Raw genomic sequence first — 69,149 nt, 5'->3', positions numbered from 1 at the left:
TCCAGGCTGTGGAAGGGCTATTTGACCAAGAAGGAGAGTGATGGAGTGTTGCATCAGTTGACCTGGCCTCAAAAATGACCCGACCTCAACCTAATTAAGATGGTTTGGGATGAGTTGGACCACAGAGTGAAGGAAAAGCAGCCAACAAATGCTCAGCATATGTGGGAACTCCTTCAAGAAAAGCATTCTCATGATGCTGGTTGAGAGAATGCCAAGAGTGTGCAAAGCTGTCATCAAGACAAAGAAGGGCTACTTTGAGGAATATAAAATATATTTAGATTTGTTTAACACTTTTTTGGTTACTTCATTATTCCATATGTGTTATTTCATAGTTTTGATGTCTTCACTATTATTCTACATAGTAGAAAATAGTAAAAAATTAAGAAAAACCCTTGAATTAGTAGGTGTGCCCAAACTTTTGACTGGTACTGTATATATAACTTAGATTTGACTCAAAATTCCATGACTTATAGTCTGGTATTGGTGGTAGAATAGATGGATGCAGTCAATGCATTATTAATATATTTTACCAATACGTTCTTGGCAGTGTAAAAAATATTGCTATGAGGTTGTATGAGCTGTGATTTACATTGTTTGCTGCTTGCAGCCATTCGAGTGATGAACTGTCGTAAGTTTCACTCGCTCAAAATTTTCGACAAAGCTACCAAGGGCAATGATCACAAGTCAACGTGGCTAATAGGCTATCTGATCTTTTTATGTATTTTTTGCAAGCTAAAAACACATTACCTTGTTGTACCTAGCTAGCTGCTGGGAGGATTTAATGTCAACGCTTGGATGAGTGGGTAAGTGACAGACTTTATATTATTTTAGATATTTTTTCTCCCCAATTGGTAGTTAGTCTTGTTCCATTGCTGCAACTCCCTACGGACTCAGGAGAGGTAAAGGTTGAGAGCCATGCATCCTCCGAAACACAACCCTGCCAAGCCACATTGCTTCTTGACACACTGCTCGCTCAACCTGGAAGCCAGCCGCACCAATGTGTCGGAAACACCGTACAACTGCCGACCGTGTCAGCATGCATGCGCCCGGCTCGCAACAGGAGTCGCTAGAGCGCGATGGGACAAGGACACCCGACCGGCCAAACCCTTCTCTAACCTGGACAACGCTGGGCCAATTGTGCGACGCCTCATGGGTCTCCCTGTTGCGGCCAGCTGCAACACAACCCGGATCTGTAGTGATGGTCAAGCACTGCAGTGCCTTAGACCGCTGCGCCACGGGAGGCCCTGACAGACTGACTGTTATCCACAGTTACCATATATCTTAGTTGTCAATCAAATGTGCAGGCTAGCAAGCTGGTAAATCCCGTTAAATTGACAAAAACGTGGGTTATGGGACAGACGGCAGGCTACAACAGGGCGAGCAAGCAAGCTATTCCCCATCGTATCAGTGTAACTACAGGCTGAAAAGGTTTGACTGAGTTTATCCCTCACTAGATTTAACTCTTCTGGTATTTACATATTTAAAGCCCCGATGCATTATTTTTCATTTTAAATCAATGATATATGTTTAATAAATCACTGTTTTATTTAATGAAAATATATATTTTATTTACCTGAGCTTCTTCGTTTTGCCATTGAAATGCTCAGTCTGATTGTGTGGGTGTGTTGATACAAATGTAAATATATTTACATACACAGCCCTAATTGATGGATAGGATTGTCTAGACTCTAGTCTAGAGCAGGGATAGGCAAACTATGGCCCGCTGGCAAGCCCATTCAATCCGGCCGGTGGGAGTTTTTTGTTGTTGGGGGGGTGGGCGGAATTATTATGGGTTTAAAAAAACACTCCAGCCTCCCAGGTGGCGCAGTGGTTAAGGGTGCTGTACTGCAGCACCAGCTGTGCCACCAGAGACTCTGGGTTCGCGCCCAGGCTCTGTTGTAACCGGTCGCAACCGGGAGGTCCGTGGGGCGACGCACAATTGGCCTAGCGTCGTCTGGGTTAGGGAGGGTTTGGCCGGTAGGGAAATCCTTGTCTCATCGCGCACCAGTGACCCCTGTGGCGGGCCGGGTGCAGTGCGCGCTAACCAAGGTTGCCAGGTGAACGGTGTTTCCTCTGACACATTGGTGCGGGTGGCTTCCGGGTTGGATGGCCATGTGTTGGTTGAGTTGTGTATCGGAGGACGCATGACTTTCAACCTTTGTCTTTCCCGAGCCCGTACGGGAGTTGTAGCGATGAGACAAGATAGTAGCTCCTAAAACAATCGGATACTAAAAAATAAAATAAAAAACACTCCAGGCCACTGTGTTGAATGTCTAAAACTAGATAGAAGATATGTAGAAATTATAATGGACCTATATTTTCAAATAACTGCGCTTTTTCTGGCCCGCAAAAAGATTTTGACAAACAAAAAATGTGCGGCCCTACGTTGAATTTCGAAATCTTGATGTGGCCCTCGAGCCAAATAGTTTGCCCACTCCTGGTCTAGAGCCTACCCCGCTTACCCCTTCAAAGTAGGAGGAAACATATGCAAATAAAAGTTGAATGGTCATTGGTCAGAATAATTCGATCAGAATGTGATGTCATGCTGTTGGCCAAAAACTCCAAGAATATGTTTTTTGTCTTCCACAAAGCTCTTACTAAAAGGTTATTATCATAATTTTCACAATTTCAGCCTTTATAGTGTTGGAATATAAAAAAAAAATTAAAACTGAAAATCACATTTTTGACTGAACTGCCCCTTTTAAAGAAAACCATTCAGGTGTATTTTGTGGGTTTTGCTGAGTGCTTTCTATGACCTAATGTTGTGCTGTTGTAACTGCCTGTAAACACAGTTCAAAGTGAATGGCATTATCCCCATATGGCACTGGCTTATTTGCATATAGGCCGACTGTAGCTCTGATTAGGTACGCCGTACTGCTCTGTGAAGATTCTGATCCGGGACAATACTGACAAGTTTTTATTAGTTTTTATTTAATGCTCAGACACACAGCCACTTTCCCACTCATATTACTATAGAATTTTCACAAATACCCGACTCAACGTCATTCCCAAACATTCTATGAATGTATAAAAACGTGAAATGACCATATCTATGTGCTCACTTGTCACAAAATGTAAAGAAATGCGCCATATTTGAATGAGATTTAATGGTGCCAAAACGCTGTCAGTTCCTCTTTAACGTCAAATGGTTCCCACCGGGGACTGCTCACAAGGCGCCAGCACTGGTTCCCGACTCAGGTCCTCGAGTACCACCAACAGTTCACATTGTTATTGTAGTCCCAGAGAAGCACACCTGATTCAACTTGTCAACTAATCATCAGGCCCTCAATGAGTTGAATCAGATATGTTTGTCCAGGGCTACAACAAAAGTGTGTGCTGTTGGGGACTGTTGAGGACTGGAGTTGGGAACCACTGAGTTAGAGCAATAAAACGAGGTTGAAAACGGCGAGGACAATGTAAAACCCCACGTAGAATAGATTAACCTGATGTTTAGATAGAAAAACAGTAAGGTTCCTAGCATGATGCTTGAGCAGGATGACTACACAGCTGCATGCGACCCTGCTCCAAAATGATTTATTTTCACAAAGATTGTCGAATAGAAGAAGAAGAAAGTCTTGGTGGTGGCGACACTCATTTCATACATTCTACTTTCCCTTATGATTTCCTGTTGTGGGAATGAATTTAGAGTTTGTCCCTTACTTGGTTGGGTCCTTAGGTCAGCTAGGTGGGAAATGACCCCATACTTATACAGTATATACAGAAATGACCCCATACTTATTTAATGCACAATTTTTAAATGTGATCCACCTCATATTGGTCACAAAACCCATACAGCCTTGAGTTTTATGTTATTCTCTTAAAAATATTCCTCCTTAGCCTTCCAATCTGAAGGCAATAATTCTGTATAAATGAATTAAATAATGTTAACGTGTAGATAATTATTACAAATTTACAGCTAAATTTAAGTGCTAATGATTTTAACCAGAGTTCCCATCCATGGCATGTGTTTATAATGGCAACGGGGAAGTGACGTTTGTGTTGGCATCAGCGCTGCTAGCATGGAGCACCAATCATAGGGCTGTAAATACAGGATAATAACAAAATGTGTTTTTAGAGAAACCATTACCAAATGAACACAATTTTTTTTATGATGACAACCTTAATTAGCAGCTTCTGTAGATTCTGTTTGCACTTAAAGTCTGAAGCCATCAAACTGCACTTGAGCGGTACATTTATATCATGTGTACACACACACTATTTCTGCTCAAATTCAAAACATGATTCTAGTTTTAACGCTGAGCAGACATAAAAAGGCTGACCTAGGCAATTGAATACATTTGAGAAAGGAGGGGAGTTTGTGTGGTAACAAAAACAACTTTGCTTCAAACCTACATGCACCGACTACATTTTAGCTTGAGTTAATCATAATGATTTTAATTAACATTATCAGGTCTTGGAGGCTATTTTAATAAGTAGTGGTCCCTTGTAAGGATGCATTATTTGTGGCACATCCAACAAAGGTGATTTATGTACAGACCCTCGTTCTGCTCCTTTGCGTCAATTATGTCAACGTGTCCCTGTCCCCTGAAATTCTGTTTGCAAGTTCAAGCTTGCATTGTGGGGACTTTGCTCTCTGTAGGAGACCACTGCATTGTGGGGACTCAGCTGTTTTCTGCAGAAAATACTCCAGTCCAGAGCCAAACCGGGCCACTGTGCTTCCGGCAGGGTCCTACATTAACGATGGCCCGCTGGCCCAGGGCCAGTGAAAAAAAACTAAAACTTGTTAAAAAAAACAAAAATTTACAGCAGGTAAATGTTCAATTGGAACTCCAAAATGCACTGAGAAGTTACTGACCCGGTCGGGCCAGTGACTGACAAGATCCACTGGCCCGACCGGGTCAGATACTTCTCAGTGCATTTTGGAGTTCCAATTGAACATTTACCTGCTGTATCGCAGTCTGCCATTGAAGACTGCACACAAGTCATGCTATTTGTATCTGAGCAATATGATTGGCTATTCATTCAACCACGATCCTCGCGAGTTACAACTTCTCGAGCACTCAATAAATGAGTTGATGCCTTCACACTGCACACACAAGCACTCATCAATCCACTCACTGAGCTTTTTTATTTTAGGGAAAGTGAATCACAAAAGTAAACCTTTTAATAGTGAAAAAATGCTAGCAATAGACTGGCTAGTAGCTACTGTTAGTCTGCAAAAAGAATGCTAAAAGACACCTAGCGTTCATCTTGGCTAGCCTACTGTAGCCAGATATCTTATGAAAAGCAGTTGTCTTAACGTGGCAGCGTCCTATTTTGATAAAACAAATCTCCGACTTTAGAAACAAAAAACAATTAATACAATGCCATTTTAAAGAATAGAATGTCTTACATTGCTAAATGATATTACACAGCTTTTTAATATATACCCTAATAACCAAATGTTGTCTCTTACTTGCTGATTAGAGTGAAAGCAGGTTAACCTAGGCCCGCCTTGACCCTAATACATTTATAAACTACCCCATGTTTGGGCCAGTAGAAAAAAAAGTTCATGTTGGACCCTGCTTCCCGGGGCGGTCGTGTGTGAAAGTGATGAGTGCACTGCGGGCCTGCTGGCAGACAGTTAGCAGACGGCTTGTTCTGTAACCACTGGAGCGAGAGCAGGCAGGAGGCTGGGGAAGGAGGGAAGCTGAATGCTGCTACTGCTAAATGATGGGCTTGTTTGGCCTGGACTCCGAGGCAGAGAGTGGTGAGGCTCAGTCTAGCAATGTGCCTCGACTCAAGTCTTTTGTCTGTCTGCCTGAGACGACCACGGCACTCCTAGAAACATCCCAGGCCTTTTTTATTTTACAAGGGAAGTCAGTTCAGAACAAATTCTTATTTTCAATGACGGCCTAGGAACAGTGGGTTAACTGCCTGTTCAGGGGCAGAACAACAGATTTGTACCTTGTCAGATCGGGGATTCAAACTTGCAACCTTTCGGTTACTAGTCCAATGCTCTAACCACTAGGCTACCCTGCCATGCACTCTCTTGCCCTCCCTCTTTCTTTGTCTGTTACACTTTCTCTCTCCCTTCATGTCTCTTCATCTGTAGCTCACTCCTCGTACCCTGTCTAGATGCACTGCCACTGGCTTCAGGTGTCCAGTCTCTACTCAGCAGCTCAGAGTCCAGGGAACACAGGGTTAATTGGGATACGGGACCCTTTCTTAACGAGGCCATTATGGCTTTAAAAAGGCTCTCTGGATGTGCTGCTCACTGCAGTCTGCAGCTCTCCTGAGTCAGTCCATAGCACACAGTGAGATTCCTGAAGGACAGACATCATCTGTACACATGGGTTCTGTTCCAACTGGCACCCTATTCCCTATATAGTGCACTACTTTTAACCAGAACCCTATTGGACCAGAACAGAATACACATGCCTTCACAATTCGACGCCACTTATGTCCTCTCAATGCAGCACAGCCACTGTGGGGAGCCTTTTATGGTTTAAATCGACATTTCAGAGATATTTGCCCCCATCTTGAAGTGTTCAGTTGTTCTCATATAGGTTGTTATTGATTGATTTGATGTTTAAGCCGATGACATATGTGGTGTGGCCTGATATAGTAAGGGTAACATTGATGGCTTTAGGGATTTTTATGGTATACGTTTAAAATGTCCCTTTGTCTCTTGCTAGCTCGATGTCGTTGTTGTGAGGTTTGAGGCAGAGTATAGAGAGCCAGTAGTCTCCTACACTTTGAAACTTAGGGCACCACGATGTGTCGCTAAAGTGCAATCCCCCTTCCCTGACATGCAATCCAGAGCCTTTGAATCCCGCGGTTCAAGGGTCAGCATTCAAAACACATATCCTGATAATCCTCTTTATATTCATTCTTATTCCAGACAGATTTCTTTTATTTTTTATTTTTACAATAATGTATGAAGTCTTATGTTTGGCCTCCTTGGAGGTTCCTCTCTTTGCTCAGGGTTTGATGAAGAAAATGTTAACATATATCTGTATAGCTTAGATTTATTTTAACATTTGTGAAACTGTGAGTGAAACAAGAGTTTCGATGAAAATGATGGATTCTGAAATATGAAAATACCTGGAATGTCGTGCTGTCTTCTCCTGCTTGTTCTGTTGTTTTTTTGCTTTCTTCCAAATGCGTTCTGGCATGGCTTGTGGTATCGCAACCTGTAGGGTTGGTAGACCAAAGATTGTCAGGCACTTTAGTCAACCATGTTATCATATAATCATTAACATTAATCTCCAAACCACTGTAGCACAGATCTAGATCCCACCCCCCACCACCCTCAGTGTGTCATCTCATCTCACACTGTCATCCTCCTCCTTCCTCCAGCCTGGTTCTCCAGGGGGGACTCTCCACTATTCATACTCAAGAGAGGGCTTACCATCTTGGGCTTACTGTAGACTGAACCACCCGCCTACCCCCACCCGGCCAGGGAGGAATGAGGACTGGGAGTGCATGCCTTACCAACCAGACTGCATGGCAGTGTCTCCACTCCCCCACTAACACAACCCTTATCCCAGGTCACCATCCATCCACATCCAGTCTATGCAGGAACATCGGTGGGGTGGACCGTGAGGTGTGCATGGCCAGTGTGATCAGGATTAATGGCTGTGTTGAGGTGGCAGACTTACATTTCCAGTATTTTTGCTGCTTTGATTTCATACATCCATACAGGGCCAGTCGCTCCTATCAAGGGACATATGGGCCTGGAGGGTTATCGAGGGTATGGCCCACTGACTGGCTGGCCAGTGGATTTCAATTCCAATTTAAGACTGAATCGGGTTGTAAAAAAACAAGAGGGAAGGAGTTCTATTAGTAGAACTGGGCTGATGATGAAATTCATTTAAAATTAAAAAACTATTAAGGGAAAAAAATGGATTAGAACTTTTGGGCAAATGTATGGTCCAGATTGATTTTATAATTTGTTTGTAGTAAATATATTCTTAACTCAATTTCTTGAACTGCATTGTTGGTTAAAGGCTTGTAAGTAAGCATTTGATGGTAAGTTCTACACCTGTTGTGTTATTTGTCGCATGTGACAAATAAAATTTGATTTGATTTGGAACTCTGGATATAGTGAACCAAATTGGTATCCCTTGCCTTTGTGATACCCACAAAACTCGGCGCGATAATAGAGTTGGCAGGCATCATTTACAGGTTGTGGCTGTCTTTCTTTCTGGGTCAACTCCAACTTTCGGTAAAAAACGAAAATGAAAGCAAACCCTTGGGGCATTATCAAACGAGGAGGCGGCAGTTTTATCCGTTGCATGCACTCCCATCATCCTCTTAGTACAATACCACTGTACACGTATTCAAAAATCCCCCAAACTTTTATCTTAATTTTCTTAAGACAAAAGGGTGTTTGTTGACTCCTACGGGGAGTCTTCCAATGTGTTTCTCTCTTCCTTCGTCACGATTCTGTACTTTTTTAAATATATATATATATATATATATATACTCCAGTTCAGAATTAGTTTGCTGTGCTTCGTTGTTTTTGAATTCAAATGATATTCTCTCTGTCTCTCTCTCTCTCTCTCTCTGTCTCTGTCTCTCTCTCTCTCTCTCTCTCTCTGTCTTCTCTGTCTGTCTTTATTTATTTATTTATTTATATATATATATATATATATATATCCAGTGCCTTGCGAAAGTATTCGGCCCCCTTGAACTTTGCGACCTTTTGCCACATTTCAGGCTTCAAACATAAAGATATAAAACTGTATTTTTTTTGAAGAATCAACAACAAGTGGGACACAATCATGAAGTGGAACGACATTTATTGGATATTTCAAACTTTTTTAACAAATCAAAAACTGAAAAATTGGGCGTGCAAAATTATTCAGCCCCTTTACTTTCAGTGCAGCGAACTCTCTCCAGAAGTTCAGTGAGGATCTCTGAATGATCCAATGTTGACCTAAATGATAAATACAATCCACCTGTGTGTAATCAAGTCTCCGTATAAATGCACCTGCACTGTGATAGTCTCAGAGGTCCGTTAAACGCGCAGAGAGCATCATGAAGAACAAGGAACACACCAGGCAGGTCCGAGATACTGTTGTGAAGAAGTTTAAAGCCGGATTTGGATACAAAAAGATTTCCCAAGCTTTAAACATCCCAAGGAGCACTGTGCAAGCGATAATATTGAAATGGAAGGAGTATCGGACCACTGCAAATCTACCAAGACCTGGCCATCCCTCTAAACTTTCAGCTCATACAAGGAGAAGACTGATCAGAGATGCAGCCAAGAGGCCCATGATCACTGTGGATGAACTGCAGAGATCTACAGCTGAGGTGGGAGACTGTCCATAGGACAACAATCAGTCGTATATTGCACAAATCTGGCCTTTATGGAAGAGTGGCAAGAAGAAAGCCATTTCTTAAAGATATCCATAAAAAGTGTTGTTTAAAGTTTGCCACAAGCCACCTGGGAGACACACCAAACATGTGGAAGAAGGTGCTCTGGTCAGATGAAACCAAAATTGAACTTTTTGGCAACAATGCAAAACGTTATGTTTGGCGTAAAAGCAACACAGCTCATCACCCTGAACACACCATCCCCACTGTCAAACATGGTGGTGGCAGCATCATGGTTTGGGCCTGCTTTTCTTCAGCAGGGACAGGGAAGATGGTTAAAATTGATGGGAAGATGGATGGAGCCAAATACAGGACCATTCTGGAAGAAAACCTGATGGAGTCTGCAAAAGGGACGGAGATTTGTCTTCCAACAAGACAATGATCCAAAACTTAAAGCAAAATCTACAATGGAATGGTTCAAAAATAAACATATCCAGGTGTTAGAATGGCCAAGTCAAAGTCCAGACCTGAATCCAATCGAGAATCTGTGGAAAGAACTGAAAACTGCTGTTCACAAATGCTCTCCATCCAACCTCACTGAGCTCGAGCTGTTTTGCAAGGAGGAATGGGAAAAAAATTCAGTCTCTCGATGTGCAAAACTGATAGAGACATACCCCAAGCGACTTACAGCTGTAATCGCAGCAAAAGGTGGCGCTACAAAGTATTAACTTAAGGGGGCTGAATAATTTTGCACGCCCAATTTTTCAGTTTTTGATTTGTTAAAAAAGTTTGAAATATCCAATAAATGTCGTTCCACTTCATGATTGTGTCCCACTTGTTGTTGATTCTTCACAAAAAAATAGTTTTATATCTTTGTTTGAAGCCTGAAATGTGGCAAAAGGTTGCAAAGTTCAAGGGGGCCGAATACTTTCGCAAGGCACTGTATAATAGTGTCTGTCATCTCATATCCCATCTTGGCTGTGTAAGTTACCATATGCAGCTTATTCACAACCTTCAACACTCCCTGCCTCCTGTTATTTTTGATAACATTATCTGATTTTTTTCATATATTTATGTATCTACTTTGATATATACATATATGTTTTTGTTTGTTTGTAGTGTGCCCTTTTTGAGGAATTTCTTATCTGAGAAGAGAATGGGCTCTTTAATTAAATAAACTAAGCATTGATTGAGAGGAAATATTTTGTTGCAACTTGTGAAATCAGACACCCCTTAAAGACAAATAAAACTGATTTGATGAATTATTTTGAACCAGAGTCTGTTATTTGCTGTACATGCCTCTTCCTCAATTTGCACAGAGAACTCTAGGGTTTCTTTACTAGCTACAAAATTTGAGAAAATGTTCCAAAACAGTGAAACAGGGAGGTACTATCTGAAGTTTTCCAAGAAGAAACACTCATTAACATTTATCGTTTTTCTATGGTGGGACTCAATGAACACCAACCAGGGTTGTGTTCGAAATGACAGAACATTGTTTGATTTAATGGAAAGGGTATTGTACTGAACAACCAGTAGAAGAACGGTGTGATTATGGTGGCCCAGAGGGCGATCGTGTATGGTTGGCCGCATGAGTTTTGTGAATTCTAATGGTCACTCTCATATTGATCAGGCTACAACACGTCAAACCCACCAAACGGGAGCAAGCGTAGCACTACTTCAAAGGCTGTTGAAGAACGGTGTGCACATTTTTGTGGAAACATGTTGTTTAGTACAAACCGCCACACAACGTAGAAAACGTTGAACCGAACTAAACGCGTCTCTGTTCCACTCTGGGTGCATCTCTGAAGTCTGCAGTGTCTTCCACTCTAGTCCTTTGACGTAACAGATGAGAAAGATCTGGACAGGTGAAAGCTGGTTTCCGGTAGGCATCATTTTCCATATGTCTTCAGTACAGATGAAGGAGAGTAGAAGAGGATGCAACTTCAGCTTATTGAGATGCACCTTCTGTTTCTTTCCTCCCACGTTCCTAGCCTTGTCCCAGATCTGTGAGTGCTGTATAGCCAACTCCTATAGTCATATAACCACTAGAGCAGGGTTCCCCAACAGGTCATTTACATTTTTTATTGGACCTAAAAAAAAAATTGGGCAAAAACTCCAGAAAATCAGCTCCAACTGATTTTTAATTTTGAAAATCTGTGCCAAAGTATCCCCACACATAATAGAGAGATATATGTGATCGTATACAAATGTAAGCAAGGTTTGAAATTATTATATTTTAGGCAAATATTTTATCTGTTTGTGCTTCTTGCAGTTAATTTGCAGTTTACAAATGATTTGTAATTATGTTCCAGCCCCCTGACCGTCAGATCAAGAAAAAATTGTCCTGCAGCTACATCTAGTTGATGATCCCTGCGCTAGAAAAACAACAAAGACCACGCAAACTGATCTGGGACCAGGCTGCCACATTCCTTTAGAAAATGAAATGTTCTCTCTAAAACCAGCAGATGGCAATCACACGCAACACAATAAGGCACCTTCAGATCTCGAAACCTAACTCAAATTTTCTCGCAGGTCTCCAGTTGCCATCAATGGAGGATTTTACATGATTTGTGCATGGCTCGTCAGTCAAACTAGGTTGCATGGGGCGAGTGTTGGAGTTTGTTAGAGCAGATGCAATGGGAAAGGCCATTTCCCTGTCCTGGACAGTTGGTGCAGCAGATGGCGATTTATAAGGCAGCTCTATTTGGTCCCGAAGCTCTTGTTATCCTGTACCACTGTAGATAGTTCTCATGTCACTTGTCTCTCTCAATTTGATCTGAAATGTCTAAGGCTTTTATTTTGATGGCTACTGGGTTTATACTTATCTAGTTGAGCCATTAAAATGCCACTTAGCAGCTTTCCATTACGCAGAGGAAACATAGTCCTATAAAAAAATATTCATTTGAATTCATGACCTGTCTGTCTCTCGGATCAGCCAGTCTGAAATTGCTCCCTATCCCTCCCCCTTGGCCCTAACCGCTTGATCTTAGCATGTGGGATGGGCCTGGATAAATTCGGCTTGTCACCAAAAGCACTCACAAACTTCTACAGATGCACAATCGAGAGCATCCTGGCGGGCTGTATCACCGCCTGGTATGGCAACTGCACCGCCCTCAACCGTAAGGCTCTCCAGAGGGTAGTGAGGTCTGCACAACGCATCACCGGGGGCAAACTACCTGCCCTCCAGGACACCTACACCACCCGATGCTACAGGAAGGCCATAAAGATCATCAAGGACATCAACCACCCGAGCCACTGCCTGTTCACCCCGCTGTCATCCAGAAGGCGAGGTCAGTACAGGTGCATCAAAGCTGGGACCGAGAGACTGAAAAACAGCTTCTATCTCAAGGCCATCAGACTGTTAAACAGCCACCACTAACATTGAGTGGCTACTGCCAACACACTGTCAATGACACTGACTCTACTCCAGCCACTTTAATCATGGGAATTGATGGGAAATGATATAAATATATCACTAGCCACTTTAACTATGCCACTTGGTTTACATACTCATCTCATATGTATATACTGTACTCTATATCATCTACTGTATCTTGCCTATGCTGCTCTGTACCATCACTCATTCATATATCCTTATGTACATATTCTTTATCCCCTTACACTGTGTATAAGACAGTCGTTTTTTGGAATTGTTAGTTAGATTACTTGTTCGTTATTACTGCATTGTCGGAACTAGAAGCACAAGCATTTCGCTACACTCGCATTAACATCTGCTAACCATGTGTATGTGACAAATAAAATTTGATTTGATTTGATATATATCAGCAGTGTAGTGTTGAAGCTTCCACCATATTGCTTCCACCTGACAGATCAGCAAACATTAAAGGGTCAGGGCCGGGGAGGAGAAGGTGGGAGGGCGATTTGGAACTGGCTCTGTTCCTTCTAACAGAGTCAGGCAGGTTAAACTATATAATGTTTATGTCTCGGTCCGTGTCAGTCTGTGTGTTAAAGTTAAAAGAGTAGGGTCAAGCTGTGGTGGCACTTGCAGGGACACATGTACAGGACAGGTCACAGGGTCAATTTGATTTGCTCAACTCCTGCATCCTCTCTGGCCTCCTTTTGAAAAAGCTCAAAAGTCATTGAGGATAAGTGGGGGGAAAAGCACTTGTATGAATTGGGACTCTCCTTCTACAATCGTGCTTCATTTGGCAAATTATATTTACAGGGTAGATTTCCAAAATAAATGTATAAAGTGATACAAACTAATATAGCTAGTTATGCAAGACATTTTATTGATAAAAGGATACGTAGCATATCGTTTTTAAATGTTTCCATTCTTTTCGCATTGAGAAAAATATAGCTGATTCAAAGGGGATCTGGCAGGTTTTAAAGATGCACTATGCAGAAATCGCTCTGCAATTTCCTGGTTGCTAAAATTCTAATGGTTCACCTAACTTCTGTTTGTGACAAAAAAAAGTAACTGTAGTGTAGAGAATCATTGTACCATCTAAACCACTGTGAAATATATTTCCCATAACCAAAAATATTGTGTTTTCAGCTGTTTGAAGCTGGTGTACAAAACCAGAAGCAAAAATGAAACATAAGAACGGGAAGCATGGAAATAGCGCATATAGAACAGATATACCGCTTCTTAGACTTGCTTTCAATGAGAATAACATATCTATAACTCACATGTATATATTAATATTGTCAGGTCGCTCAAAAAGTGACATATTGCACCTTTAAAAACTATTCGGACAAAGGCCTCTGGTACGGTACACTTGCCAAAATGAGGCTATTGAAGAGGGGATGACCATCTTTAGTTTGCCTACTAACGAATTCACACACTCCTTGACCTCTTATCGGTTACTGGGTCACGGAGGAGAGAGGACGGAGGACAGACTTTTGCCCAAATGAGAGAACCCCATAGTGTCCCAATTCCAAAATGGTCGCTACTGCCTACCCACTAGGAACCTTTCTAGATCTAGAGAGATTAAATGGTGCCAGCAAAACAGCAATAATGACACCGAATATGGTAAGGTAGCAGTAATACAGCTAATAACCGTCTAATCATTTGAGATCTACATTACTCCTGTTTTTGTAAGCAGTAGGGCTCCTTTTAGATTCCTGCTAGATTCAGAGAGGGCTGAAGCTCTTTGAAAGACTCTAAAGTCCAATCTTTCTTCATACTACTAGTACTGCCATGGAAGGCCATGGCCCTAAGGCAAACAGATGAGTGTCCTTGCATACTTTTCAATGTAGCCTGTAATGTTTTTGTTGGACCAAGGGCCAAATCACTCCACACTTGAAGAAACACCACCAGCAACATGAACAATACCTTGTATTACCTCCAATAATAAATCACTTTTACCAACCTCTCTACCCACCCTTCCTGACTGATTAGGTGTTTCCTTTCAAAGAACCATGATATCATAATGTTGGCACAATGTTTTGTTTGGTTCTAAAATCCGGCTCTCATAGCAACCGTGATGTCACGGCAGAGACAGAACAGACACCGACATCAATCCATCATCGATAGACACTTTTTATAGTTATTTGTCGACGCATTGAAGGAAGCTGTTTTTTGGTGTCTCCAGTGTGTCTAGCTGACTGTTTGGGCATATTTTTTCTCTATAGCACCCATGGGATATGTCTATACAGGTGTCTGTTTGTATCTTACGTGAACTTACATGGTGTGGTGGGTCGACATCAGGGCTATATGAAACATTAGACCCCAGTAACCAAAATTATGTTGAAAATATGGATTTTAGACGTATTTTCCAGGTGCAGAATGAAAAGTTAGATGTATTTTCCAGACGTCAGAAATGCATTTTGTATGGACGTTGAATATAAGTATTTACCAGACGTTGAAGATACGTATTTTTTGGACATAGAAATCAAGTGCATTTAAGATGCTAAATGAAAGGTACAAATATGTATTTTCTGGAAGTTTAAAATATGTATTATTTAAAATATTTAAAATATTTTTCAGTCATTGGTTCTATGACCAAATTTCAACTCTTTTTATTATTATTTTTTATTTATTTCACTTTTATTTAACCAGGTAGGCTAGTTGAGAACAAGTTCTCATTTACAACTGCGACCTGGCCAAGAATAAAGCAAAGCAGTTCGACACATATAACAACACAGATTTACACATGGAATAATTAAACATAGTCAATAATACAGTAGAAAAATCTATATACTGTGTGTGCAAATGAGGTAGGATAAGGGAGGTAAGGCAATAAATAGACCATGGTGGTGAAGTAATTACAATATAGCAATTAAACACTGGAGTGATTGATGAGAGAACAGTGTAGTAGTAGTAGTATAGTTTTAATTCAGTACAGTACAGTAGAGTAGGGTACAATACAGTACACTATACGTTTCTATACTGTATTCTAGTGTGCTCTACTGTATTGTACTGTACTCTATTGTACTATACTGTACTGTGTACGGTACTGTGCTGTCCTATGCTGTCCAAACTTGTGAAACATACAGTAGATGTCTATGTCAAGGCCGATCCTGATGGGACCAAATCAGAACGTCTTTGTTTGGGTAAAATATAGGCCGGTCCGGACCAAAAATCAATGTCCGTGGAAGGTGAAGTCAAGGCTGGTCCGGATCACAACAAAAAATATTTAAAAAAGACATTCAAAAGACGTCGCCTGACATCAAATGCTTAGTGGGATATATCTCTAAAAATGTTCGCCTCCATAACATCCCATTGTGCTTCAACAGTACAGCTGAACCTACAAAGATTAGTGAAGTCTGGGGCCTGTTCATTCCCGGTGGTGAGATTGCACTCTCATTCTGACTCGTGTTCCTGCTCCATCAAATAAGAGATGGACTCATGGGAGGCTAGCTACACAGTCACTACCCTTACAGTCAATAACTATACAGTCACTGGCTATACAGTCACTGACTATACATGCACTACCAATACAGTCACTAACTATACAGTCACTAACTATACAATCACTAGCTATACAGTCATTGGCTATACAGTCACTAGCTATACAGTCACTGGCTATACAGTCACTGGCTATACAGTCACTAACTATACATTCACTACCTGTACATTCACTAGCTATACAGTCACTAGCTATACAGTCCCTAACTATACAGTCCCTAGCTATACAGTTACTAACTATACAGTCCCTAACAATACAGTCCCAAACTATACCGTCACTAACTATACAGTCCCTGGCTACACACTCCCTAGCTATACAGTTACTACCTATACAGTTACTAACTATACAGTTACTAACTATACAGTTCGTAGCTATACAGTCCCTGGCAATATACAGTTCCAAACTATACAGTTACTAACTATACAGTTCCTAGCTATACAGTCCCTGGCTATATACAGTTAATAACTATACAGTCCCTAGCTATATATAATTACTCACTATACAGTCCCTGGCTATATACAGTCACTAACTATACAGTTACTAACTATACAGTTCCTAGCTATATAGTCCCTGGCAATATACAGTTCCAAACTATACAGTTACTAACTATACAGTCCCTGGCTATATACAGTTAATAACTATACAGTCCCTAGCTATACAGTTACTAAGTATACAGTCCCTAGCTATACAGTTACTAACTATACACTACATAGCTATACAGTTACTAACTATATACAGTTACTAACTATACAGTCCCGAACTATATACTCCCTAGCTATACAGTTACTAACTACACAGTCCCTGGCTATATACAGTCCCTAACTATACAGTTACTAACTATACAGTTATTAAGTATACAGTCCCTAACGATACAGTCCCTAACTATACACTCCCTAGCTATACAGTTACTAACTATACAGTTACTAACTATACAGTTACTAACTATACAGTCCCTAGCTATACAGTTACTAACTATACAGTCCCTAGCTATACAGTTACTAACTATACAGTCCCTAACTATACAGTTACTAACTATACAGTCCCTAGCTATACAGTTACTAACTATACAGTTACTAACTATACAGTCACTAGTTATACAGTTACTAACTATACAGTTACTAACTATACAGTCCCTAACTATACACTCCCTAGCTATACAGTCCCTAGCTATACAGTTACTAACTATACAGCCCCTAGCTATACAGTTACTAATTATACAGTCCCTAGCTATACAGTTACTAACTATACAGTCACTAGCTATATACAGTTACTATCTATACAGTCACTAACTATACAGTCACTAGCTATATACAGTCACTAGCTATACAGTCACTAGCTATATACAGTTACTATCTATACAGTCACTAGCTATATACAGTCACTAACTATACAGTCACTAGCTATATACAGTCACTAACTATACAGTCACTAGCTATATACAGTTACTATCTATACAGTCACTAACTATACAGTCACTAGCTATATACAGTCACTAGCTATATACAGTCACTAGCTATATACAGTCACTAGCTATACAGTCACTAGCTATACAGTTACTAGCTATACAGTCCCTAGCTATACAGTTACTAGTCCCTAGCTATACAGTTACTAACTATACAGTCCCTAGCTATACAGTTACTAACTATACAGTCACTAGCTATATACAGTCACTAGCTATACAGTCACTAGCTATACAGTCCCTAGCTATACAGTTACTAGCTATACAGTCCCTAGCTATACAGTTACTAACTATACAGTCCCTAGCTGTACAGTTACTAGCTATACAGTCCCTAGCTATACAGTTACTAACTATACAGTCCCTAGCTATACAGTTACTAACTATACAGTCACTAGCTATATACAGTTACTAACTATACAGTCCAGTTCTAGCTATACTATACAGTCACAGTAACTATATACAGTCATACAGTTAATAACTATAGAGTCCCTAGTATACAGTCACTAACTATACTAGCTATACAGTTACTAGCTATACAGTCCCTAGCTTACAGTTACAGTCCCTAGCTATACAGTTACTAACTATACAGTCCCTAGCTATACAGTTACTAACTATACAGTCACTAGTCTATATACAGTTACTAACTATACAGTTATTAAGTATACCCCTAGCTATACAGTTACTAACTATACAGTCACTAGTTATACAGTTACTAACTATACAGTCCCTAGCTATACAGTTACTAACTATACAGTCCCTAGCTATACAGTTACTAACTATACAGTCACTAGCTATATACAGTTACTAACTATACAGTCACTAGCTATACAGTCACTAGCTATACAGTCACTAGCTATACAGTTACTAGCTATACAGTCCCTAGCTATACAGTTACTAGCTATACAGTCCCTAGCTATACAGTTACTAACTATACAGTCCCTAGCTATACAGTTACTAACTATACAGTCACTAGCTATATACAGTTACTATCTATACAGTCACTAGCTATACAGTCACTAGCTATATACAGTCACTAGCTATATACAGTTACTAACTATACAGTCCCTAGCTATACAGTTACTAGCTATACAGTCCCTAGCTATACAGTTACTAACTATACAGTCCCTAGCTATACAGTTACTAACTATACAGTCACTAGCTATATACAGTTACTATCTATACAGTCACTAGCTATATACAGTTACTATCTATACAGTCACTAGCTATACAGTCCCTAGCTATACAGTTACTAGCTATACAGTCCCTAGCTATACAGTTACTAACTATACAGTCACTAGCTATACAGTTACTAACTATACAGTCACTAGCTATACAGTCCCTAGCTATACAGTTACTAACTATACAGTCCCTAGCTATACAGTTACTAACTATACAGTCCCTAGCTATACAGTTACTAACTATACAGTCACTAGCTATACAGTTACTAACTATACAGTCACTAGCTATACAGTCCCTAGCTATACAGTTACTAGCTATACAGTCCCTAGCTATACAGTTACTAACTATACAGTCACTAGCTATATACAGTTACTATCTATACAGTCACTAGCTATACAGTCCCTAGCTATACAGTTACTATCTATACAGTCACTAGCTATATACAGTTACTATCTATACAGTCACTAGCTATACAGTCCCTAGCTATACAGTTACTAGCTATACAGTCCCTAGCTATACAGTTACTAACTATACAGTCACTAGCTATACAGTTACTAACTATACAGTCCCTAGCTATACAGTTACTAACTATACAGTCACTAGCTATACAGTTACTATCTATACAGTCACTAGCTATACAGTCCCTAGCTATACAGTTACTAGCTATACAGTCCCTAGCTATACAGTTACTAACTATACAGTCACTAGCTATACAGTTACTAACTATACAGTCCCTAGCTATACAGTTACTAACTATACAGTCACTAGCTATATACAGTCATGTGAAATCACTGGTTCAGGCTTGTCATTCTCTAATCTCCCAATGCATTCCCTTTTCTTGTATCGGGCATATTTAGGTGATGTAATCTTCTCTATCATATACACACACACACATACACACACGTGGAGGTTGGTGGGAGGAGCTATAGGAGGATGGGCTCATTGTAATGGCTGGAATGGAATTGATTGAACGGAGTCAAACATGGTTTGATACCGCTTGATACCATTCCATTTATTCCATTCCAGCCATTACAATGAGCCCGTCCTCCTATAGCTCCCCCCACCAGCCTCCACTGACACACACACACACACACACACTTACTTTTAACTCCAGCACAAGTTGGGCCCACATCAGGGTGGGAGGGAGGGAGGAGGAGTGCTGCATGAAGTCTGTACCCTCCCCTTTTACTCCCTCCTCCTGCTTATTCCCCTAATACAGAGATGAACCTACTCACAAGGCTGGTGGTTTAAAGCAGAGCTGCACAGCATACAGAACACACACAATAAAGCAATTCTCATGACATTACTTTAGAGGTGTGTGGATGAAATCCACACAAACAAACAAACAGACACATACACACAATTATATAAACATACACACATGGGGACTGGATTACACTACTGGACTGCTCCCTCAGCAGGACTCTTCAAAAGGTTTGTTTGATATGTCTACCTCCTCAAAATTTCCATAACCTCCGCAGTATGACAGTTGACAACTTGATTTTGACAACTTGACAACTTGATTTTGAAGGGTATAATTTTGCATCTCTCTTTTTGAACAGAACCACAGAGCCTAGGAATAATAGCTCTTGTCCTCTGTGGAAGTGAGAGAATCTGACTGTGTCGAGACTGAAAGACCTCTGTGGAGTTAATTGACTTGGCTGCTTAGGAATCTATTTTCCAGCACAGTCCTCCTTGAAAACTATTTTAACTATACTGGGAAACAGTTATAGAGCACCTTCTAAAACTCCCCCCTTCTAAGACCTCTCTGTGGTATCAGAGAAAGATCAATCCCTCCCTCATCACCTCCTCTCAGTAGCCCAGGCAGGAGAAACGGGGAGAGAAGGAGAAGAAGAGGAAAGAACAGTAGAGCCGCCGCCATCATCCATTAAACATATGCACCGCTCCATTTCCTCTAAGCTGAGGGTGTCTGTTGCTAGTGGGGACATGGATGCCGCTCCTACAACCGTGTCGGCAGCCGAGGATGCCACGTGCGACGAGACGGTGTGTGAGGCACTGGGTCGCTTCGAGGTCACGCTGGCGGCGGCGGTGCGCGAGGTGCACGTGGACGTGAGTGCCTTCAAGCGGGGCGTGGAGCGGCGGGTGGACGAGGCATGTCAAGCCCAAGGGCCCCTGGCCGAGGCGGTGCAACGGCTGACGCAGGAGAACCTGCAGCTCCGGAGTCAGCTGGAGGCGCTGGCCCGCCTGGTGGAGGGTCTGACAGGGAAAGGGGTGGACAGGAGCGCCCTGGAGGACAGGGACAGTAGGGGACAGATCCCCATGACTTCGTCCCAGGGGATGGTGAACAGGAGCCACGGGAGTCCCTCCACCATGGTCCCCAATGGACCGTCAGAGTCTGGTTCTTCTGGTCTTGGTTCTGGGTCTTCTGGTTCTGGCGCCTCTAGTTCAACATCAGCCCATCTCTCCAGCAGAGAGCCCATGGAGGACAACATGGTGAATGTGAGTATTGCCTTGTTACTGGAGAAGATATTGTCCCATTTAGTATCATTTAGTAGAATGCAAGGGAATGTCATCTGGGAAAATTGAAAGCCTTTCGTGTGTGTGTGTGTGTGTGTGTGTGTGTGTGTGTGTGTGTGTGTGTGTGTGTGTGTGAGAGAGAGAAAGAGAGATTGAGACAGTGCTAAGTTGTAAATCTGTTGTCTCTCTCAGTGGGGAAAGTGCTGTGTTGCCCCTGGTCATTCATTTTAAAGCTCCTGGCTTAGTGTAGTACTAATAAATTAAATGGTGTGAAGCGGTGTGTATCTACAGTAGGCAGTAATGGGACAAGGGCAAGCTGCCCATCCTCCACCCGAATGACCTTCTTTAAACATGTCACTTTTTGCATTTGGACACACTCCAAAAAACGAATTCAAGCGTCTATGTATACACCACAGGAGGCTGCTGTGGGGAGGACGGCTCATAATAATGGCTGGAACGGAGTGAGTGGAATGGCATCCAACACATGGAAACCACGTGTTGGATGTATTTGATACCATTCCACTTATTCCACTCCAGCCATTACCACAAGCCCATCCTTCCTGTTAGGGGCGGCAGGTAGCCTAGTGGTTAGAGCATTGGACTAGTAACCAAAAAGTTGCGAGATCAAATCCCAGAGCTGACTAGGTAAAAATCTGTCGTTCTTCCCCAGAACAAGGCAGTTAACCCACTGTTCCTATGCTGTCATTGAAAATAAGAATTTGTTGTTATTAACTGACTTGCCTAGTTAAATAAAGGTAAAAAAATATATATATTATAATATTAGGGTGCCACCAACCTCCTGTGGTATACACACACACACACACACACCAGAAAATACAAGTAGTGGAATGTATTTGGAAATACACTTGGAAAGTAAAGGTATGTATTTGAGAAAACCCAAATACACTCCCAAACATTTAACCCAAGTGGTTTCAGTGTTTGAAATAATGTATTTGAAATAAAAATAAGTATTTCAATATACTTTCAAATAGTAGGCTATTTATAGGAAATTATTTGAAAATACTTAAACATACACTGTACATCAAATAGAACTAGTTGATTTGGGCCACTTCATTTGAAAATTCTCAAATACACAGATTATAAGTATTTAAATAAAAAAATAACACATATACACATGTTTGCAGACACCCAAATTCTACACATTCAATGTAGCATCTCTGCTGGTGGTTCCTCCAGTGGGACCATGAGCATAACATCCAGAGGACCTCTTACTGTCTGCCTGTCTGTCTGTGTGTCATTAGGTACCTCCCGTTGAAAGAAGATACTGTACTTGTACACACATGAATGCTCCCACAGTTTTATTATTTATTCAGACTGTGTAAGGGTATCTTTTTCTTTCGTGGCTATTTTTAAGTGTACTTGTTGTACCCTGTAGTGCACCTTGAACTAACTGGATGCTCGTACACTACTTCTAATCTCTCATTGAATCCAAAGATTTAAATCTGTCTGTGTGTTTTTCGGTTAAGCCAAGAGGCCAGTCAGTGCTATCTGCTCCTCCATTCCCCTCTCTCCGCTCCTTCCGTCCTCGCAAAAGGGCACATGTATTTTTGGCAGGGCAGGTCTGATTGATGGCTCTGGTCCTGGACATTTGGGTTGGAGCTCTTTGGGACCGCTCTGTACCCCCCTGGTCCAGACAGCTCCGTGTGGAGCTTTAAACCTCGCATCAACTTTTAACAGGCCTCACTTTTTATATCCAACGCCAAGCTAGTTTGAGTCCTCAGCTGTGTGTGTGTGTGTGTATAATTTCCAGTCTTGGTTCAGGACAGATTTTAACAGCACCACAAAGTCCTAGCTAACATAACTTCCCATAACTGCAACTCTGGATGTATAGAAACAGAGAGAGAGAGAGGAGAGAAAGGCTGGAATAGAAGACAGACATAGCAGCAACCCTCTCCAACCTTCATAGGTGCATATTTTGGGTTAACATTTTTCAACTCAAAGCACAGATAGGACACATGGAAATGCATTTCCTTAGGCATTAATCATGCAAACACATGTTTATTGTGACATAGCATCAGTGAGAATCAAACCTATAATCTTCTGTTGTCTCTCCATGGAATTAGTCCACTACACCACCAGGATGGAGCTGGCATGCCACGTTTTTTAAGCATACAAATCTGTTCATTTTAGTCTATTCAAACAGACCCCATTTCAAAGGAAACAAGCACTCATTAAGATCAGGTGTGGCCAATTAGCGGACACACCTGAACAGATTTAAGATGGAGGATAGAGAGAGTTTTGTTGAGGGTGAGAATGGAATGTACTGTTGAAGGTTTACATACACTTAGGTTGGAGTCATTAACTTGTTTTTCAACCACTTCACAAATTTCTTGTAAACAAACTATAGTTTTGGCATGTCGGTTAGGACATCTACTTTGTGCATGACACAAGTCATTTTTCCAACAATTGTTTACAGACAGATTATTTCACTTATAATTCACTGTATCACAATTCCAGTGGGTCAGAAGTTTACATAAACTAAGTTGACTGTGCCTTTAAACAGCTTGGAAAATTACAGAAAATTATGTCATGGCTTTAGAAGCTTCTGATAGGCTAATTGACATCATTTGAGTCAATTGGAGGTGTACCTGTGGATGTATGTCAAGGCCTACTTTCAAACTCAGAGCCTCTTTGCTTGACATCATGGGAAAATCAAAAGAAATCAGCCAAGCCAAAAAATAATTGTAGACCTCCACAAGTCTGGTTTATCCTTGGGAGCAATTTCCAAATGCCTCAATATACCATGTTCATCTGTACAAACAATAGTACGCAAGTATAAACACCATGGGGCCACGCAGCAGTCATACCGCTCAGGAAGGAGACGCGTTCTGTCTCCTAGAGATGAACGTACTTTGGTGCGAAAAGTGCAAATCAATCCCAGAACAACAGCAAAGGACCCTGTGAAGATGCTGGAGGAAACCGGTACAAAAGTATCTATATCCACAGTAATACGAGTCATATCGATATATCCTGAAAGGCCGCTCAGCAAGGAAGAAGCCACTGCTCCAAAACCGCCATTAAAAAAAGCCAGACTACGGTTTGCAACTGCACATGGGGACAAAAATAGTATTTTTTTGGAGGAATGTCCTCTGGTCTGATGAAACCAAAATAGAACTGTTTTGCCATAATGACCATTGTTATGTTTGGAGGAAAAAGGGGGAGGCTTGCAAGCTGAAGAACACCATCCCAGCTGTGAAGCACGTGGGTGGCAGCATCATGTTGTGGGGGTGCTTTGCTGAGGAGAGACTGGTGCACTTCACAAAATAGATGGCAACATGCGGAAGGGAAATTATGTGGATATATTGAAGCAACATCAAGACATCAGTCAGGAAGTTAAAGCTTGGTCGCAAATGGGTCTTCCAAATGGACAATGACCCCAAGCATACTTCCAAAGTTGTGGCAAAATGGCTTAAGGACAACAAAGTCAAGGTACTGGAGTGGCCATCACAAAGCCCTGACCTCAATCCTATTGAAAATTTGTGGGCAGAACTGAAAAAGTTTGTGTGAGCAAGGAGGCCTACAAAACCTGACTCAGTTACACCAGCTCTGTCAGGAGGAATGGGCCAAAATTTACCCAACTTATTGTGGGAAGCTTGTGGAAGGCTACCCAAAATGTTTGACCCAAGTTAAACCATTTAAAGGCAATACTACCAAATACTAATTGAGTGTATGTAAACTTCTGACCCACTGGGAATGTGATGAAAGAAATAAAAGCTGAAATAAATAATTATCTCTACTACTATTCTGACATTTCACATTCTTAAAATAAAGTGATGATCCTAACTGACCTAAAACAGGGAGTTTTTACTGGGATTAAATGTCAGGAATTGCGAAAAACTGAGTTCAAATGTATTTGGCTTATGTGTATGTAAACTTCTGACTTCAACAGTATTTGAGAAAATTCCAAATATTAAACCAGTAGGAGAAGTTTCCTAGAACACTACCAACATTTAAATTAAAAGTAACTATGTTTTTTTTTTGTCAAGTTCCTTAAAGGGATACTTCGAGAGTTTAGAAGAGAGCCCCTTTATCTTCTTCCCCAGAGTCAGATGAATTCGTGGATACAATTTGTGTGTCTTTGTGTCCAATATGTAGTAAGTTAGAGGTACTGTAGTTTAGAAAGCCAATGCTAACTAGCGTTAGCGCAATGACTGGAAGTCTATGGGTATCTGCTAGTTCCAGTCATTGCGCTAACACTCGTTAGCAATTGCGCTAGTGCTAGTTTGCAACTTCCTTCAAACTGCACAAAGAGACATAAAAATGGTATCCATGAGCATCTGACTCTGGGGAAGTTAATAAAGGGCTTCACTGCCAAAATCCTGAAGTATCCCTTTAAATGTGCTGAGAAAGTTCCAAAGCCAAGCAACTTTGTGGGAAAGTTGTGGGAAGGTTGTATGCAAAATAACCATAGGACAACCACACTCTCACCATGCTCTAAGAAACATGGTTCTCAGAATGTTATGTGCTAGCTGAGAAGCTATGTTGGGTTGTTGCTGGTTACAGGTCAGGATTTTTTGTGTTTCATATCAACTGCTCTTGGAGAATGAGAAGGGTTTGGTTGTTGGATCGATGATAGGATTGGTGGTTGGTAGGATTATGATAGGTAGTAGGTGATAGTCTGACACGGATTGTTGTTATTCTTATTTGACTTCCACCCCTAACGTATCTGAACACACATACACACTTGAATTTGTATTTGGATCTACAATGAAATAAAGGGTTAGGCTTACAAGTGGTACACACACACACACACACACACATTTATCTTGGGGCAGCAAGTACCAGGTGGAGGCCCTTAAGGAACTATTCTGGGTTTCCATATCTCTTCACTTCAGAGCAGCACATGAGGGAGTGCTTCGTCCAACCAATCCCAGTCCTGAGCTGAGCCTCCTGACGGGACGGAAAGTAGAATTCCGAAAGTAGAATTCCGTCTCCCTGTCAATATCCCCCTGAGCTGGATTGCCAGCTGTTCCCCTCTCGAAACACACACCCTGCCAACATTCCACAGCGCTGATGTCACCTGGCTGTTCCCCCATCAACCCTGACTACGTCAGAAATGCGTTCCTACGGATTAGCTGGTCAAAATTAGGCTTTGTGAAAAGTGCAATACTGTTAATATGTGTTAGTGCAGGTTTTCAGTGAATTTATGTAAATCACAAAGCTCATCTGCAGAAAAATTCTCAGCAACAAAAGAGGGATCAAATTAAGATCTTACATCTGTACGTGTGTATATCCCTTGTAACCATAGTCCTGTAATCCTGAGATTCAGCAAGTCTTGGAGGACAATGGAAATAAATAAAAAGCATCTTTATAGTTAAAAGTAGATCTAAATGACATCTTAAAATGTGTGTGTGTGTGTACCCTGTAACCCTAACCCTGTATTTCCTGCAAATGCGTGTCTGACTGTGTTTGTTTGACTCTGTGTGTTTGTATCTGTATGTGTTTGCGTGTTTCTGAGGAAAAAGGGAGAGATCGACTAAAAGTCAAATAGATTAAGAAAGCGAGTGAGCGGGAACATTTTTTAAAATGGAGAAGCAGACCGGGTGAGACAGATATAGAGCAACAATGATACAGTAGGTATGTGAGCCGTGCACACAGATCATCTCTACTGCTAATCCCTAGTCTCTAGTGTCCCTAGCCTCTGCTATGACTTGACCGGGCTCTCATCGTGGCTCTATCGCTGGCAGTCGCAGCCATGGGGGATAGCGGGTGCGACTGCCAATCTAGAAGGCTCTGAAGTATTGAGTTCTGGCACTGAATGATAGCATTGGAACAGTTTGGCTGTCCCACTACTAACTCCCTGATCTCAAAAGGCCCTGTTTGGGGCTATATTAGGATGTAAGAGGAGTGGGGGACATTGGGGTGACTGATTACAAATCCAAAATAGCTCCAGGACTTAAGGCTTGTCTCTCCACACCTCTCAGTTAGACCCACTCGCTAGGCCCCAGTGCCACTAAAGACTACAGTCACAATTGGGACTTATGGAGACCCAGAGATGAATAGGAATAATACCATTCCCAGACCAAATGTCCAATGTTGTAATTGTCGGGGGGGGTCAAAATGGCTCTGTTTTTTTGTTCTTGGGGGGGTTAAAGAAGACCTAAAGCTGTACTTTTGTTTGTATCCACAAGGTGGACCATGTTTTCAATTTGCTCATCTGGCCATTTAAGGCAATGCTAGATTCTAAGGCTATGTTCCTAGTGCCATTTTGGGCCTGTAGCAAATTCCAGTTTGTTGTCCCCCACTATGAAATTGGGAAGTCACACACCATATCTCAGACAGCACTGGACAGATTTTGACAAAACTTGAGTGAGTGATATATCTTGCCATAGAGATCCAGCATTTACAAAATTACACTGATTACTATAGCCCAAGGCGGGAGCAAGAGGGATAACTGGGACCAAAGTCTGTCTTCTCCAGCAGGTGGCATTTTATTTGGCAAATGACATGGAGTACAGGGAGTGGATTAGCTAAAGAGACTGCAGGGCTCGACAATCAGGGCTGCTTGCTGGCCTGGGCAACATCTGCCGAGTTCACTGGCCCAGTTAATAAAGCTTTCATTCACACTTGTTATCAACCAGCATTCCCTCTCTGTCTCGAGTGAGCCCCGCCTCAGTCCTGGATACGTCCTGGATATTCCCACCAGACTAGTCTAAGCAGAGGCGGGAAGCCCATCAACGCATTCAAAAGTCCTTCACCTGCTTTTCACAGCAATGTCAATAAAAAAAGTAACCACGGGAAGCGTGTTGGCCATTCGTATGCATTAGCAAAAATCATAATAACATTTCTTAACAGGGCCATGAGCCGTGCCCACATCATTTATTGTTCCTGATTTAACTTACATTTGTTTTCAGTTTATTTATTGTGTGTTCTTTTAGATTGTGCCTATTGTGTAGTAGTGGGGCCGTAGTTAAGGGTGTTCTGTTTCTCTTTTATATAGGGTCACAAAGTTGTTGACAAAACGGAAGACAGAAATGTTGCTGCTGTGTTGGAGAATGGACATCACAAAGAGCAAGGTTTAAACACACATCAGTGTTGGGGTCAATTCAGTTGAAAATTCTAAGTTACTATTCAAGATTTTAGAAAACAATTTATATTGGGGAATTGAATTGAAACTGAATTGGCACACACAACCTCTTTTATCATGCATGTCTGCTACCTCCCATTCAGTCAGTGGTCAGGAGGCAGAGGAGCACAAGCCTCATCTCCCCGTCAGTGCCATGACCAGGACTTGTCCCGAGTCACCAACTGGCCCCAGACGAGCCTCAGTGGAGCTCAAGTCTCCTGGTCATTTATTAGCAGGTGTCACCTCACCCAAAGCCAGACCAGATTTATTGTTTAAATCTGGTGAGTAAAATAACTGTAATATAATATAGCTAGCTATATGTTACATATTTGTTTACTTACCTTGTAAGCAGGCTATTGATATTTTTGTAATCCTCATATTGTATGTACACTCCTAACAAATCAGACGACTCATCATTCGGCGAGCCACATCTTCCCTGCACTGCCATAACCAAAACCGACTCCCCGACTGGCCCCAAACCGCCAGTCCAATCTCCTGCTTTGGCCAGAAAATCTCCTGCTTCAACACCAAAGTCTCCTACCTACCCAATTGCTGACGTCACCACTCCCAAAACAGCACTTGATGCTCTGTTTAGTCCTGGTGAGTTGAACATGGATTGGACTCTCTACCCTTACCCTTGGATTTTGTGCAAAAGTCTAGTAATTTTGGGGTGAACTGTCCTCCTAAGATGTGTTTTGAAAAATGAACCTTTATTATTTATAAAGGTAAATGAAGGAACATATCCATGGCTGACGTTTTTGACTTGTCTTGGTTGTTTCAGCACCAGCATTGAAGAGAGAGACCCCTGTATCAATGCATACATTTACCCTTCCAGACCTATCACAAGGATCAGGTACATCATATTTGCTGCTTTCAGTGGGCCTAGATTGTAACATGTAGTCATTTCTGCCAGATTGGGAATCTGTGTCTGTCATCTACTCTCATTGACACCTGGCCAGGTTCAAATAGTACTTGTTTTCTTTCAAATACAAATACTTGTTGATTAAGCCGGCCTGGAATGTCAAATGTACAATGTTTCCATTGGTTTCATTGCAGCAGTCAAGCTCAATCAAGTGCAGCTAAAGTATTTGATAGAAAACGAATACTGTTTGAACTCAGGTCTGGTTGACACAATCCATCTGACCGGATGTCACTCTCTAGTTCAAATCACACCTTGCATACAAGCTAAACTTTACCAGTAAACATGTTCTCCTCTTCTGTCTATTCTCACCCAATCAGAGAGTTTTTCTGGGCAACAAATGCAAGTGAGGTCACCAGTCAGCAGTCATGCAGTGCAGAAGGAGAACATCTCTGTATCTCTGGCCCCACCTCATACCCCTGTCAGTGCCTTGAGCAGAACTAGTCCAGAGTTATTAACTGCACCTGCCCCAAATCAGTCCCCTGCCCCCCCATCATGGGCTCCTGCTGCCCCAACTCAGTCCCATGCCACCCCAACTTGGGCTCCTGCGACCCCAATTTGGTCTCCTTCTGCCACAACTCAGCACCCTACCACCCCAACTCAATCTTCTGCAACACCAACTCAGGCTCCTGCAGCCCCTCCATCTCCGTCCCCTGCACCCAAAACACCTAGTCAACCAGTATTTGAGGATACCACACCCAAAGCATCGGGAGAATTTCCTTTCAAACGTGGTGAACGTGGTAAGGGACACAAGGACTCTCTCCCTACTATCTCTTTCCTCTTTTCCATTTCCGACTTTGTTCTTTCACATTTCTTTGTCTGACCTCCAGTTCTATTTCAGTTTTTTTCCTTCTTTCTTTCTTTTACAGTAGCACCTGCAGTTAAGGCAGTGAGCCCGAGTCTAACACGTAGCATGAGCTTCCCAGCAACCACAGGTAAAACTAGGAACTGGGCCCGAATTTGCAAAATCTTCTTAAGAATAATGTTCTTCTTAATTGTCATTTTTTCCTTAACTATGAACTCATGAAAAGTTGCTATTCCTTATTAAGGTGCTTACGTTATTTCTTATGCTTCTCATTAAGCAAGAAGTTCAGGGGAAATTAGATTCTTGAAAATAAAGTTATCTGATTTCTTCTTGGAAATGTTCTTAATTCCAAGATAGCTAAACCCTAGTCTTAAAGACCTATGGGCAGTGAGAGAATAAGCTAATGAAAGCAATTGAACATGTTTAATTCACTCACAAACTTCCTCTGAAATGTTCAGTATTGATTATTTTAAACCCAAGAACATCTCAGTAATAAATATGCTAGCATTTTTAGATTGCTAGCTAGATCGGTCTAGCAACAATCATCTTAAGAAGATAGTCAAGAAGTTCATTAGAAGATATTTGAGAGGTTTGTGAGAAAAATAATGAATTCTTAAGTAATGTTAGTTTGCACTTACAAACTATCTTATGAACTTCCTATTTTTTGTTAAGAAGCTTGTTTTTGTGTAAAATGTTTTGTGAATCTTTGTTCATTGTGTGTTTTGTTGTCTGCTTTTGCCTCTCTTAGTCTTTTGTTCATTGTCAGGTTAACATTGTTCGTTCTTTCTGTCTCGCTCTCCTCCTCTCTGTCTGTCTCTTTCTCTCTCTCTGTGTGATGTGCAGAAAAACTCCTACCCCCCAGAAAAGTGCCACCCCCTGGCACAGACAGGTCAGTCCTTGACAAATTATAAAACATATCAAATGAGACACTATTCAAATACATATAAATCACAACCATGTAAACCTGGCATTTTAGTATTTATTCAGAAGCTCAATGATGTACATTTTTACATAATCTTTAGGAGCCTGGACAAGTTTGGCGGTCCAAATAAATTTGGTGGTCCAAACAAGTTTGGCAGTCCAAACCAGTTAGGTGGTCCGGACAGGCTTGGTGGGCTGGACAAGTTTGGGGGCGGTGGGGAGCGGAAACTGCAGAGGTCACAAACGCTGCCTCGCAACCTCGGGATGCAGAGCAAACGGTCTCTGTTTGAGGGTTTGGCCTCTGAGTGTGACAGGTACAAAAGGCACAGTCAGTCACCCTGACTTCACCCATTGTCTCTCTTGCCCGACTTGGCTAGCTATTACTCCCTATTGAGTAAATGCTGAACCCTAGGTTTTGAGACCATAACCCTACTCCTGTCAACCCAGTACTTTGTTTTGAGTGTCAATAAAAGCCAACAGGCCCTTGTATCACATTTGTACATGTCCCTCAACCCTTTATTACATGTATATTATTACTATCATTGTGTGAGAAGTCAGACACAAACACTGTTGTCCAAAGTGACTTAAAGCATAGTGTGTGCATACATTTGTAATGTGTGTGTAAAGAATCCCTTTGGGAATTGAACTCATTACCTTGGTGTTGCTAGAATCATGTTCTTACCACGTGAACTACACAGCCACAAACAATTGACCACCTCTATGTTCCACTCTGCAGGTCCAAGGCTGCAGGCTCCAAGCCCAAACTGCAGCGCTCCCAGAGTTTTAACAGCGCCAGCAGCATCAAGGCAATGCTCCTGGAGTGGTGCCGATCCAAAACTTTTAGCTACCAGGTGAGTCAAGCCCTAGTCCTTTGTGACAGACTGTTCACAATGTGATAAATGTTAGCTAGCACACGTGAGATTTGTTTCTGGTTTCCAGCAATTTGTCCATCTCAGTTCTTCCCAGGGCTTTAGACAGCTTAAGAGGCTCCAAATTAACATACCAATAACTTTTGTTCATAATTGGAGTGTGTTATGTTGATTTACCAGCAAATGTGGCCCTTAAAGTTAGTCAATATATAGGAATACTTACATTTTTAACTGGTCTTCTATGGAATTAACACTGCATTTGGCTCCTACCATTTTCTCTTCCATCAGAACATAGACATCCAGAACTTCTCATCCAGCTGGTGTGATGGAATGGCATTTGCTGCCCTGGTCCACTCCTTCTTCCCCCTGGAGTTTGACTACAACACACTGAATCCTGCCAATCGCAAACACAACTTTGAAGTGGCCTTCACCACAGCAGAGTAAGTGTGTATGTGTGTGTTGGGGGGTAATACCTCAAGGAGGAGATCCTGGGACAAGTCTGTGGCATACGGTGTTATAATATATATGTATTAGAAACCTTATCTTTAAATATTGTGGGTTATATTTTTTTATTTTCTCTTTCTCCTTCTGTCTCTTTTAGGGAGCAGGCTGACTGTGTGCGTCTCATAGAGGTAGAGGATATGATGGTGATGGGTAACAAACCAGACCCCATGTGTATCTTCACCTACGTCCAGTCCCTCTACAACCACCTCAAGAAGTTTGAGTGACACCCCTGTGCAGAGGCGATCACCAGGCACACTGACACTTTGTCAGCGAGCCAAAGCACTACTCCCTATTTGTTCAACTCCCGATAACTGTATATAATGATTGTGCTTGTACAATTCTATTTGAATTTGTCTTGTCATGTAATAATGTGCTGTGCATATGGTTTGGGGCTCTTATTTTGCCTCGTTTAGAAAATAGAGGTAGTGAATTGGAGAAAAGATTGTAGTTTTACAAATATATTTTTTAACTCAGAGAGCCACCTGCTGGTTATGTTTTAGTGGTGTAATTAGAATTCAATGTAGATCATAAACTAAATGAAACCAGATTTCTAAAATAGTGTTTGTCATGCATGAAGCTAGCAAAACACCTGAAAGACTATTTAAAATTCAAGTTGTAAAGAAAGTGAAAATGAAAGAAGTGTAAATGCAAAGAAAGGTGGCAGGAACAACTTGTTAGTTGTATGCACTGGTCTTGAATCAGTTTGGCCTTCTGCTAATGCCATTGGACTCAAGGCATTTTTGAAGGACTGTCTTGCAGTGAGATCATGATATTTTCAGGTATGTTGATGTTTAAAAGACGTCTGTTGTTATGTAATAAAAAGTCCAGATTGTCAGTGTTACAAATAAATAGCTGTATCTACAAATTGTATTCAATGTCAATCAAATGTATTGGATTAGCTTTTATTTCAACTGTATTAAAATAATAGTGATGTACACTATTTGTTAACACTTTCTGAATTAGGTAATGGGTTGTTATATCTTGGGAATGAAACCAGAGTGGAGCTTATGCCACGTTCATGTGCTAGTCTGAAGTAGGAAACTCTGAAATTACCAAATTGCTAACTGTTTGAACACGGCATGTGTATAACTACAACCAGTTAGCAAGTCGGAAATGTCTGAGTTTCCTAGTTCAGACTAACACATGAACACAGCATCAAACCAGCGACCATTTGGTTATAGGCACACTATCCCCTAGCCTACACCTTTCAAGGTATTGTCACTTGCTTCCATAGCCACAAAGTCATAAAACCTGCCTATTTCGACACTTTATCTTCTTAAAATGAGATTTTAAACCTTAATCCTAACCTTAACCACACTACTAACCATATGCCTAATCTTAATTAAGACCAAAAGGCATGTTTTTTTTCATGTATTTCTACAATATACATTAAAATAAAATAATAATTTACAGACGGGGCAGAGACAATTTTGACTTGGTAGCTATGAATCTCGTAGAAATCCTCTCAAATAGTCATTGATACACACACACACCAAAATGTGAACAGAGGCCAGAGATGCCAAATAGGTACTAGAGTGAGTTGGTGACTAGTACTATTGTGTGTCGTGTGTAGAAGGTGGTGGAAATTACATTGATCATTCCTTTGTGCATATATTTATTTAACCTTTATTTAACTAGGCAAGTAAAAATAAAAAATCAGATTTATATAAGTATTCAGATCCTTTGCTATACAGTAAGACTCGAAATTGAGCACATTTCCATTGATCATCCTTGAGATGTTTCTACAACTTGATTGGAGTCCACCTGTGGTAGATTCAATTGATTGGACATGATATGGAAAGGCACACACCTGTCTATATAAGGTCTCACAGTTAACATGATGGCGCCGGAGGGGATGGCTGCCGTCTTATCGACTCATAACCAACTAGTTAACTAGTGATTATGATTGATTGTTTTTTATAAGATAAGTTTAATGCTAGCTAGCAACTTACCTTGGCTTACTGCATTCGCGTAACAGGCAGTTTCCTTGTGGAGTGCAACGAGAGAGAGGCAAGTCGTTATTGCGTTGGACTAGTTAACTGTAAGGTTGCAAGATTGGATCCCCCGAGCTGACAAGGTGAAAATCTGTCGTTCTGCCCCTGAACAAGGAAGTTAACCCACCGTTCCTAGGCCGTCATTGAAAATAAGAATGTGTTCTTAACTGACTTGCCTAGTTAAATAAAGGTATAATTACTATTATTATTATTTTTTAAATTGACAAATCGGCGCCCCAAAATACAGATTTCCAATTGTTACGAAAACTTGAAATCGGCCCTAATTAAATCGGCCATTCCGATTAATCTGTCGACCTCTAGTCCGTACTATGAGACACCTAAGACAGCGCTACAGGGAGACAAGACGGACAGCTGATCGTCCTCGCAGTGGCAGACCATGTGTAACAACACCTGCACAGGATCGGTACATCCGAACATCACACCTGCGGGACAGGTACAGGATGGCAACAACAACTGCCCGAGTTACACCAGGAACGCACAATCCCAGTGCTCAGACTGTCCGCAATAAGCTGAGAGAGGCCGGACTTGTAGGCCTGTTGTAAGGCAGGTCCTCACCAGACATCACCGGCAACAACATCGCCTATGGGCACAAACCCACCGTTGCTGGACCAGATAAGACTGGCAAAAAGTGCTCTTCACTGACGAGTCGCGGTTTTGTCTCACCAGGGGGATAGTCGGATTTGCGTTTATAGTCGAAGGAATGAGCATTACACCGAGGCCTGTACTCTGGAGTGGGATCCAGAGTTACACCGATGGCCTGGGGCGGTGTGTCACAGCATCATCGGACTGAGCTTGTTGTCATTGCAGGCAATCTCAACGCTGTGCGTTACAGGGAAGACATCCTCCTCCCTCATGTGGTACCCTTCCTGCAGGCTCATCCTGACATGACCCTCCAGCATGACAATGCCACCAGCCATACTGCTCGTTCTGTGCGTGATTTCCTGTAAGACAGGAATGTCAGTGTTCTGCCATGGCCAGCGAAGAGCCCGGATCTCAATGCCATTGAGCACGTCTGGGATCTGTTGGATCGGAGGGTGAGGGCTAGGGCCATTTCCCCCAGAAATGTCCAGGAACATGCAGGTGCCTTGGTGGAAGACTGGGGTAACATCTCACAGCAAGAACTGGCAAATATGGTGCAGTCCATGAGGAGGCGATGCAATGCAGTACTTAATGCAGCTGGTGGCCACACTAGATACAGACTTTTACTTTGATTTTGACCCCCCCTTTGTTCAGGGACACATTGTTCCATTTCTGTCAGTCACATGTCTGTGGAACTTGTTCAGTTTATGTCTCAGTTGTTGAATCTTGTTATGTTCATACAAATATTTACACATGTTAGGTTTGCTGAAAATAAACACAGTTGACAATGTGAAAGGACATTTTTTTTTTTCCTGAGTTGTGTCTTAATTATTTCATCAAACAGTGTGCTTAAAGCATCAGAATAACTTAGTGAATATGATTAATTTGATTAAAACACAGGATATGTCAATATATGGAGAATTGTTTTTGTTTGTTAGGGACAGCCCTATTGCGTAGTGTCACAGATTTGACAGAACTGTAGCCTATAAATTCTAATTATTGAAGTTTAAGCTATGAAGCTTGTAAGAATCTTTGATAGCCTAGTGGTGCTCATTTTGTCGAGCTGATCTGTGCGTGTTGGTAGTCGCAAAATATGTGTAGGCCTACAGCAGCATTTGTAGTGGGGCGCATATCTTTGTGTTATTCTGTACAGCGACAATTGCTGATACATTTCATATACATTTTTGTACATTTGAACAGTAGTAGGACCAATCTACCTTGTTTTATACTCTAAAGCAATACTACGACAGTTGTGCCCCCTCATGGTTTTAAAATACCCTCTTTTTAGGCATGTGATCCTGGAGCTGAGCCAGGCTGTTACTCACGCCATGTTTATAGCTTATTTCTCGCTTTATACGTGGGGGCTCAGGTTGGCAGGACTTAAGGGAAAGCGTGCTTATAACTTTGTGCTTAATCCTGCAATGGTCACCTCTCATTAAGCTAGCAACTTTGCATAGCTTGTTCACTGTGGAACACACAATATTCTAGGCAAGAGAGCTGCACCCTGTGAGCGATGAAAGTGAGGTGGCCTTGCCACACCTTGCCTACCAGCCTGGTCTCATAGCATAGACTTAACATAGTAAACATTAATCCGAGACACTCAAAATATGTATGATATGTTACGTTTGGTATGGTTATATAAGACAGCTGGTTACTTAAAGCAAAAAAACAAATGTAGGGTGGGTGGCTGGGTGGGCGTATAACACGAAAGTCTAGAAACCCAAAGGTTGTGAGTTCGAATCTCATCACGGACAGATTAAGCATGTTAGCTAACCCTTCCCCTATCCATTTAACTTAACTCCTAAACTTAGCCCTAAACCCTAGCCTAGCTAACGTTAACCACCTTGCTAGAATTTGTAAACAAATACGTTTTGCAAATTCAAAACATATAATACGAATTGTAATTCACACCAAATATGAAAATGGGTGATGGACATTCACAAATTAATACATACCATACGAACCATAACATATCATACTCAATGGAGTGTAGCGGATTTACGTACCGAATAATACGAAATGCTCTGATACCAGGTTGAGCCTACTCAGGGTTAAAGCTGCAAGTCTCCCAAAGGCTAAAACCAGGAGGGTTCAGGTGGACAGACAATTCCTGGTTCGCGCCCGGGTATGGGCAAGGGGACGGTCTAAAGTTATACTGTTACATTGGTGCCGTGACCCAGATCAACAGCATCAATGTAACAGCATAACTTTAAACCGTCCCCTCGCCCATACCCGGGACCCTCTGCACACATCAACAACAGTCACCTACAGTCAACGGTAACTAAGCTAGCCGTTTCACATCCGTTACACTCACCTCCCCCTTTGACCTTCCTCCTTTTCCGCAGCAACCAGTGATCCCCGGGTCAACAGCATCAATGTAACAGTATAACTTTAGACCGTCCCCTCGCCCATACCAGGGCACAAACCAGGGACCCTCTGCACACATCAACAACAGTCACCCTCGAAGCATCATTACCCATCGCTCCACAAATGCCACGGCCCTTGCAGAGCAAGGGGAACTACTACTTCAAGGTCTCAGAGCAAGTGACGTCACCGATTGAAACGCTATTTAGCGCGCACCGCTAACTAAGCTAGCCATTTCACATCCGTTACACATGGACAGCTAGGACAAAGCCTCAGCACCGCAATACTGGTCGACCAAACCGTGTATCGCCCAGGTTGGTACACTGTCACAAGTAATTAAAACATGGACAAAAAAACAAACAAAAAAACAAGTGGGGGGACAGCAGAGCACCCAGATGGAGAAGTATACTTCTGCAATACACTCTAACATAGAGCTCTTACCAAGCTAACTCTCTCTGGAAGGAACCAAGTAAAAGAAGAGGTGGAAGTAGTGCCGTGGCAGCTTCTTAACGGAGTCAGGGGATGCGTTTGTTGAGTAAGGATTTATATGTGAGAGACCCCTTTGAGGTGTCGAAAATGGTGAAGTATGCGCTGGGAAAGTGGACTGTCAGAGTGACCAGGAGTGGTCTTATTTTGATTAATTGTATTTCTGAAGAACATTAGAAGATTGTATTCTTTTGAAGCTCATTGCAGACAACATAAGTTTTGAACTTCAGAGTAGAGCAACAGTCAAATGAATCATCTCAGGGGTGAGGACGGATGTTCAGGTTGAATTCCTGAAGAGAATTCCTGGTGTGGTTGGTGCCCGGCCTCTGACCCACTGGGTGAATGGAGAAAAATAAGAAAGTCTGTCAGTCCAGTTGTTATTTTTGATAAAGAGCAAATACCTACACATGTGAAGCTTGGTTATGTAAGATAAGCTGTAAGAGTTTTTGTTCCCAAATCATTGCATTGTGTAAGAAATGTAAAGGATTTGGCCATGTTTCAAGTGTGTACAGACGGAAATAGTATATTGAAGAACGGTGTGTTGAAGGACGACGGTGTTGTAATTGTGGTGGGGATCATGATCCAGAGTTCCTGGAGTGCCCTGTAAGGGTGAAGGAGATTGAGGTGGCAAAAGTGGTCAATCAAATCTCCTATGCTGAGGGTATTAAAATAATTGAGAAAACAAGTGATGCTAGTGAAGATAGGTAGTGGACGCACCACAGACTGTAGTAAATGTGGTGGCAGGTAGCCTAGTGGTTAGAGCACCTAGTGGTTGGAGAGCCTGGTTCCTCTCTAGGTTTCTTCCTAGTGTCATGACGTTGCCCTGTTGGTGAGGTTTATGACCCCCCTTTCCTCTCTCTGCTCTACAGATGTGACTGTTGGAAAGCCCTTTGTTAACATAGAGAGAGTCTGGTAACATCAAAAGGGTGGGGAACAGAACCATATTTCGGTAATCCAACCAGCTGAAAATATGCATTGGTACTTAATGAATATCATGTCCGATCAGTTGTCGTCTGAGACATTATTACTGATGATAGGATGACATAAACTGTATCTTGGAAAGTCTACACATTCTAGTTATCAGATTCACATAGAATTGTTGTGCAATTTAAATGTTTAAATATGAAACTATTTGTGAAAAGATGAAATGTAATTTTAGCTCCTAAATGAGAGAATGGTTTTCATGAAGTAAAAACTTTGCTCACCCAAGTGAACAGACATTGGTTGCAAACTATGAAATACGCCCTTCTCTCCCTCCACTATATAAGCCCCTTTACGACAATGTAATATTGTGTTCCCAAGGACGTGAGGACTGCTGTCCATACGTTAAAAGGGCAAATATCAACTACAGAACTAAGCCAACCTCAGCGTGAGCTCTGGTTGCGAACGGTTGAACTTCAATAACCTAGCGAAATTAGCATTGTGTTCCCGGTGACGTGAGAACTGATGTCCATACGTTAAAAAGGGCGAATTTCAACGTGGAGATGACGAACAACACGCCGTAAGGATGAATTTCGACTATACCAGACAGAAAATAGCATGAGCTTACAGTATGGCAACCTCTGGCAGTCTCTATGGGGGTGCCACAGGGTTCAATTCTCGGGCCGACTCTCTTTTCTGTATAAATCAATGATGTCGCTCTTGCTGCTGGGGATTCTCTGATCCACCTCTACGCAGACGACACCATTCTGTATCCTTTTGGCCCCTCTTTCGACACTGTTAACTAACCTCCAGACGAGCTTCAATGCTATATAATTCTCCTTCTGTGGCCTCCAACTGCTCTTAAATGCAAGTAAAACTAAATGCATGCTATTCAATCGATCACTGCCCGCACCTGCCCGCCCATCCAGCATCACTACTCTGGACGGCTCTGACTTAGAATACGTGGACAACTACAAATACCTAGGTGTCTGGTTAGACTGTAAACTCTCCTTCCAGACTCACATTAAGCATCTCCAAACCAAAATGAAATCTAGAATCAGTTTCCTATATCGCAACAAAGCATCCTTCACTCATGCTGCCAAACATACTCTCGTAAAACTGACCATCCTACCGATCCTCGACTTTGGCGATGTCATCTATAAAATAGCCTCCAACACTTTACTCAACAAATTGGTTGCAGTCTATCACAGTGCCATCCGTTTTGTCACCAAAGCCCCATACACTACCCACCACTGCGACCTGTACGCTCTCGTTGGCTGGCCCTCGCTTCATACTCATAACCCACTGGCTACAGGTTACCTACAAGTCTCTGCTAGTAAAGCCCCGCCTTATCTCAGCTTACTGGTCACCATAGCAGCACCCACTCGTAGCACGTGCTCCAAAAGGTATATCTCACTGGTAACCCCCAAAGCTAATTCCTCCTTTGGTCGCCTTTCCTTCCAGTTCTCTGCTGCCAACGACTGGAATGAACTGCAAAACTCACTGAAGCTGGAGACTCATATCCCCCTCACTAGCTTTAAGCACCAGCTGTCAGAGCAGCTCACAGATCACTGCACCTGTACATAGCCCATCTGTAAACAGCCCATCTATCTACCTCATCCCCATACTGTATTTATTTATCTTGCTCCTTTGCACCCCAGTATCTCTACTTGCACATTCATCTTCTGCACATCTACCATTCCAGTGTTTAATTGCTATATTGTAATTACTTCGCCACCATGGCTTATTTTTTGCCTTACCTCCCTTATCTTACCCTATTTGCACTCACTGTATATAGACTTTTTTGTTTTATTTTTTTCTACTGTTTGTAGCATTCTTCTTCTTCGATGGTATATTGGCGATCTCTCAATTTAATGTGCCTTCCGCCACTTACTGTACAAGATCGAAACAGGATTACCAAAAATATAACAAAACAACTACAAACTACCCCCCCCACCCCACCGGGAAAAAAAAAAAAAATCAAACAACTTTTCTGAAAAATACATTCTAAAATAAAACGGGCTCCCCTTGCAAGTCGCAAAAACCTTTCTGCCGCAGCCACAATAATGTCCAGTTTCTTAGATTTCTGCCATACAGTTTATAACTGTGGCAATGAATGCCACAAAATCCATCTTTTGCCTGGCAGCAAACAAATATATTTACATTTATTTCAGTAGGCATGTCAGTTAAGAACAAATTCTTATTTACAATGATGGCCTACTGGGGAACAGTGGGTTAACTGCCTTGCTCAGGGGCAGAATGACAGATGTTTACCTTGTCAGCTCTGGGATTCGATCTAGCAACCTTTCAGTTACTGGCCCAATGCTCAAATCAAATGTATTTATAAAGCCCTTCTTACATCAGCTGATATCTCAAAGTGCTGTACAGAAACCCAGCCTAAAACCCCAAACAGCAAGCAGTGCAGGTGTAGAAGCACGGTGGCTTGGAAAAACTCCCTAGGCCAGAACCAAGTTTTTTTAATTAATTTTTTTATTTCACCTTTATTTAACCAGGTAGGCTAGTTGAGAACAAGTTCTCATTTGCAACTGCGACCTGGCCAAGATAAAGCATAGCAATTCGACACATACAACAACACAGAGTTACACATGGAATTAACAAAACATACAGTCAAAAACACTGTGTAGGCGCGTGTGATGTCCAGGCCAATGCAAATCTAAACAAAGATGGCGGCCTGTGTCATTCGTCGGACCTTGTTGTCCACAGTTAATAAATATAATAGAAAACACGCCATCAGTGTACTAAATGTCGATTTAAACAGTAGACAAACTCCGAATATGACGCGTTTATCATGTAGCTTGTTCAACGTCCAACAGAAACGGTTGATGTCGTCAAGGTAAGTTAGATATTAGCTAGCTAACTCGCTACGGCTGGTAGCTCACGTTTGTTAGCTAACTAATTTAGCCTGACCGACTAGCAGTTAGCTGTAACAGTTGTTACTGTCCTGCGTCTGTGCAAAAACAAAACCACCAAAAGCTGGTTATAGTACGCTTTCATTAATAGCATTGTTAGCTAGCTAGTTGTTTTTAGTTAGCTAACGTTAGATCGGTAGGTTAACTAGTTAGCGAACGCAGGTTGTTTTAACTACAGAATCTACTGCACGTCAAGGTCAAGTTCCCAATGACTGTCATTGCATCCTTTGTATCATAGTAACTTCGTTAATTACAATACTGGAAACCCGACGTTGCATGGCATTGGATTCTACTTCGGGTAGAAATTAACGTTTGAATCAGGAAGGTGTCCACTCTCGACCTCTACAAGCCAGCATGTTAAATACAATTATATTTTAATGTACTTCATCGGTTGTCCGTGCGGTTGGTCCTTTTGGCTGTAACAATGTGAGACACTATATCCACAAGAAAGTATAATTACGTTTCAAAGCGCTGGTTGTGTTTTCAGATTTCTATCACCTGAAGTATGTGAGGACGAAGAAAATAAATACATTCAGGACTTGTCCGCATACTTGCGGAGCTCGTGCACGGGTTTATGGTTCTTTGCATGCGTCAGGTGATAATGATCGGAATGCACTACCAGCGCTTTTTTTATTTTACCTTTTATTTAACTAGGCAAGTCAGTTAAGAACCAATTCTCATTTACAATGGCGGAACAGTGGGTTAACTGCCTTGTTCAGGGGCAGAACGACAGATTTTTACCTTGTCAGCTCATGGGTTTGATCTAGCAACATTTTGGTTACTGGTCCAACGCTCTAACCACTAGGCTACATATACTTCCCTGTGGATATATTGTCTCATGCCTCCTGCCAAAAGGACCAACCGCAGAACAACCGGTACAAATGTAAGTGTATTCAACATTCTGGTTTGTGGAGGTCGTGAATGGAAACTTTCCTGATTCAAACACAAATGTCTGCCAATGTCAACATAAAAAACTAAAAACTCAAGAAAAGCCCATTGGGCCTCAAGTACCAGAATGCTAACAACATTAGCACAAACTAATGCTGGTAACAAATGAAAACGAACAAACTAATTACTAAGGCAGGCAAATCCAGCTCATAAAGTTATACAAGCATAACTAGTAGCTACCAAATATCATTTTCAACCAGTGTGGACATTTACAAGAAAATGTGAATGAGGGAAATTGTGTAAATGAGAAGTTGTGGTACATGCTTTTCTGAAGGAAGAGCAACATATCTACATGGAGCAGAGGGAAAAGAAACACTTGTACTAAGCACGGAAAAATGGCAACTGTACAGAACTCATCCAGAGCTCTGACTTCTGTCAGAAAGCAGTTATAAGATATCTGATGGCTAACATGTAGTAAGTAGTGGATTGCATACAAGTGTAACTTCCATCACCTCATGTGCGTAGCACAACAGATTCCCGATACATATAGAACGCTATGGACTCTTTTTGCTATTTACAAACAAGCACGTGTCTGGCTCAACTGTTCTGGGGAACTATGGTAAGCTTCATAATGTGACAAGTGAAATGAAGAACGCAATCTGCTTTATCTCCTAATGTATTGCACAAGTTGACTGCAGGTAATAAATTAAAAAGTAGCTAAAAATATTCAATTTTGTTAACTTCAAATAGTTTTGACAGTATTGAAATACCATCCCATGGATTTTTCAAATTACCCTGTATATGGTATACTAGTATGCATCAAATTGTTTGCATAGACTGCTTGACAGAAATGGTAGCAGGAGGTGAATGGTGAACTTTTGTTGCACACACATCCACATTATGTTGTGTACCATTTTGCGCAATGACTCTGTCGGTGTGTTCAAGGTGTAAGGACCTTTGATATACCTTTTTTATAGGGTTGGGATTACGATTGGTCTAATAGTTACAGTACTATATCCCTAATCCAGCCGCCCCAACACAGTCATAGACTTGTGGGCCGGATGTAACATTTGACTACTGTACTACCCCAGGTGTCATGTCATGTAGTCATTCTAATAGGAAAAAGCGGACCTGATGGAAACTGTCCATTGGTCCTGCGTTTCTCACCTTAGTTCTAGCCTTCCCATCAGCAATGCTGAGTGCTTGGCTGAACCAATTTAGAAGGCATACTCACTGATTTCTCAGTGTAACCCGCCACACTCAATCCATAGGCAAAGCCAATGATTTGTGGGCAGACATTAGAAAATAGGTCATACTAATCTGACTCGGCAGATAGTTGATACCTCAATATTCCATCAAATTTAGTGACCGGTCTAATAGTAAAGTAACACTAGTTACAGTACTATTTCCCTCATCACGCAGCCCCAACACAGTGATACACTGGTGGGCAGTCAAGACATGCTCTGCACTTAGCACGCCACGGTGCGCACCGGGCACAGGCGAAGCCTCTCTCTCTGCTCTGTGTGGAGGAGGAGGAGGAGGAGGAGGAGGAGAAGGCCCACAGCTTAACGGTCTGTGACCTATATGAACTCTTGATAACCTTCGGCATTAATGCCGGATTAGGACGTAACACCGCTCTGTTCAGATCACCATTAATGGCAAGGCAGTCGGGTCTCGTCAAAAGAGCACACAAATCACTGATGCGCTTGGCTGTAGTCAAAGCAAGCAACAGTGCCGTCGTAACTTTTGCCCAAAGTAAACTGCCTGTTACTCAGGCCCAGAAGCTAGGATATGCATGTACTTGGTAGCATTGGATAGAAAATACTCTGAAGTTTCTAAAAACTGTTAAAATAATGTCTGTGAATATAACAGTACTGATATGGCAGGCGAAAACCAGAGGACAATCCATCCAGCAAGTGGATTTTGTTTTTGATGTGAGTGGTTTTTCCATTGTAATTGGTAAGGGCCCAGATTGCAGTTCCTATGGCTTCCACTAGATGTCAACAGTCTTTAGACATGGTTTCAGGCTTGTTTTCTGAAAAACAACAAAGAAAAATACCTTTTGGTTAGGGGACTGGGGAAGCATGCCGTACTGGATTGCGTCACTGTGCGCGACCTTCGTTCTTTTTCCTTTCTTTTGAATACTCTGTCCGGTTTAAATATGATTGATTATTTAGATAATTGACACCTTGACGATTAGTTATAAACATCGTTTGACATGTTTCGACGCACTTTACCGGTACTATTAGGGTGTATTCGTCTGCGTGTTTTGATTGCCTTCGAGCCAGTGGATTACTGAACAAAATGCGCCAACAAAACAGAGTTTTTGGGATATAAAGAAGGACTTTATTGAAGAAAAGGACTATTTATGTTCCTGGGACCCTTGTGATTGCAACCAGATGATCTTCAAAGGTAAGTGATTTATTTTATTGCTTTTTTTGACTTTCGTGACTCCTCTGCTTGGTTGGAAAATGTTTGTATGCTTTTGTAAACGGGGCACTGTCCTCAAATAATCGAATGTTATGCTTTCGCCGTAAAGCCTTTTTGAAATCTGACAAAGCGGCTGGATTAACAAGAAGTTAATATTTTAACCGATGTATAACACTTGAATTTTCATGAATGTTTATGACTATTTCTGTCGTTTGAATTTGGCGCTCTGCAATTTCACCGGATGTTGTCGAGGTGGGTCGCTAGTGGCACGCCTGCGCCAAAGAGGTTTTAATAGAATTTCTTTAGGGGGATTTGATTGTGGCTTGAACGGCGTCTCGCAGAGCGCCTCGAGTACCAAAGTTAAATCCCACTGGGGCAGCATGGCTCTAGGCATTGGCCTAAGTCGCTGCGTTTTCAATAGAAACCGTTTCACTAGAGGGTGACAAGACGGTGTCTCTGCCAAACCCTCATGACAAGCTGAAATTGCTGCCGCGAACACCTTAATGGTGGTGGGTGAGCGCTGCTTGTCAAACATGAACTGTAGAGCGAGTTTCTCTTGTGACAAAGTCAATTGGAATCCATTCTTTACTCGACAAACATGTTGGCTCCTCAATAGCACGAAAGTGCTGTTTGAATGAATGCTTACGAGCCTGCTGCTGCCTACCACCGCTCAGTCAGACTGCTATATCAAATCATAGTCTTATAATAAGCACAGAAATACGAGACTTTGGTGATTTTTAATATGGTCGAATCCGGAAACGATCATTTCGAAAACAAAACGTTTATTATTTCAGTGAATTACGGAACTGTTCTGTATTTGATCTAACGGGTGGCATCCCTAAGTCTAAATATTCTTGTTACATTGCACAACCTTCAATGTTATGTCATAATTGTGTAAAATTCTGGAAAATTAGTTCGCAATGAGCCAGGCAGCCCAAACTGTTGCATATACCCTGACTCTGTGTGCAATGAACGCAAGATAAATTACAACATTTCACCTGGTTAATATTGCCTGCTAAACTGGATTAGTAGTTATAACTAGTGATTATGATTGTTTTTTTTATAAGATAAGCTTCATGTTAGCTAGCAATTTACCTTGGCTTCTACTGCATTCGCGTAACAGGCAGGCTACTCGTGGAGTGCAATGGTTAGAGCGTTGGACTAGTTAACTGTACGGTTGCAAGATTGGAACCCCTGAGCTGACAAGGTGAAAATCTGTACTTCTGCACCTGAACAAGGCAGTTAACCCCACCGTTCCTAGGCTGTCATTGAAAATAACTTGCCTAGTTCAATAAAGGTATTTCCCCCCCAAAAAAAATTAAAAAGGGAAATCGGCGCCCAAAAATACTCTATTTCCGATTGTTATGAAAACTTGAAATCGGCCCTATTTAATCGGTCGACCTCTCGTATAAACCATGTCTACTGGGTAACCCACTGTGTGCTACATCTATTCAATTATGGCATTCTACGATTTGTGTTCATTTGCATCACTGTTAATTACATACTTTTATTTTGAAGGCTAACTGCAAAGTCCACTATTGTGGCTAGCTTCACATAGATGGGTCCAAACACCATTCTTCAAATAAGAACTGTCTTGTGAATTAGGTTTATTTTACTCGATGACAACTAGCTGTATAGTTAGTTAGCTAACTATAGCTACTGTAACAGATTGTAATTTTGCTATGTTTTTGGGGAAGAACATTTGTAATGGAACAGCTAGCTAGCTTTTTTTATGACCAGCACTGTAGATGCGCAAGACCAGCAATACCAGCATCATAGCATACGTATCGTTGTGACAGGAAATACGAGTGATGGTGTAATAAATATGTAAAAAATGTATGAATGCATTAAATTGATGTGCAGTCATATTCAGGTCCTGATTGGTCAACAAGCTTATTTGACACGTCAAATGGAAAGGGGGATACCTAATCAGTGTTATTTGACGTGTCTTTTTTGACACACAAAGACGTGTTCCATAGCCATGAGTGTACAAAACATCAGGAACACCTGCTCTTTCCATGAGACTGACCAGGTGGAAGCTATGATCCCTTATTGATGTCACTTGTTAAATCCACTTCAATCAGCGCAGATGAAGGATTTTTCAGCCTTGAGACATGGACTGTGTATGTGTGCCTTTCGAAGGGTGAATGGGCAAGACGTGCCTTTTTGAACGGGGTATGGTAGTAGGTGCCAGGAGCACAGGTTTGTGTTAAGAACTGCGTTGCTGCCGGGTTTTTCACGCTCAACAGTTTCCCGTGTGTCTCATGAATGGTCCACCACCTAAAGGACAACCAGCCAACAACACCACTGGAAGCATTGGAGTCAACATGGGTAAGCATCCCTGTGGAATGCTTTCAACACCTTGTAGACACCATGCCCAGATGAATTGTGGCTGTTCTGAGGGCAAAAGGGGGTGCAACTCAATATTAGGAAGGAGTTCCTAATGTTTTGTTCACTAGGTGTATGTGCAAGTCAGGTAGATAGAAAGTTTAGGCAACACTGATGAAATGAGACTGATTGACACACTATTACAGTTTTCCACTGTTAATGGTAGCCCAAAAGTTAGGCCACACCAGTAACCTTGTCAATGCAATAAGGTGTGAGCTTCTTTGGACCAATGTCAGTACCTTGAAAGCAAGCTGTTTTTTTTTCTTGGATCATTGTGTCAGGGCAGCAATACACACACATACTATCTCTAGACATCTTTTAGTCTTCAGGTTTACGTAACTACTCAGAACAAAAATATAAACGCAACATGTAAAGTGTTGGTTTCATGGGCTGAAATTAAAGATCCCTGAATTGTGTCTGCATCCCTGTTAGTGAGCATTTCTCCTTTGCCAATACAAACATCCACCTGACAGGTGTGGCGTTTGTTAAACATTTTTTATTTCACCTTTATTTAACCAGGTAGGCAAGTTGAGAACAAGTTCTCATTTACAATTGCGACCTGGCCAAGATAAAGCAAAGCAGTTCGACACAGAACAACACAGAGTTACACGGAGTAGAACAAACATACAGTAGAAAAACAAGTCTATATACAATGTGAGCAAATTAGGTGAGATAAGGTAGGTAAAGGCAACAAAAAAAGGCCATGGTGGCAAAGTAAATACAATATAGCAAGTAAAACACTGGAATGGTAGATTTGCAGTGGAAGAATGTGCAAAGTAGAGCGATAATGGGGTGCAAAATAAATACAGTAGGGGGAGAGGTAGTTGTTTGGGCTAAATTATAGATGGGCTATGTACAGGTGCAGTAATCTGTGAGCTGCTCTGACAGCTGGTGCTTAAAGCTAGTGAGGGAGATAAGTGTTTCCAGTTTCAGAGATTTTTGTAGTTCGTTCCAGTCATTGGCAGCAGAGAACTGGAAGCTGGGAGGTGTTCTTATTCTCCATTGACTTTACAGTGTCCCAGGACTTTTGAGTTTGTGTTGCAGGAAGCACATTTCTGCTTGATAAACTAGCTTCCCTGAAAAGCTGCATATCACAGGGGCTGTTCGATGCTAATGCGGAACGCCATAGAATGTTTTTGTGTTGGTTAAGGGCAGTCAGGTCTGGAGAGAACCAAGGGAAAAATCTGTTCCTGGTTCTAAATTTCTTGAATGGGGCATGCTTATTTAAGATGGTGAGGAAGGCATTTTTTTAAATAACCAGGCATCCTCTACTGACGGGATGAGGTCAATATCGTTCCAGGATACCCCGGCCAGGTCGATTAGAAAGGCCTGCTCGCTGAAGTGTTTCAGGGAGCGTTTGACAGTGATGAGTGGAGGTCGTTTGACCGATAACCCATTACGGATGCAGACAATGAGGAAGTGATCGCTGAGATCTTGGTTGAAAACAGCAGAGGGGTATTTAGAGGGCAAGTTGGTTAGGATGATACCGTGTTTACGGCTTTGGGGTGGTACCTGGTAGGTTCATTGATAATTTGTGTGAGATTGAGGGCATCAAGCTTAGATTGTAGGATGGCTGGGGTGTTAACTTCTTATGGTATAGGGGACGCTTGCATCCCACTTGGAAAAAACACAGGGAAAATGCAGCGCGGCAAATTCAAATAATTATATAAAATCAAACATTCATTAAATCACACATGTAAGATACTCAATTAAAGCTACACTCGTTGTGAATCCAGCCAACATGTCAGATTTTAAAAAGCTTTTCAGCGAAAGCATTAAGAAGCTATTATCTGATGATAGCACAATGACAATAAAGAGGGTAGCATATTTCAAACCTGCAGGCGCTACACAAAATGCTGAAATAAAATATAAAACATGCATTACCTTTGACAAGCTTCTTTTGTTGGCACTCCAATATGTCCCATAAACATCACAATTGGTCCTTATTTTTTCAATTAATTCCGTTTAGGTATTTTTAAACATTAATAATCGATCAAATTGTAGATGGGGCAATCTGTATTCAAAACAGCAAGTAAACAAACCATGCTCCTTTTTACGTCTTGCGCAACTCTCAATAGTGTAACGTTGTTCCAGGATGCACAAATGAATAACCTCAACCAAATTCCAAAGACTGGTGACATCCAGTGAAAGTGGTAGGAACTGAAAAATGGTTCCTATCAAATATCCCTTGGCAAAGACAACTGAGGGAGCAGTCAGAGGCAAAAAAATAAATAATTCTGAACAGTTAGTCCTCTGGATTTTGCCTGCTACATAAGTTCTATTATACTCACAGACATGATTCAAACAGTTTTTTAGAAACTTCAGTTTTCTATCCACATCTACTAATAATATGCATATCTTATATTTTTGGCATGAGTAGCAGGAAGTTGAAATTGGGCACGCTATTTATCCAAAAGTGAAAATGCTGCCCTCTATACCTTAAGGTTAAGCATGTTCCAGTTTAGGTCGCCTAGCAGCACGAGCTCTGAAGATAGATGGGGGGGGACAATCAGTTCACATATGGTGTCCAGAGCACAGCTGGGGGCAGAGGGAGGTCTTTAGCAGGCGGCAACGGTTAGACTTCTTTTTAGAGCGGTGGATTTTTAAAAGTAGAAGTTCAAATTGTTTGGGTACATACCTGGATAATAGGACAGAACTCTGCAGGCTATCTCTGCAGTAGATTGCAACAATGCCCCATTTGGCTGTTCTATCTTGTCTGAAAATGTTGTAGTTGGGGATGAAGATTTCAGGGCCTGCATTAAACACACAGAATTTCAAGGCAAATCAGTTAACATTCTTTTTTATATATATTTTATTTTACCCCTTTTTCTCTCCAATTTCGTGGTATCCAATTGTTTAGTAGCTACTATCTTGTCTCATTGCTACAACTCCCGTACGGGCTCGGGAGAAACGAAGGTTGAAAGTCATGTGTCCTCCGATACACAACCCAACCAAGCCGCACTGCTTCTTAACACAGCGCGCATCCAACCCGGAAGCCAGCTGCACCAATGTGTCAGAGGAAACACTGTGCACCTGGCAACCTTGGTTAGTGCGCACTGCGCCCGGCCCGCCACAGGAGTCACTGGTGCGCGATGAGACAAGGATAACCCTACCGGCCTAACCCGGACGACGCTAGGCCAATTGTGAGTCGCCCCATGGACCTCCCGGTCACGGCCGGTTACGACGATAAGAGCATTCTTATTTACAATGACTGCATACCCTAGCCAAACCCTAACCCGGACGACGCTGGTCCAATTGTGCGCCGCCCTATGGGACTCCCAAACACGTCCGGTTGTGATACAGCCTGGAATCGAACCAGGGTCTGTAGTGACTCTTCTAGCACTGAGATTAAGTGCCTTGGACTGCTGCGTCACTCGGGTATTGGCAGGGAGCATAGCCAGATAACATAGAGTAGGTCAACTCATTCTGTTCTTCATATGTTTCTTTAGACCTGACTAAAATAATGGATTTGTGATGGAGTATATCAAATTGATTTATTATACTATATGCAGCGAGTATTCCTGGAGATGCTAAACGTGTTTATGTTAATTAACGGTCAATTACGGTGAGACTGGCAGTCTTTTTGCATGACAATAACCAGATGACAAAATGTAATGTCTGCCTCAGCCCTACTTGAGTCGACTTATTTTATTGTTCTCCACTGCTCCAACTAGGTATATGATAGTGTAACAATGTCTGTTGGTTTTAGTGACATGATCCCCTATGCAATGAACAAATCATGCCTGCAATTAAGACACTGTCAACAACTTGATCACTAATTGGCTGAGGGAGTTACATGGATAACTTTGGAAGGACAAGTCATGACATAAGTCAGTGTCTGTCTTATAACTTGTTCTTCTCCTAATGTCTTGATTTGCTTTGTCCTACAGGCCAGAGGGGAAGGTGCTGGAGACTGTAGGAGTGTTTGAGGCTCCCAAACAGCAGGGGAAATATGAAACAGGACAGGTGAGAGGGTCTACAACCACAACTCCATATTTCACTCCACATTAGAGACTAACAATTTTACATGGGGGTTCCCCAGGGATCTGCCTTAGGACCATAGCAATAAAATGACTAATTATATAGCTAATTCAATTTCTATGATAAGCAAAATACTGTGCCAACCTGGCAGGGTTTTCTATTTAATCAACTGTTATACTCACTGCCAAGCTATTCCACACACAGCCTTAAGTTTGTCTGCCTCTCTCCCCAGTTATTCTTGCACAGTGTGTTTGGCTACAGAGGGATCGTGCTCTTCCCCTGGTACGCCCGACTCTACGACCGCGACGTCATTCCTGCGACGGAGAGGTGATGACACCACCTCACACGGTCACCCATGTCTCCGCAACACCTGTCTGCTTAGCGTGCTTTCCACTGTCTGGAATACCACCCTATTCCCTATATAGAGCACTACTTTTGTAGTCCACTAGACCTATATAATGAGTAGGGTGCTATATCTGATGTAGCCATAAAATCCAAACATGTCACAGGCAGTTTGTAATGGAAATGGATTGGAGTTATGTTTTTGTTTGGAAGTGGTCTAGCTCTCGTTGACTGGTTATTCTTCATTGACACCTTTCCTCTGCTTGCTTTCTGCCCCCAGCAAGCCTACGGAACCCCCTGGGGCACACCGGTCCAAAGAGGTGAAAGGGAAAACTCACACATACTATCAGGTTCTGATAGACACCAGGGACTGTCCCCACATTGTGAGTATCTGACCAAGGCTGTCAACTACCTCCACTGGTACTCTGACTTGGTTCTGCATTGTCTGTTAGGGCTGCGAATTGCCAGGGACCTCATGATGTGATATTATCGTTCTATATGTATTGTGACTCAATATTGTGATTTGGTGTTCCAAACATATTGCTCACTATATGTCCGCTGCAGAGAGATGAGGGAGCATGAGAAAACAAGTTTTTATCAGTCAGGGAAATTAAAGTGTTGTAAACACGTTGGCTCACTATTTAAAGAGCTAGAGAACAAGCTATAGAATTAAAAAAAATACTTGCATTTTGGCCCAGGTACACCTGACTAGTGCAAACAACACTACCAATATATTTTTTCTCTTCTTATAGATACTTGGAATCTCAAATCAATTTCATAGAAAAATAATATTGAGATGTGTAACGAGATTCCCCCCATCACTATTGTCTGTATCACACACAGCAAAATTATGTTAACTTTCCCAAAACTCCTAGGTTTTTCCACAAACCCTGGTTCTTCTGATTTTGCAACCCTAATTGTCTCCTTATAAATGGTCTGTGTCGGTCAGTCTCAGAGATCACAGACTGAGGCGGTGACGTTTCTGGCCAATCACGATGACAGCAGGGCGCTTTATGCCATTCCAGGTGAGTCAGATGTATTTTAAGTGTTGCTAATACATAGTTACTGTCGCACAAAGGAATTAATGCACTGAGCTAACTCTCGTTCTCACTCTCTCAGGGCTGGACTATGTGAGTCATGAAGACATCCTGCCCTACAACTCCACAGACCAGGTCCCCATTCAGCATGAGCTGTTTGAGCGTTTCCTCCAGTTCAATGCCTCCAAAGGTACTACAAACCAAAAGGCTTTTTGAGTATATTCAGTCAGTTAGCCAGTAAATGTAATGCGTATGTATGAATGAGAACTTGTTGGCAGGTAAATCCCAAAATTTCAAATGTGACTGTTGCGCTGTGACCCGTTCTCCAGTTCCCCCATTCATACCACGGGACACACTGCAGGCGTGGCAGGAGAAGAACCACCCGTGGCTGGAGCTGTCGGACGTGCACCGCGAGACCACTGAGAACATCCGCGTTACTGTTATTCCCTTTTACATGGGCATGAGGGTACGCCCCACACCACTTCTCTAAGGGAATAAAGAGTCACGTTTTGTGGAAGAAATTTAATGAATAGAGCTGACGTGATTCCCTTTCTAGATGTCAGAGGCATGTTGTTCTACATAACATACAGTGAGCTCCAAAGTATTGGGACAGTTCATTTTTTGTTTTGGCTCTTCTCCAGCACTTTGAATTTGAAATGATGTGATGGCTATGAGATTAAAGTGAATACTTTTTAGGGTATTTTAATCCATATCAGGTCAACTGTTTAGAAATTACAACTATTTTTGTACATAGTGCCCCCATTTTAGGTGAACAAATGAATTGGAACAAATTCACTTGTGTGTATTAAAGTAGTAACAAGTTTAGTATTTGGTCCCATATTCCTTGATTACATCAAGCTTGTGACTCTACAAACTTGTTGGCTGCATTGGTTTATTTTGGGTGTTTCAGATTATTTTGTTCCCAATAGAAATGAATGGTAAATAACATTGTCATTTTGGAGCCACTTTTATTGTAAATAAGAATACAATATTTATATGCTACCATGATTACGAATACTACTGAATGAATGATGAGTGAGAAAGACCATGTACAAAAAGGGCTGTAATTTCTTAACTGTTCACCCGATATGGATGAAAATACCTGCAAATTAAAGCTGACAGTCTGCACTTTAACCTCGACGTCATTGTATAATTTGGCGTACAGAGTCAAAACAACGTGTAACTGTCCCAATACTTTTAGAGCTCACTGTATTTCGATCTGGTTCCACAACTCCGCCCTGCTGAATGTACACCAGTCATGATTAGAACCTGTTTGTAATTTTGCTTATGTATGTCATTTTCTCTGTCAGGAAGCCCAGAATTCCCACGTATATTGGGTAAGTCAAAGAAGCTGCCACTGATGACTGTAGCCTAGCGACTGTTGTTACTGTGTGCTAGCAAACTGTCAGATATGAGGAAACAATTATATTCACTTCAGTCCATTTCATGGTGTTCTTTAGGCTAAAAACAGTGATATTTGTGTGTTGCTGTCATTTTTTAGAATCTCAATCTAGCTACAATTTTAGCCATACAAGCTAGCTTTCCATTCCCATAGAAACCGCCGATTGTGCCGACGTACCTGCATACTACTGTAGTCAGTGTGCATCCAAAATGCCATGCTATTCTTTTTGGAGTGCACTACTTTGACCAGAGCCTCATGGGCCCTGGTAAAAAGTAGTGCACTACATAGGAAATAGGGTGGCATTTCAGACGCGCCCAGAGTGGTTTCCGTTGGCTCACTGCTCGGTGTGTGTGTGTGTCAGTGGCGGTACTGTATCCGTCTGGAGAACATGGGGGAGGAGGTGGTACAACTGAGGGAGAGACACTGGAGGATCTTCAGCCTCTCAGGCACCCTGGAGACGGTCCGTGGCAGAGGAGTGGTGGGACGGGTGAGTCTCTGCTGCTTTCAATTCATCTTTCCTGATTCCTCACATCCTCTCCTTTTCAAAATCTATTGGAGAAGGTCAAGTGTGGTAAAGACTTGTCTACCAAATGATACCCCCTCACTGTGTGTAGGAGCCAGTGTTGTCCGAAGAGCAGCCTGCCTTCCAGTACAGCAGTCACGTCTCACTGCAGGCACCCAGCGGGCACATGTGGTGAGTCTTGCAAAGAAACGCACACACGCACTGTGAAACACCTGCCCATTGTCAAAAAGTAGACACTTTGTACCAGCAGAACACGTATGGCAGAATGTCACACAAGTGGTGACCATGTTTTGTTCCTCCTGGTCCAAGTAACCTACTATGATGGCAGGGTTTATTTCCACCCTAATATGAATACTAGCCTAATCAACATAATAGACAATATGTGCCATATAGCAAACATCACGCAGAATTGTAAAATGGTTCATCAGGTGCCAAACAGAAGAAAAATTTTCTGAAAGTACCTCAACTTTCACCCTATCTGGACTCAGCAATGCCAGATTCCCCCAAAGTTACCCGAATTCTGCAAACCTAGTAGAGACTAGTATGGTTGAGCTTTAGCAGCACGTAGTTCATAAAGACTCTTGTCTTTATGGAAACTGACATTGGCTACTGCATTGTGTGTGTGTGTGAGAGCTATCTCGCTTTTTAATCATCCTAATATGGAATTTCAAGTATGGGTCTGAGCTCCAATGAACAAACACACTTTGTTTGTGGTTAATATGCTCTGCAAACTTCCTATCGGGCAATTTATTTACCTAATTTGGCCAGGTTTGCCCACTCTGTGCCAGATTTGTTGTATTAGTCGATGAGGGACACACTGTGTGTGTGCGTGTGTATATATGTAAGTAAATTGGTATGTTTTGTGTAGCATACTGTAGAAGCATGGATATTGGCAGTGGAAACAGTAGTAGTAAAATGACCCTAGTCATAGTAGAAGCTGAAGTAGGCTAATTGTAGGAGCAGTTGAAGTAGAATACTTGGGAAGCTAGTAGTAAAAAAATGAGTCATAGCAGTACTACTGTAGGACTCTGGACTGGGCAGTGGCTGGGCAGGGCAGAAGGGGCTCGGACTCTGACGGTGCCTGTCGTTGTCTTTTTACCCCTGCAGGGGTTCCTATCGGCTTGAGAGACCCAACGGCACCTTCTTTGACGTCCGCATCCCTCCCTTTTCCCTCGAAAGCAAGAAAGACGATACACCCAACGGCTTCCTGCCCGGCCCTTTCACCTCACTGGCCTGAGTCGAGCCATGCCATCCTCCAAAGTGCCCCACTGCTCCACCCACACTCACATCACCCTTTTCAAAGCCTGCCCCTGTCCTGCTCACCACCCATTCTCTTCTCCACATAGGCTGTACCACCTAATCAACAACTGTAGCCTCTCCTGCCCACACAAATGCACCAGGCTCTTGGATCGATGTCAAGACTAAGTCATTGGGAAGTGTGAATGTGACTATGCCAAACCTTGCAGAGAGCCCTGTGGAGCTAAGCATTGTGCACATACCCGGGGACTACCTTGTCTGCACTACAGTGGCACTTCAATAGTGACCTTTGCTTTGGTAGCACATGGCAGTGTGGTCAAGACAGGTGCAGTCTGTGGTTCTCTAATGAAAAGTAGTCTACCCAACATTTAGTCAGCCGCCTAGACGAGTCAATACTCTTAAATTGCTTCCTTTTCTCCTCCAGTCTCCTGCCCTTCAGTACAACGCCTATGGCTTAAAGAGCTAGGTTTCTGCCATCCTGTTTTTCACCAGTCATATGCAGGGCAGGCTCAGCAGTGGATGAGGAAAGGAAACCATCAGACTATTCTGACTTTTGCATCTATTCCAGAATGATAAGACTTTTAGACACTTGAAACCATTAGGCCTAATACCGTTAGACTATTTTTAACTAGGCCAGTGCCGGTTTGACTGTGAAAAGGACAAACCGAGTAGAAGCTCAGGCTGAGAGGAACACAAACATGGTATTCAGTATCCTACTGAGCGCCCGTTCTGTTTTTGGATCATCTCTTTACATTTCCAATGGTACGTTAGTTTAAAAGTAAATGTTATTTGAGTCTGTGCTCTGACACGTTTCCCCAGACATTTTAAGCCCATTTCTCGCCAAGCCATAGTGAATCAATAAGTATAACTCATTGTGAATGAAACACTATGTTTTGTCAGTCAACAACATACTGTGTGTGTACACAAATGAAGAAGAGCAGTTGACTGTTTACAATGAGGAACATGAGTATAGTGTTTTATTTGAACATCATAGCACCTATAATAGTCTGTTGCTAAACATCTTCCTAAACACCGCTCATAGTAGAGACCTACTCCCAAAAAGAACCGAGGTGACTACATAATCTGTGCTTTCTACTCCCTATCAGTGCTGTACTTATCAGGACCTCAACCCTCTAACACAGAGGCAGCAAAGCTGTGACGTAGTACACGCATACTAGTTATAATCATGCTGCTTTGTTTATCACATGAGCTGTTAAAGGGGAAGTTCAGTATTTTACAACTTAATGTTAAATGGTTCCTCACCCTGAAAGTATGCTGCATGACCCTATCGCTTCCATTTTTGTGTTGGCTGTTTAAAGAATTTAACCAAGGATTATAGTTTCTCCTGGGCCAGAGACTACTTTCAAGATCTAACATTAAGTTGTAAAATATTGTACATCCCCTTTTAATGATGGAATCCGCATTAGGGGTAACAGCCCACTGTCTGCCCCAGCACCTTTTTTTGTTTTGTTGATGAAACGGAGGTGAGGTGCGTCAAACTGTTTGTTCATTTGTAGTAACTTTTTTGTTGTAATATCTAAAATGAACGTGGCAGATTCACTATTAAGGATTCCCGCTTTAATTTGTGCTGCTATGATATGATCACAGCTGATTCACTGCTGATCAAATAGCCAGTCACTAATCATAGATGCTCAATTACTAGATTAATAGATTGTGTTACTGTATATCTAGTAATTTCATGGTGATTTAAGTATTCATGCTCGTCTTTTTGGCACTTTCCTGTTTCTCCAGTAAAGGCAAGGCACTGCCACACAGTGACCACAACTGAGGTCACACGTGTATATTTCTTAATGTTAATTTATACTTTAGTGTGTGTGTGTATATATGTATATATAAACAATTGTATGTGACGGAATCAGTTTTGTATAGCATTAATGTGGCTGAAGTGACACTGATTAGTCAATGCATTTGAATGGAAATGTAATTTGTGTTAATGTGACTGGCTAATTGAATCAGTGACTGGATTTGTGGACTTCAGTTCGGGAATCCTAAATAAACGCTTCTGTGTATCATTGAAATTGTTCTGTCTATCACTATCTAAGGGTACTCCCATTTTAATCTGCATGCATTAGGGGCGGACTGGGACCACAAATCAGGCATTTCTGATAATAAAATAATGACTGCGGACCATTTGGAGGCAGTATCTGAAAAGGGACAGCAGCCAAATGCTCATTCTGTGCAAAAGTCATAATGTTAATTAACAGGCAGATGGGCCCGGCTGCCACTTTTGCTCATTTTACAAATGTTTTCCCCCAAAATTAGACCTGCTCACTTTTGTCTAGTCTTTTTAATTTGTTCTGCATTACATCCACTAGCAGGTCCTGATGTGAGGATGGCACTGTGGCCAAAACAGTTGATAACACTCAACTTTATAATTATTATTTTTATGTTGAATGATCAACAGCATTTTTGACTCAGGATTCACACATGGAAACATGCTTTGTTGGCACTGGCAGAATAGATCCCTTTTAGCTTTTCAGTGAGATGTTACTGTCTAAGTCTGAAAGACTAGCCAGCATGCTGTGGCTGTGCTAGATACTGTATATCTGTGGCTAGCGGCTACAGTGGTACAGGCTACTACAGTCTAGTACAGGGATGGGCAATTCCAGTCCTCGAGGGCCTGATTGGTGTCAGTTTTGTCCCAGCTAACACACCTGACTACAATAATCACCTAATCATGATCTTCAGTTTAGAATGAAATGTGCAATCAGCTGTGTTTGCTAGCGATGGAGGAAAGTGACATCAATCAGGCCCTCGAGGACTGGAGTTACCCACCCGTGGTCTAGTACCTCAGCAAAACTTTTCATAGCACAGGGACTGAAGCCATTTCCCCTGAGTGAGTGGGCGAAAGAGAATGCTCTGCCATATCCTTGTTGAATTTAATTGTTTTTTGAAAATATATATATTTTTCTTCGCCTGCTGATTGGTATTTTCCGCCTTCTGCAGGGGGACTTTTACTTGCCAACGGGCTCATGGCGGCGCCATGTTCGAGGTGGCCATCCCCTCCTTCTCACTGGAGAGCCACGGCCGTAGGGACAGCCCCTACTCCTTCCTCTTCTGAGGGAGGGGGGGAAAGAGAGAGAGACTGTCTGCTGGGAGAGACTGACTGCTACATAGGCTGCCAATACTGGCTCTTCTTCTTTATGGTGGAAATGGTCCCCCCCCCCCACATTTGTATTTTATCTCTTCTCCTCAGGGACTTTATTTACGCTTTCACCTTTAAAGCAATCCTTTATGCATGCAGCCAGAGGTCCGATATTAGCGGTTAAAGACATGCGGTGGCACATTGGCGACTAAGTATTTTAATTGTTTTATACCTCACACTTTGGGCTGGATGTCTCGATGTATAAGTCATCCCTGTATAATCAATGCACAGAATTACTGTCTTACCTCAATTGGCCATGAAATCCTGAGTTTGAAAGAGCTGATCTTCCAGAAAAACATTTTCCCCCACGTGGGCCAGTCCCCTAACAATTTGAGTTCTAGCCAATGAGCTTCAGCCCCTCGCCAGAGTGTTGCTATTTGAGTGACGGCTAGCAAGATGTACATACAGCCGAGTGTGAGGGAGCAAAGACGACGTGCACATGGTGCCTTCAGAAAGTATTCACACCCCTTGACATTATTTAACTAGGCAAGTCAGTTTAAAACTTAAAATGACGGCCAAACCCGGATGATGCTGGGCCAATTGTGCACCGCCCTATGGGACACCCAATCACGGCCGGCTGTGATACAGCCTGAATTTGAACCAGGGACTAGTGACGTCTCTTGCCCTGAGATGCAGTGCCTTAAACCGCTGTGCCACTCAGTACAGAGATGGGGTAGTCATTTACACTGAAATTTGTTCAAAGATTTGACTGAGTGACAGTTCATTTAAAGGAAATCAGTCAATTGAAATGAATGTATTAGGCCCTAATCTATGGATTTCACATGACTGGGAATAAAGATTGGTTGTGCAAACCCACAGTTCCATCAGCTGTCTGGGTGGCAGGTCTCAGATGATCCTGCTGGTGAAGAAGCTGGATGTGGAGGTCCTGGGCAGGCGTGGTTATTCATGGTCTGCAGTTGTGAGGCCAGTTGGACGTAATGCCAAATTCTCTAAAATGACAGAGGCGGTTTATGGTAGAGAAATTCTGGAAACTGGTCTGGTGGATATTCCTGCTGTCAGCATGCAAATTGCAGATGTGGCATTGTGTTGGGTGACAACTGCACATTTTAGTGTGTTATTGGCCCCAGCACAAGGTGCACCTGTGTAATGATCATGCTGCTTAATCAGCTTCTTGATGTGCAACACCAGTCAGGTGGATGGATTATCTTGGCAACGGAGAAATGCTCACTAACCGGAATGTAAACGACATTTGAGAGAGAGACGCTTTTTCTGTATATGGAAATTATCTGGGATCTTTTATTTCAGCTCATGAAACATGCGATCAACAATTTTACATGTTGCATTTATATTTTTGTTTAGTATAAAAATTGTGTTAAGCACAGAGTGAGACTTGTAACTTATCATGTGACTTGTTAAGCACATTTTTACTCCTGAACTTATGCAGGCATAACATAACAAGGGTTGAATACTTATTGACTCTAGACATTTCAGCTTTTCATAAAAAAATATGTAATTCCACTTTGACATTGTGTGTAGGTCAGTGACACAATCTCAATTTAATCAAATTCAGTCTGTAAAACAATGTGGAGAAAGTCCAGGGCTGTGACTACTTTCTGAAGACACTGTTGTTGCTTACCTTATTATACGCTACTACTCATAAATTCTATGTTTAGAATTTATGGTTTTCATTTAAAAGATTCATACCACACTTTTTTTGTTTTAACACTCATATCACTGCTACATAGCTCTTTTTACATATATCTAGCATATATGAAAGTTTTTTTTTTTTTTAGCTTTTCAACTATTTCATTTCACTAACTACAATTTTGGACAAGGTGAGCACACTTTCAATTTCTTTTCTGTTCCTTCAGAGGGCCTCCTTTACCTCTGTAACCTGACTCTCTCACTGTGACTACTTGACTTCTGCAGTAAACTCTCCAACATGTATTTTAACAGTAAAAATATATTTCTTGCTCAGTGATATTAAAGCTGGAGTTCTTAATAGTGAAACTGTCACATCTGCCTGATATTACAACAAACAGCCTCACCTCTCCGGACATCATTGCACGTGCAATAGAACACTACTGTATGTAGTGCTGATTTTTTCGAGTTATTATTATGATGCACGACTCTCCCCAGCTCTGCTTCGTCAACAAAACAATGGCCGTGGGGCGGACAGTGGTGCTGTTTCACCATACTGCGAATTCTATCTTTAAGATGGTTTAAGAACCAATGGAAAGAAATCATGGGTTTGAGAACTATAGCTGTTTTAAAATTGTATGTGATGTTTGCAGCATGGGAGTACATGTGGCTGCATCCTGTTACATGGGAAATTGCCTCTACACTTTGAATGTCATCAGGGATAATTAATTGACCGTGCTGACAGTCTATATTAGGTAATAGTTATCTCGGAAACTATTCGGAATCATCTGTGAGTGCTGGCCTCCGGACAACTTTTCGTACATCTGCCCACAAGAAATTAAGAAATAGTCTGAATATTTTAAAGGGTCACAATGAGAAAACATTACATGATGTTATCAAGTACCCAGAGCACTTATAAACTTAACTAGTGTTTCAAATAGACATTTGTTCTTATGACTTGGGTGATGTGGGCAGTTTGACTACTCTTCTAGGTTACAGCTTGTAGGGTATGCGACTGGTTCAAAGCCTCCAGTACGCTCACACCATTTTTATCTGGTAACTGTTGTACACTGCAGTGTAACAGACATATTAGATGCCTTTTAAAAACTGGTGTTATGTATTTATTTTCATATTGTGAACAGACGACATGGCATGTGAAACTTGGCCCTATTTCTCTTTCACGCTATATACAGGATAGCTCTGAATGGGATTTATAGTAATTCTGTAACTAATAAACACGTCAAAGTGACTTCACATCTGGTTGTCCTTTTTGTCCGTAAGTCTCGACATACAACTGTGATGGCCAGTTACTGAAGAATTTGTCCAATGGCCTGTCATAGTAATTGTGTATAAATGTTGGTTGTGTTTGATAAAATGCAGACCTAATTTTAACACTGAAGTGGGTTTTTTCAGGATCTCGTCACGGTATCTCTGGGCATTCATTTTTATTATTTTCTACATTGTGGAATAATAGATGTCAAAATTATGAAATACAGTGGGGCAAAAAAGTATTTAGTCGGCCACCAATTGTGCAAGTTCTCCCACTTAAAAGATGGGAGAGGCCTGTAATTTTCATCATAGGTACACTTCAACTATGATAGACAAAATTAGAAAAATAAATCCAGAAAATCACATTGTAGGATTTTTAATGAATTTATTTGCAAATTATGGTGGAAAATAAACTTTTGTTATTGACCAAATACTTATCTCAATACTTTGTTATATACCCTTTGTTGGCAATGACAGAGGTCAAACGTTTTCTGTAAGTCTTCACAAGATTTTCACACATTGTTGCTGGTATTTTGGCCCATTCCTCCATGCAGATTTCCTCTAGAACAGTGATGTTTTGGGGCTGTTGCTGGGCAACACGGACTTTCAACTCCCTCCAAAGATTTTCTATGGGGTTGAGATCTGGAGACTGGCTAGGCCACTCCAGGACCTTGAAATGCTTCTTACGAAGCCACTCCTTCGTTGCCCGGGCGGTGTGTTTGGGATCATTGTCATGCTGAAAGACCCAGCCACGTTTCATATTCAATGCCCTTGCTGATGGAAGGAGGTTTTCACTCAAAATCTCACGATACATGGCCCCATTCATTGTTTCCTTTACACGGATCAGTCGTCCTGGTCCCTTTGCAGAAAAACAGCCCCAAAGCATGATGTTTCCACCCCCATGCTTCACAGGAGGTATGGTGTTCTTTGGATGCAACTCGGCATTCTTTGTCCTCCAAACACGACGAGTTGAGTTTTTACCAAAAAGTTATATTTTGGTTTCATCTGACCATATGACATTCTCCCAATCTTCTTCTGGATCATCCAAATGCTCTCTAGCAAACTTCAGACGGGCCTGGACATGTACTGGCTTAAGCAGGGGGACACGTCTGGCACTGCAGGATTTGAGTCCCTGGCGGCGTAGTGTGTTACTGATGGTAGGCTTTGTTACTTTGGTCCCAGCTCTCTGCAGGTCATTCACTAGGTCCCCCCGTGTGGTTCAGGGATTTTTGCTCACCGTTCTTGTGATCATTTTGAACCCACGGGGTGAGATCTTGCGTGGAGCCCCAGATCGAGGGAGATTATCAGTGGTCTTGTATGTCTTTCATTTCCTAATAATTGCTCCCACAGTTGATTTCTTCAAACCAAGCTGCTTACCTATTGCAGATTCAGTCTTCCCAGCCTGGTGCAGGTCTACAGTTTTGTTTCTGGTGTCCTTTGACAACTCTTTGGTCTTGGCCATAGTGGAGTTTGGAGTGTGACTGTTTGAGGTTGTGGACAGGTGTCTTTTATACTGATAACAAGTTCAAACAGGTGCCATTAATACAGGTAACGAGTGGAGGACAGAGGAGCCTTACAGGTCTGTGAGAGCCAGAAATCTTGCTTGTTTGTAGGTGACCAAATACTTATTTTCCACCATAATTTGCAAATAAATTCATTAAAAATCCTACAATGTGATTTTCTGGATTTTTTTCTTCTCACTTTGTCTATTATAGTTGAAGTGTACCTATGATGAAAATTACAGGCCTCTCATCTTTTTAAGTGGGAGAACTTGCCAATTGGTGGCTGACTAAATACTTTTTTGCCCCACTGTATATAATTCAGTATGTTTAGCTTTGTGGAAAATGTAGTCTTTGATGAAGATAATTGCTTAATTAGTGCTGGGTATGTTCTGATGGGAGGGGTTCCCCCTTCCCCCATTTCAGTTCAAGGGGGGAACCATTTTGGGTTAAGCTGTTGATCGGGGCAGCATTGTTTTTAAGCTGTGCCCATAATGTATACTTTGAATGGCAGTACTGTTGTTTTTCTTCCTAATTCACTATGTAAATGTAACACACTAGCACAGAAGTACTTTTGCGGCCCACCATCTTTTTTATTTGATGGTTGGGTTTTTCAGTTTAGCCTTCTGGCCTACTCTACTTGACAGTGACAGAACTGTACATTTTAGGGTGGTCGTTTATTGCCCTCAGCACAAGGTGCACCTGTGGCACACCTATCAGGTGGATGGATTGTCTTGGACATGAAGAAATGCTGACTAATAGGGATGTCAACAAATGTGTGCACAAAATTTGAGAGAAATACGCTTGTTGTGTGCCATAGAACACCTTTCACATCGTTCATTATTTTCTATAGAATCCATAGCACTCCTTGTTTTTTTTGGAATTGTTAGTTAGATTACTTGCTAGTTATTACTGCATTGTCGGAACTAGAAGCACAAGCATTTCGCTACACTCGCATTAACATCTGCTAACCATGTGTATGTGACAAATAAAATTTGATTTGATTTGATTATCCCTTACATAATTCCTGGATTATAATGCCTTGTTTAAGTGATAATGCCAGAGAAGCTGGTGTTTGGAGGATATATTGGCCTGGGTGTTGTTAGACCTGATATGAAGTCAAGGGCATTATCACTTTTATACAACTGGGGTACCAGCATATTCAAATAATGATTGACATATTTTAATTAAAAATGTTATTTTGATGCATTTATTTATACTATTTCATGCTTCCACAAATCTAGGGTTGCTACCCAAGCCGGCTGGTCTATGGTTCTATTGGTTCGGTTGACAGAGACGTGACCCAGTCGCTCAGTCTTTTTGTTCTGTATATATGGACGTGACCCAGTTGTTCGTTCTAAATGTTCCATTGCCATACTAACTGGCTACGTTCTTATCACTTGCTTGCTAGCCGGCCAACTACGGCTAATTTACAGTCACGTCAAACAGTGCAGTCAGAATAACAACAGTAGCTACATTTGCATTTGTTTAAGTTGTTTTCTAGTGACATTTATTTGGATACATCCATAACAATAAACTAATGAGGCGCGATTTCGCCTGGCATAGAAAAAAAATATGCTCTCTCGTCAGGACACTGATAGCCAACAACACAGCTAACATTAACTTCAAACTGTAGCTGGAAAGACTGCAAACTATCTGCACTTCGTTTCGTTTGACCTTTTTTTCAATTTGCATTTCTTTGTATATATCCATAAAAATAATGCCATCTGATTCATGATTTTGACTGGCTGAGAAACGCTGCCGGTCTGTCTCGTCCCGACCCTACACGTTCATTACTAGGGGACAGCTGGAGATTGAATTTGAATATTGAAACAATGTTGCAAATGTCGGACAGACAGCGAGGTTTAAACTAATCTCCGATGTTGAAAACTAAATGTTAGTTTAAAAGAAATTTGAGAATTTCTAGATGCTTTTTATAGTGGAGATCGCGTGTATAAAGTGCCTGGCTGGGCTGATGAGACAGTTGATTGTGCAGTCAGATGGAATAGAGTAAACAGGCATTTTAATGTCATAGATTTAGCTGGTGGTAATTTGTGGAATAGACACCGGCTGGAATGCGCTTTTAACCAATCAGCATTCAAGATTAGACCCATCCATTGTATAATTCACTATAATGAACTGTATAGTTGCACAGCATAACTCAATGGATATAGTTAAATCTTAATGTTTGAGTTGTTTATGGGCCTAATTGACTCAACAACCAAAATAAATAAGTTTAGCTGTCTTAATGAACCAGAAAATAAATAGTTACTTCAAAGTTAGCTCGTTGATCCTGCTTTGTAGAAGACATCCATGCTCTCTCTAGCAATTCCTAAAACCTACAAATGTGTAGTTGTTCATAGCAAATAAAATAGATAAAACACTTTTGGTGTAATGTGAAGGGGTAGGCCTATAGCCTAAATTGAATTGTCAAGGCTTGCTTGAAGGCTAGTCTGCTCAGTTTAAAATCACCCTCGCTCTTTCTCTCTTCTCTCACAACCTGCCTGGATGAGATCAGTTCAATTTGGTTTCGCATATGGGATTTGATTGGCATCAAGTCTGGCTAGACATTTTTACCCATTTGGCTATTCTCTGGATTAATTGCGTGCGCTTGAATCTGTGGAACCGTTTGAGGAAATCAAGCGATTTTTATTTTATTTTTGCGGTTCAAGTGGTTCAGTAGCCTATTCTCTGGCTCATTGCGATTTGTGTAGGTTGTGAAGCTTCGTCAGCCTGGTTATTTTTTTTATACAGTAGCCTATATGGACTGGATACTCACATTTGCCATCTTTATTTTTCCATATTGAGCCATATTGGCTTTGCGCAATAACTTTTTTTGTGCATGGGTTCTTCATCCTTCAAATGTGGTGTTTCTAGATTTTTATCATAATTCTGCGTTGTTTCGCCACTCATGCGCTATGGGAGGTTGAGTAGCAAATTAGCAGATGAATAGGTGTTCTATTCACGATTTGCCAACTCTGTTTACAATGCACAATGGGGACTAAACATACGAAGGGAGCCGCGTCGGACACCGGCGGATCTTGCTCACTATTCAGCGCTTGGAGACGGACGCAGAGCTCGTTCAGCCGGTGGTCTTCCGGTGATCGGCTGGGACGCAGCGGGGCTCCTCCACCCTACCAGAAACGCATCAGTATGATCCAGGAGGTGTTTGTGATGGCTAGGGAGGGGAGACAAGAGGACGCCACGGAGCTGCTGAAGACACTCCGACAGGTGAGTTGTGTGACATATAATCATGTCAGAAACAGTGTTGAGATAAAAATAAAAAAAATACAGCGTTCCATGTTAACACACACACACAGGATGTTTGTGACATTGCTGTAGGTGCTTGATTTCGTGGAAATCGGTATGAGGTGAATCACATGCTGACTCAGCTGGGACCCCGGGGAGGGTGATGCTGCTTGGAATTGTACATTTGAAATTAGTGGAGGGTGCTTCATCCCTTCAACCCCCGACATATCTGGTTCTTATTCACTTGACCTAGACAGCAAACGGAAGAAAATCGACCACAACGGGGAGGGACTGCCTTAACTTTCCAATAACATGCTTGTTTTTAGTTGCAAAATGTTTAGCTACGTTTTGCAGTAATGAATATAACCCTGATGTCGAGCCCATTGTGCCATGGCTCCCCCTCTCCACTGCATAGCTGCAATTCAATAGACCCCCGAGAGTATTATGAATTATCGAATGTATGCATATGTCATAACCAGTGTTGCCAACTAATTTTCAGGGTAAATTGCTAGAGGCAGGTTGGGTTGTTGCTAAATAACGTTCTGATGTCCTTGCGTGACAACGTAAAACAGACGTCATTACGTAGAATACACAATAACGTTACTCAAATTGATGGGCCATCATGGCAAAAAAATATGATTTGACGTTTATTCAGGTACAGACTCCCACTCTTTTCTGTACATTTTTGATTGAGACATGTTGATTGATGTTGTAAATTCTGTTCAAGATCAAACATTCGTGAAAAAAGTTGACAGGGTAGTCTGAAAAGTTGCTAAATCGAGCAACAAAATTGCTAAATTGGCATCACTGTCATAACCCTGCAAATGACTTACACAGGATGTAACTCCCTCTATGTAGGCCTAAAAGTATCTACTACGTCATGTTTTCTATGGAGTTTTTCCGAGCCACCGTGTTTTGCTTGCCGTTTTGGGTTTTAGGCTGGGTTTCTGTACAGCACTTTGACATCAGCTGATGTAAGAAGGGCTTTATAAATATATATTTTTGATTAAAATAAATTTGATTTATGTTTTCCTTCGCTTTGTGTCCCATGCTGTCCGGTGTATTTTCATGCTAATGTTAGCAGGCCAGCTGTAGAGCAGAGGCGTTGTTCCCTTTCAAATGGAGAACCCATTATGACGTGAATGCTGCTTGTCTCCTTTCACATCCCTGTGCACGTGTGCATTGCTAATCACTACTCTGCACTACTCTACTGCATCCCCACAAAACACGTTCATGTGTCGGTTTCACAGACACAGATTAAGGCTAGTCGAATCAAATCAAATGTATTTATATAGCCCTTCGTACATCAGCTGATATCTCAAAGTGCTGTACAGAAACCCAGCCTAAAACCACAAACAGCAAGCAATGCAGATGTAGAAGCACGGTGGCTAGGAAAAACTCCCTAGAAAGGCCAAAACCTAGGAAGAAACCTAGAGAGGAACCAGGCTATGTGGGGTGGCCAGTCCTCTTCTGGCTGTGCCAGGTGGAGATTGTAACAGAACATGGCCAAGATGTTCAAATGTTCATAAATGACCAACATGGTCAAATAATAATAATCACAGGCAGAACAGTTGAAACTGGAGCAGCAGCACGGCCAGGTGGACTGGGACCGCAAGGAGTCATCATGTCAGGTAGTCCTGAGGCATGGTCCTAGGGCTCAGGTCCTCCGAGAAAGAGAAAGAAAGAGAGAATTAGAGAGAGCATACTTAAATTCACACAGGACACTGGATAGGACAGGAGAAGTACTCCAGATATAACAAACTGACCCTAGCCCCCGACACAAAAACTACTGCAGCATAAATACTGGAGGCTGAGACAGGAGGGGTCAGGAGACACTGTGGCTCCATCCGAGGACACCCCCGGACAGGGCCAAACAGGAAGGATATAACCCCACCCACTTTGCCAAAGCTCAGCCCCCACACCACTAGAGGGATATCTTTAACCACCAACTTACCATACTGAGACAAGGCCGAGTATAGCCCACAAAGTTCTCCGCCACGGCACAACCCAAGGGGGGGGCGCCAACCCAGACAGGAAGATCACATCAGTGACTCAACCCACTCAAGTGACGCACCCCTCCTAGGGACGGTATGACAGAGCCCTAGTAAGCCAGTGACCCAGCCCCTGTAATAGGGTTTGAGGCAGAGAATCCCAGTGGAGAGAGAGGAACCGGCCAGGCAGAGACAGCAAGGGCAGTTCGTTGCTCCAGAGCCTTTCCATTCACCTTCACACTCCTGGGCCAGACTACACTCAATCATATGACCCACTGAAGAGATGAGTCTTCAGTAAAAACTTAAAGGTTGAGACCGAGTTTGCGTCTCTCACATGGGTAGGCAGACCATTCCATAAAAATGGAGCTCTATAGCAGAAAGCCCTGCCTCCAGTTTGCTTAGAAATTCTAGGGACAATTAGGAGGCCTGCGTCTTGTGACCATAGCGTACGTGTAGGTATGTACGGCAGG

The 69,149-nt window shown here is 41.9% G+C and overlaps 3 protein-coding genes across 6 annotated transcripts in view; all 3 read left to right on the top strand.

The window, feature by feature from the left end:
* The first annotated feature begins 19,999 nt into the window (after positions 1–19,999).
* LOC112228386 (smoothelin-like protein 2) lies at positions 20,000–33,313 on the top strand. 2 transcript variants are annotated; one of them, XM_024393659.2, is made up of 13 exons: positions 20,000–20,211; positions 20,340–21,237; positions 28,217–28,292; positions 28,447–28,623; positions 28,748–28,942; positions 29,124–29,195; positions 29,582–30,001; positions 30,134–30,196; positions 30,910–30,955; positions 31,089–31,301; positions 31,724–31,838; positions 32,145–32,296; positions 32,458–33,313. In XM_024393659.2, exons 2-13 carry the CDS (start codon positions 20,674–20,676, stop codon positions 32,582–32,584), a joined length of 2,220 nt encoding a protein of 739 aa, XP_024249427.1. In that variant the 5' UTR covers positions 20,000–20,211; positions 20,340–20,673; the 3' UTR covers positions 32,585–33,313. The 2 variants fall into 2 exon arrangements, with proteins under 2 accessions (XP_024249427.1, XP_024249426.1); XM_024393658.2 differs by having other exon boundaries at positions 30,131–30,196.
* Positions 33,314–41,377: 8,064 nt separating this feature from the next.
* Positions 41,378–59,612, top strand: LOC112228387 (polymerase delta-interacting protein 2). 3 transcript variants are annotated; one of them, XM_024393661.2, is made up of 11 exons: positions 41,378–41,579; positions 51,252–51,327; positions 51,575–51,669; positions 51,965–52,067; positions 52,634–52,709; positions 52,804–52,911; positions 53,051–53,187; positions 54,032–54,058; positions 54,485–54,610; positions 54,738–54,817; positions 58,871–59,612. In XM_024393661.2, the coding sequence occupies exons 1-11, from the start codon at positions 41,410–41,412 to the stop codon at positions 58,983–58,985; spliced, it is 1,113 nt and encodes a 370-aa protein (XP_024249429.1). In that variant the 5' UTR covers positions 41,378–41,409; the 3' UTR covers positions 58,986–59,612. The 3 variants fall into 3 exon arrangements, with proteins under 3 accessions (XP_024249429.1, XP_024249428.1, XP_024249430.1); XM_024393660.2 differs by lacking the exon at positions 58,871–59,612 and adding an exon at positions 55,754–57,942 and having other exon boundaries at positions 41,379–41,579; XM_024393662.2 differs by lacking the exons at positions 41,378–41,579; positions 58,871–59,612 and adding exons at positions 42,397–42,538; positions 55,754–57,942.
* A 5,911-nt stretch (positions 59,613–65,523) lies between these two features.
* The window catches only part of LOC112229089 (leucine-rich repeat-containing protein 75A-like), a 23,355-nt gene continuing 19,729 nt past the window's right edge, over positions 65,524–69,149 (top strand). The window contains exon 1 of the mRNA XM_024394981.2: positions 65,524–66,670. Coding sequence (XP_024250749.1) covers positions 66,434–66,670 — 237 coding nt within the window. The 5' untranslated portion in view covers positions 65,524–66,433. The remainder of the gene's footprint in view (positions 66,671–69,149) is intronic.

Source organism: Oncorhynchus tshawytscha, linkage group LG30 (assembly GCF_018296145.1).
Source record: "Oncorhynchus tshawytscha isolate Ot180627B linkage group LG30, Otsh_v2.0, whole genome shotgun sequence".
Classification (NCBI taxonomy): Eukaryota; Metazoa; Chordata; class Actinopteri; order Salmoniformes; family Salmonidae; genus Oncorhynchus; species Oncorhynchus tshawytscha.
The sequence above is the reverse complement of the archived record's forward strand: the minus strand, read 5'-3'. Positions and strand labels throughout refer to the sequence as shown.

Excerpts from the sequence above, each read along its gene's own strand:
- LOC112228386 (XM_024393658.2), top strand. The coding sequence starts at position 20,674 with ATGCACCGCTCCATTTCCTCTAAGCTGAGGGTGTCTGTTGCTAGTGGG. Across the intron at positions 30,956-31,088 it reads CCACCCCCTGGCACAGACAG|GAGCCTGGACAAGTTTGGCG; the intron begins GTCAGTCCTTGA and ends CATAATCTTTAG. Across the intron at positions 32,297-32,457 it reads GTGGCCTTCACCACAGCAGA|GGAGCAGGCTGACTGTGTGC; the intron begins GTAAGTGTGTAT and ends TGTCTCTTTTAG.
- LOC112228387 (XM_024393660.2), top strand. The coding sequence starts at position 41,410 with ATGGCGGCCTGTGTCATTCGTCGGACCTTGTTGTCCACAGTTAATAAA. Across the intron at positions 51,328-51,574 it reads GGAAATATGAAACAGGACAG|TTATTCTTGCACAGTGTGTT; the intron begins GTGAGAGGGTCT and ends CTCTCTCCCCAG. Across the intron at positions 52,068-52,633 it reads CCAGGGACTGTCCCCACATT|TCTCAGAGATCACAGACTGA; the intron begins GTGAGTATCTGA and ends TGTGTCGGTCAG.